The 72,089-nt window shown below is 43.5% G+C and overlaps 5 protein-coding genes across 5 annotated transcripts in view; 2 read left to right on the forward strand and 3 right to left on the reverse strand.

Annotated features, from left to right (window-relative positions):
- Window positions 1-1,014, forward strand: part of LOC120696682 (RHOMBOID-like protein 9, chloroplastic) — a 6,089-nt gene extending 5,075 nt beyond the window's left edge. Inside the window, 1 exon segment of the mRNA XM_039979661.1 lies at window positions 562-1,014. Within this exon segment, the coding sequence (XP_039835595.1) occupies window positions 562-787 (226 nt within the window). The 3' untranslated portion in view covers window positions 788-1,014.
- Window positions 1,015-19,377: 18,363 nt separating this feature from the next.
- LOC120696690 (NAC domain-containing protein 76-like) lies at window positions 19,378-21,029 on the forward strand. Its single transcript, XM_039979674.1, has 4 exons — window positions 19,378-19,483; window positions 19,576-19,754; window positions 19,877-20,157; window positions 20,265-21,029. The coding sequence occupies exons 2-4, from the start codon at window positions 19,586-19,588 to the stop codon at window positions 20,889-20,891; spliced, it is 1,077 nt and encodes a 358-aa protein (XP_039835608.1). The 5' UTR covers window positions 19,378-19,483; window positions 19,576-19,585; the 3' UTR covers window positions 20,892-21,029.
- Window positions 21,030-25,688: 4,659 nt separating this feature from the next.
- On the reverse strand, window positions 25,689-27,209 carry LOC120652963 (putative UPF0481 protein At3g02645). The gene has a single exon (XM_039930936.1). The coding sequence runs from the start codon at window positions 27,207-27,209 to the stop codon at window positions 25,689-25,691; it is 1,521 nt and encodes a 506-aa protein (XP_039786870.1).
- A 6,080-nt stretch (window positions 27,210-33,289) lies between these two features.
- On the reverse strand, window positions 33,290-35,482 carry LOC120696698. The gene is made up of 2 exons (XM_039979685.1): window positions 34,151-35,482; window positions 33,290-33,892 (listed from the first exon to the last, which is right to left on the reverse strand). The coding sequence occupies exons 1-2, from the start codon at window positions 34,197-34,199 to the stop codon at window positions 33,549-33,551; spliced, it is 393 nt and encodes a 130-aa protein (XP_039835619.1). The 5' UTR covers window positions 34,200-35,482; the 3' UTR covers window positions 33,290-33,548.
- Window positions 35,483-41,545: 6,063 nt separating this feature from the next.
- On the reverse strand, window positions 41,546-42,570 carry LOC120696707. The gene has a single exon (XM_039979696.1). It carries the CDS (start codon window positions 42,248-42,250, stop codon window positions 41,888-41,890), a length of 363 nt encoding a protein of 120 aa, XP_039835630.1. The 5' UTR covers window positions 42,251-42,570; the 3' UTR covers window positions 41,546-41,887.
- Window positions 42,571-72,089: the final 29,519 nt, after the last annotated feature.

Below are 72,089 nucleotides of genomic sequence, written 5' to 3' on the forward strand. Positions count from 1 at the left end.
ATTGCCCAGAAAGTTTAACGACACCAGTGAGAGTATTCCCTTCCATTTTTAGGTTGTTCCTGAAATGTACTAAATCTTCAATGTGATTTTATCTTATATGGTATTATCACGCTTCTCAGTAGGCCATGATAGTCTTTCCAACCTTACAACACTTAAAATGTGTTAAAGGTTAGAACTATAGAGTAAATAAATTGTCGTAACAACCGTAAGCCTTATTTTTTAAAAAAATATTAGTTATTTAAAAACTGACATAAGGATCAGTCATACAATTGAGGATAGTACAAGAGCTGATAATGCTATATTAGGGCAGCCAAATATTGTTGTGCTTATGCAGTTATGCTTTGTCTTGAAACAAATGGCTCCAAGGGGCGAAGCCAGTGATGATGGTCACCGGGGTCTTTAGCTTTTTGCAACGGGGTCAGTAACGTAAAAAACAGTGATGAAAATTGAATTTATATAGGATTGCCGGACTTTCATCGGGGTCGGCTGACCCCAATGGCAAGCTGTAGCTTCGCCACTGACCAAAGGTTATTAACATTTCTATTTTTTAATTAATTACAGGGCGCATCTTGGGGCAACAATTTCTGGACTCTTCTTTGGTTATCTTACTTGCCCAAGTATAGAACTGCACAATTCTGCTAAGAACGGTCAAAAGGAGGCTGTGGCTCTTGTTAGGCGACAATCCAGTCCATGCAAATCCGCTGTAGTCTTTGTCGTAAGCATACTAGCATTTGCTTTGATCGCGTTCGCTTGTGGGACTCAGTTCACTAATATGGATCTGGAATAGCTAGGCGTTTCTCGTGCTTCCTTTTTATGGTTAGGTAGCTCGTCATCTATATGTCCTATAATGTGAAATGAGCGTGAGATGTAAATATATAGTTGGTTTTGTGGTCTGGATCAATTACATATGTAGCCAGGTTTGGAGCTTGTATTTTGTATCATACTACAATCTCTTTGGATGTTATCGAGGCTTGGAAAAGAGGTTACACACTGATATCATGGAGGTTACACATAGTACATGTCTTGAGAACTGCTCCGATAGTCTTAAAAAAATGCTTGTGCGATTTTTTTTAGAAACAAGGCGCTTGCAAATGTGCACAGCCCTATCGCATGAGCACTTCCAAGAGACTGAGCCGGTTGATCATCGAAGTTGATGAAGCCACCATAAGTGTGTCATTGTTGACAAGAATTTGAGAGTGTGTCGTTGTTGACAGGAACCTGAGAAAGTAGCGATGGTTAAAATCTGGAATAAATTTAGAAAAATCTGAACACCTGTGCCGAGTCGAAGGACTCAAAACCAGCACCTTCAAGAGACTGAGCCGGCTGATCATCGAGGTTGATGAAGCCACCATAAGTGTGTCGCTGTTGACAGGAACATAAGAAGAGTCTTTTACCCGTATGCCCTTATGTAAATTTCACTTGACCCCTATACCTCTAAAAAGTTTGGTGTTACCTCTATGTCCTGCCACCAAATTCTTTTTACCTCTGTACCCTTTTGGACGGAATGACATGTAACGGAGGCTAACGGACTTGCAAAAAGACCATTTTGCCCTTAGCTTAGATGAGAGAGCTACTGTACAGGGAGGGAAGAGGCGCAGGGTCTGTTCGCAGGGCTGTTTTGCATGCCCAGTACTTAGGGTCTCACGTGAGGGAGCCAAACCAGGTTGTTTTGATTTTAGGTAATGGAAAATAAGGAAAACAATGGAATTAAATTAAAAATAAAAAACGCATAACAGCAGCAATCATGGGAGTCCGTGAGGAAGAGGAACCTCTCATATTGTGCTATTTTTTTAAGAGTTTCAAATATAACAGCAATAAGGCCATACCAAATACTTGTTCATTTCACCAACATGTCACTAACATAAGTACTAGGTATGCAAGCCAGAAGTGCCTTAAAATACATGACCATGGCATGAGACATCATAACAAAAGAAATAGTTCCTCCAGACCATAAGTACTGCGCATGCCAAAAGAAACTTATAAAAGTACTCTCAAAATAACACTGAGGAATCACATTTTATTCAAGCTGAAGTTGCTTCTTGCTTCTGGTATTTGAAGCTGGGCTGGATGGGCTGGGTACTACAACTGGAGCCCTCCTTGGTGTAAGCTTTTTCTTGACGGCACATTTCTTCCTTGGTGTATGCACTGTCTGTTCTATGACTTCAGGGCACCCAATGTCACGAAGAAGAGGTACAGGGTACACCACTTGGACAGGAAGAGGGTCATTGGATCTAGTTCCGGATCTTGTATACAAAGTAAGAAACATGTATTGGTGAGGTGATTGTAAAGGACAAAGTAGTGAAAAGCAAAAACAGATTAAGCCCACACCTGGTAGACCTAGTATCGGCAGTACTTGTTGAAGTAGTGGTTGCTGGCCCCTTCTTTTTTGTGACACCTGTTTTTGTAGATGATTTTCTCTTCCTTGTCTTGTGGGTAGCATTAGCCACTGCCTCATTGTGTGGGAAGACCATCCCTGATGCAGGAGTGGGCACAACAATACTAGACTCTGTGTTACAAGTAGTTGCTTTCTTGAGATTTTTCTTTGGTGGACCCTTGAAATAAAAAATTTATTTGATATACAGGTGTAGTTATTAAAGCTAGAGAGGTAAAGTGAAGTAATGTATATGAAGTTTACCTCACAGCCTCCATTGAAGCTATATCTTCTGGGTTCCTATTCTTACATTTGTACCAGTGGTGCCCAAAGTCATGGCATATTGGGCACTTCTTTCTCTTCTTGCTGGTACTACCTCCCTCCAAAGCTGACTTCATCCTATTCTTTCTCCTTCCTCCAGCAGTTGACTTGAGCAATGGAGGATGCATGAAGAAGTTGACTTGTCTGGAATACTAGGGATAGAACCTTCATATGCAACTCTAAATTTCTCAACTGAGTAATACTCATCGACATAGTCTTCTAAGTGAGCCCCAGGAATTGATGTGATGTAGGTAATGACATATTTGCATGGTATTCCTGACCCTTGCCAAGCTCTGCAGGTGCATGTCCTCTCAACTAAGTTGACTACAAACCTGTATGCAGTGGCCTCACGCTCCTTAGCACAAATTTCAGCAATGCCATCAGGTGAGCTTGTAATCACTTCAATGTCAAGGTTGTAGCTGTCGTCCCTCAACTTTTGGACTATATGAGGCAAAATCTTGCCTTCAAATTTTTGGACAATCCTTTTCCTTTGATTCCATTTAATCAAGATCATCTGTCTAATTGTATCCATCAGGTCATCCATGTGCTTGCTCTTGTGCTCCTTTACCTGCGAATATAGCAATTAATGCAAAAGATCTATTGCAACAGAAAGTGATCTAAAATTGAACTTATTGCTTACCCATTTGTTGAAGGCCTCAGCCAAGTTATTGGTAATATAATCCACCTTTGACAGGGTGGAAAACTGGCTCCTGGTCCACAGTTTCTTGTGAGTTTCCTGAAGATATTTCATTGACTCTGGATTGTGTGCAGCCATTGCTTGATAATGTTTCTCAAACATGTAAGGGTTCCAAGAATATGCAGATTGCCACAAATGCTTATAAAAAATCTCACCACTGTACCTCTTCTTGAAATTCTGAACTAGGTGGTACATACACTCTCTATGTTCAGCTTGTGGAAAAACCTCACTGACCCCATTCATCACTGCCTGCCCACAATCAGTGCTGAATGTTAAGCCAACAGGGGTGCCTATAGCTTCCTTCAACCACTCCATGAACCATACCTAATTTTCATTCGTTTCTGAGTCAATGACACCAATAGCTATTGGGTACATCCAGTTATGCCCATCAACTGCACAAGCTACGCACAACTGGCCTTTGAACCTTCCATTCAAAAATGTACTATCTACAACAAGATATGGCCTACAACCTCTTAGGAAGCCATCAACACAGGGTTTCAAAGAAAAAAAGAGCCTATTGAATCTTGTTTTGTTGTCGATGATTTGGTGATCAATTACAACAAAAGATCCAGGACTGCTTTTCTCTATCTGAGCCTTAAATCTATAAAGGTTGTCAAAACTTTTGTTCCAAGGGCCATAAATTTTATCCATAGCAAGAAGTTTACCTAGGTTCACTTTCCTATAGGTGACGTCAACTTTGTGAGTTTCCTTCAGCTTCTTTCTCAGCTCTGTGGGTCCCAAATTTCCATCTTCCTTTAGCCAATCAATTACTTGGTCACAAACCCAAAACTTTGTCACCCCTACACATGTGCCTGCCCTTCTAGTGCTATGACACTCTTCATGAGGGTATGAGTTTCTCCTCACCTGCCAATAAATCAAATCAATGGTTATTTAAGAAAAAATATCAATCAATGCAAAATATGGACAATATAAAAATTATCTTTACTGTTACCCTGTCGCCTAGTGTAGAGGCATGAAGTCTCCACCTGCAGCCCACATCTCTGCCACTGCAGTACACCGTGTGCCGAGTTTTATCACTCTTTTCAATGTTATAATGAAACTCATATTTGGTAGCATGTGAAGCTAAAGCCAGCTTAAAAGCATCCATGTTCGAATACAAAGTGCCCACAGTCATAGGAGGATCACTCTTGTCATAATTAGCATCAGGATTCTCTGGCGGCAAACTGTCTGTGATAACCTCATCTATGTCATCTAATTCATCTTCCTCATAAGACGAAGATTCATCATCACCCTCTGAATCATGGCTTCTGTCTGACTGGGATGTTTCAGGCTCTTTTTGGCTGTGAGGATTGGCAGGTTTTGGATTTTGGGGACCAATGTCAATATACAACCCTTCTCTATCACATTGAAACTCAACACATGGGTTTGGGTTAGGTATCTTTTCAGTTTCATCACATTGGGTTTTAGTTTCAAGGCTTGATTCTGCTAGGCTAGGACATGCCATTGAAGGGGTCAATGGAACTTGCACTGACTGGCCAGTACTACTAACATCCCATGCAGGAATCTCAGGAGGCTCACTATCAGGGCTATGATAACAGAAAGTCAGAAAGTAGCACTTTGAAGATTTATGTTTTCCAAACATTTCAACCAAATCTTGGTCATAGCAAACTGGGATGTGGCCCTTTTGTATCCATGCATGTGTAAAATAGTTTCACTAAGTCTCCATAATAGGGAGGAAACTTGTCAACAATTTCATTAATCAAATCTCTGAAATTGGTGAAGTCAGCATCTATGACTTTGTCCAAACAGTACCACCTACCACGACTTTTGGAATCAACAATCCGAATTTCTAGATTGAACTAACTATTTTCGTCCATCCTACAGATGAAGAAAAGAGCCGAACATTACAATTCTGCAGTACATTCAAGTAAATGAAACAATCTAGAATGCCATCTAAAATTAATTACAAGAAGAGCATCCTAACAGTTTTTTGTTTCTACGTTCATTTGGAACACATCTTAGTCTAGCACCACAGAAATTACTGCTCCCTCATCAAGAACAAAACCAATGCTTAGAGAATAAATTAGATGTGTACATACCTCAAAGAAGCAGAGGATGGCAGCTCGCACGGCGGCCGGGGCGAGGGCGCGACCAGCGGCGCCCAGCTCGGGGCGGATCCACCGCCTGTGCCTGGCTCCCCGCGTGGTGCGGCCCCGCGCGGCGCGAGGACCCCACGCACGCACGGCGCGCCCGCGCGGCGCTGCGTGCCTGCCCGCCTGCCTGGCGCACGGGGCGAGGAGGCCACCCGCCCAGTGAAAAGGGAGAAGGCCACGCAGATCTGGGGCAGCGGCGACTGTGGGCAGCGCCGGCGGCGGCTCTGCTTGCCGGCGGCCGCCTAGGGTTCGTCGATATGGAAGGGAGTGGCAGAGGGATTTCAATGGACACGAATGGGAGGTGGCCGGCTCGGGAGATCTGGTTACGAGCTGTGCATTTTACTCACAGGGGCACAATGGACATTTCGCCTGCTGAGTCCCACTTGTCAGAGCTCTTGTACGTTATCTTTTAACGGAACATGGATGGAAGGGTACAGAGGTAAAAAGAATTTGGTGGCAGGACATAAAGGTAACACCAAATTTTTTAGGGGTATAGGGGTCAAGAGAAAGCGCTGGTTAAAATCTGGAATAAATTTAGAAAAATCTAAACACATGTGCCGAGTCGAAGGACTCAAAGCCAGGTGGGCATGTTCCACCACAAAGCTGAGCTACACTAAGTTGGCAAATGGTTATGCGACTTAAAGCTAAACACACAATTAGTGATGGTTCTCAAGGGTTTTAAAAGTCGGTAATGTTGGAATCGACTGTAATCTTGCACGGTAGAAATTGCCATGAGCACGGTCAGTTCAGGAACCGATCATTTTCCTCCTAAAAGGCACCGAAAATCTAGATCCCCAAATATTGTTGTACGAGATTTATAGCTATTTTGTTTTCATATATATATCACCCCACCAAAACCATTAAAAGGAGACGGTGTGCCTATCAGTTAGCCATCAATAAAAATATCAGGATTTTATTATCAGCACAGGAACAATGTGGTGGAAAAAGTATATCAATAAATAAACAGAAGTTATTCTGGAATAAAGAAAGATGTCCCGAGAAAAAAAATGTTCTGATTAAGAAATAAAGATAATTCGGTAAACAAGAAATTGTTCTTAGAATAAAATAGAAAACTCTGAGGAAAAATGTTCCTAGCAAAAAAATTGTGTAAGGACAAATTATTCCAATGTTTTTTCTATGTGAAAAATATTATTTTAAAAAATTCAAAATATATTCATGTCTGATTTTTACTGCATTAATTACAAATGATTTTTGAAGTGGGCATCTAATCTGAGAGAAAATGACTTTAAGCTTTCGAATACAAAATCGATCCAAGCGCATCTAGGATGATAGATGCACGTGGTAAGTTTCGGTGATTAATGACAATCATATGTGGCTAACATGTGTTTTGAAGAAAATATCATTTACAAGTTAAGTCTCATACGAAATGTGAAAGGAGACCCCTCAATTAGAATGTCTATACGTGCCAAGGACTCGATTACGAAGATTAAGGATCTTTTTAGTATCAAGTGTCACAAGAAGATGGAGGACACTTGATTTAGTAGTTCAAGGTTTTATAGTTCTTAGCCTTTGATCATATATTAAGGGGGTTCTTGAGTTAGTAGCTTATTGACCTAACAAAAGTTGGTCTTAGAAAATTACACATTTGCTTAAGCTCAGTTCTAGAAAGCTCAAAGAAGTCAAATCAACACTTGGAAATAGAAGAAACTCGAAAACAAAATCAATTCCAAGCCATTTGCATATGGGGTAGAACATTTCAACAGACCGGAAACCGATGCCTTCATCATTTAAAGCATCGGTGCAACGATAAGTGCAACATAAGACTCAACGCAGAAACTTCAACAACACCGATGCATTGACCAGCGTTTTTGGAAGTCAAACTTAGGATCTCTTAAGCACCGGTGCATTGAGGCTGCTATTACTTAGAGAGCATGTTTTCAGTTGAGCAGAAGTTGCTTTGGCATCGGTTAAACCAACACGCTTAGCGGTTCAACCGTCGGTGCATTATGTCAGCAGATTCTCTGTGTTAGAACTCTAACTGCTACTATTTGGAATTAGAGAGACTGGTTAAACCGACGCCCCTACTAGCAGTTTAACCGACGCTTATTACTTTTCTACAGTGTGGTAATTAACGGCTATGAGGCTTGTCTAGCTTATATAAGGAGACCCCCCTAGGTCATTTATGATGCCTTTGACACATTGAATATTTGAGGCCAAACCAGAGAAGAGAAGAGAGTGCTTGAGACATGAGATGAAGATTTAGAGCTTGAAATTTGATCCAAACAAGAAGAAATCAACCATTTGAGTATAGTAAGTGTGCTTGAGCTTAGGGCCAACTTAGTGTGAGACAATTGCTCAAAAAAAACTTAGTGTGTGATAAGTGAAGGCTTGGGAGCTTGTTACTCTTGGTGTTTGACGGCACCTAGACGGTCTTGGTGACCCGGATATTCTTTGTGAGCTCTTGGAATTTGTGGGAGCCCCAAGATAAAGATGATGTACATGGTTTGAAGCTCACTGTTTCGGAGATGGAAAAGGAGCATTCTTAGTGGAGATTTTCTTCTAAGTGGGGCAAGGGAGCTTAACTCTTAGTGGGTGCTCCAATACGAATTAGGGGGCAGCGTGAACTTCTCGACACCACGGGAAAATAATCTGGTTGTCTCGTGCCCTTAAAGCTTCTATTGTTAGTGTGTTTACCGATTTAAGGTTCTATTGTTAGTGTGCTCTAGTTGATAGGGTCAAAAAAAATTCATGGATTGGACAACACTAGTACTAAGTTAATGATTTGTTAGATTTTGAAAAATCACAATTCAACACTCTTCTTGGGCCACGATCCTTTCAATCTTTCACCAACTCTCCATGTTGGCCAATCTGTACTCGCCATATCGGCGCGTCTTTTTCATTTTTATATTTTTGGAAAACATTTTTTTTATAGAAATATATTTTCAATATCACAATTTACAGTTTTGTACCCCTACCGCCCCCCTGACGGGCGGCAGGGGGCCTGCCGCCCGGCAGGGGGGGCGGCAGGGACTTATATGTAAATTAAAAAACATTTTATTTGCGCGGAAGCCCTCGGCGGGAGCCTGCCGCCCCCCTGCCGGGCGGCAGGCCCCCTGCCGGGCGGCAGGCCCCCTGCCGCCACTCCACTGGGCGGCAGGGGGCCTGCCGCCCGGCAGGGGGGCGGCAGGCTCCCCCTCCCCGCAAAATGGGCCGGTTTTAGATTTTTTGGATAGAAATAAAAAGCATTAGTAAAGTATATGAATATGAAAAGTATAAGTTAGCAATTAATACACATACGCAAATGAGAACGAAATAGGTGATGCCTGAGAACGAAATAAGTATAACATGACGACATGTCCATAACAAAAATACGGAAACAGCTAGAACCACCTCCTAACCACCCCGGCCACCCCGGTCATGTCGACCTCTTTTACGCTGAGCATGGACGTGGTCTGTAGAGTAGGTGTGCCGCTCTGGAGGCCCTACGTCTCAACCTGGACGTTCGGTGGCCATAGGTGTCTGGAAGGTAGGATCGGCCTGCTGGTTAGGTGTAGAAAATAACCGACTCAAATCTTCGAAGTTCGCCTCTAAGGTATCCTGTGTGGGGCCTATACAGTAGCAATTAAGATATCTTAATCATCGTCTTATAAGTCATATATTTTAGTATATATTCATCATACGTACCTGGTGGTGGTGGATACGAGGAATGACCCATATCAGGAAGCTGGTGGTGCGATCCTGTAAACCGTTCAAATTATTTAAAATATTCATAGAAATAAGAAGCACATGATAAATTCTGGCTACAAATTAGGTATTTACCTTGCGTTCCTTCTGCTGTCGCCGTAGGGTAATACGAAGAAGGTCCAACATCATATAACTGTTGTGATCCTATATGTAAATACAAAAGGAATTAGACTTCATACCACAATTAATTGAAATTAAGATATTGACTATATGTCTACCGAAAGGTCGTGGTGGTGCCTGTGTTGGGTGAAATGACATCCCTGCAGCTGGTGCCATGGTACTAAACTGAGTCCCTCCGTGAGGTTGGTAAGGTGGGTGTGCATCACCTGTATGGACTGAGAATTAATTGTTGGCTTCAAAGTAGGAAGTTAGTAAGTATCCTCACGTACCTGGATAATGCTGCTGAGACCAATAAGGTGCTTGGGAAGACTGCTGCTCTGTGGGACCACAAGGAAACGAGGTCGAGGCTTGAGACGAACCGTACGAGTCATCGTACGATGTCCGGCTACCAAAGGCTTCAAGCATGGAATGGGCTCTTTGTGAAACTCGGGTCCAGGCCGACTCTTGCTCATTCCTATCCATCATAGATCCCCCTCGAATCCTCATCAAATTCGCCCTGGCATCTAAGTCCATCAACCTGCACATTTCAAACTGCAAGCAAGAAAAAGAAAGGCATTAACACTGTAATCCAAAGTATTTGAAAAGCGATGATAACATTGACTCACCGCCCCAGATAATGCCTCATCCCTATGTCGTGCGTACCCATCCTGTGCTGTCGCAACATGCGGCTGTGGTTGCATGTCAGCATATATCAAGCGGCAATGAGTCTGAGGCTGGTACCAGCTCAGGTACGCCCTGTACGAAGCCTCCGTGTGTGCAGGGGTCGCAAGCGCCACGTTCTCCTCTGCCTGGTCCCAGCCATCGACCCAAGGCTGCACCCTTGTCACCCACATGTTGGAGAAGGGTTGCCCAGTCCTCGATAAACTAAATATTGAAAACAATTTAGTCAAATATGATTAGTTAACTATACAATGCATAGTCACTGAAATAGTATATGAATTGTTACCTGTGGTCATGGCGTTCGACCCGATCCAATGCTGACGGCACAGGATACAACTGCATTTGACCGAACTGTCTCCTAACTCTGTCCGGGCAGTGAGCCTCAATGTAAACGTCGTACACCAACGCTATAGTTGTCATCCAAAAGGCCTGGTCCTGAAAGCAAACCGAAGATATCCCGATCGGTGCACGAGTGTTTACAGCCAACTCGGAGTAGGGCTCCCACACGACGTCTTCAGGTGTCAACCGATCAAACTCAGCCACAAATTCAGGATAGGCCTGACGAAACTGTACGTGGGCCCACCTCTTCTGCACAAAATTAATAATAATATGTACAAATAAGAAATACAAATAGGGTAAAACAAAGCAACAGAATTGCCAACAGAATAGTACGAGTAGCAGTCATTTCCGTACCTGACGAGCGTACCAGAGAGTCCCCATGGTGGGCCTATCGTCCTCGGTGTCACCGTACATATCCAGCTCATACGGTGAGCGGTCAACAAGCGGGCGACCAATTGCTATCCTCTCGTACGACCAAAGCTGTAGCAGAATTGGACATCCTGTAAGAATTGCATTGTGCTTATTTTGCACCGATGCCTTGCAGAGGCCACGGTGCGTGGCTGCAAGTACCGCTGCACCCCAACTATATTGAGGCATTTCCTCCACAGCTGCCTCTGCGATCTCCAGTGCGTAAGGCACAAGCACCCTATCCACATAGGCCCCGTGTGAGTTGTTGAACATTATGTATCCAAACAACCACAATAGGTATGCCTCAAGGGATCGAGTGACGCTATCATCATCAGCATCATGTGCCAAATTGTCGGGCTACATAGAAAATATGAACATTTATGAGTGCGAGATCAATTATAAAATAAAACTATAACTGCACTTGTCAAAAGCATAACTCTAACATTAATCGTAACAAAACAAGGTATGTACCTAGAACTGGAGGATCCATGCCTTGGCAGGGCCTGTTGCTTTTGGGTGCTCTTCTACATCAATCGCGATGTCAATATTTGCAAAACGCTCTTCTAGATCGTCCAACCACGTAGGCGGGACGACATGAGGCCCTACGGCATCCCCACTGATAGGAAGACCCAGCAGCATCGCAACGTCCTGTAGGGTCGGTGTCATCTCCCCACAAGGGAGGTGGAAGGTGTTTGTCTCAGGCCTCCATCTATCAACCAGAGCCGTCAGTAGGGACCTGTCCAGCTGTACTGAACCACTCTCAGCAAGACGACCTATAGTAAGAAGACCAGCCTCACTCAACATGAAAAATAGAACGGTCAAAGTTAAGTACATTATGTACGAAACGTATACGAAACAAATATATTCTTAAAAACATAATCCGACGACATATCACCTGGGCACCCATCGTGGGTCAACAGGAATAAACTCCGCTGGTGGACGTGGACGCAGCACGTTAAGTTTCACGCGCTGAACCACTGCAAGGAAGGACCGGTGCGACGAGTCTATGACTCCGTCAAGTAGAGCTGGCGTATCTTCGGCCATACCTAACACAAAAAAATATAAGTTTTCTGCATTTTCTACATTTTTTCTGTATTTTTCTACAATTTATCTTAACTTTTCATAAACTTTTCTAACATTTTCTTGCATTTCCTACAATTTTTGTACAATATATTTTTATAAATATATTTTTCTAACATTTTCTAAATTTTTCTACAATTTATCTTAAATTTTCATAAACTTTTCTAACATTTTCGTGCATTTCCTACAATTTTTTACAATATATTTTTATAAATATATTTTTCTAACATTTTCTAAATTTTTCTGCATTTTCTACCATTTATCTGAATGTTTCATAAACTTTTCTAACATTTTCTACAATTTCTGACTATTTCTCGAAATTTTTCTCGTATTAAACAACTAATCAATACCACAAAATTTGTTGGTAAACCTAATTGGTTTTTCTAAAAACTAATCTTAATTCTACCTAAATTATATTAAAAACATTACCTAAATCACTAAAATATCATTACTGCTGCATACACTAATTATAGAATTAAACATATAAAAAATTTAGATCGAGAAAGTTGAGAAATATTTATTACTTGCGGTTAAGATCCAAAATCCGGCAGGGCTTCGCCGTTACAACTCCCTCCCTCACCCCTTCTCTCTCCCTCCCGCTCTCTGGATGTCGTGGGAAGCAAATGAGGGGGGAGAAAAACCTTTTATACAGTAAGTGGGAGCCTGCCGCCCCCCTGCCGCCCAGTGGAGTGGCGGCAGGGGGCCTGCCGCCCGGCAGGGGGGCGGCAGGCTCCCGGCAAAGGCTTCCGCGCAAATAATTTTTTTTTAAATTTACATATAAGTCCCTACCGCCCTCCTGCCGGGCGGCCGCCCCCCTGCCGGGCGGTAGGGGTACAAAACTGTAAATTGTGATATTGAAAATATATTTCTGTAAAAAATGTTTTCCAAAAATATAAAAATAAAAAACGCCATATCGGCTGACTGCACATTGTTGGGGAAAATGTCAGCTAACCGGCCTCTCAGACCAGACGATGGACGCCATTCTACGAGAAACAAAGTTTCAGTTTGGGCCTTAAATCTCTTAGTGGCCCGGGGAAGCGCTCGGTGGAAGCGCACGCACATAACGATGGCCTTTTGGCCCGTTAACACATTTTGCTGTTTAATTTCAGTCTTATTATTATGCGACCCTAGCTTGGCGACCATGGAATCTTTGTTTAATTTTGAGTGGAATTCACTCAATCCGACTGATGCTTGGCAATGAGGGCCGTTAATGTTCTCCCCTCGAGCGAATCGCACGGAGCAACAACGCATCGATCAGAACGAGAGCAGCAGCAGGTTGGAATCGGATTCGATGTTGCTTTGTTCTGAAGATACATGCTGCGTGACCTGTGTGCGCGTCAGCAGAAACGAAACCCTAGCTTAGCTAGCTCTCCTCATGAACAAGGAAGCTGAGCCTGCGATCTCGAGGTGGACGAGCAACACCGACTACTTTTCGTGTCCGACACAGGCGTCGAGGCCGGCTAACAACGAACACGGCATGGATCCACGCGATACGTGCTTTTAATTGCACGAAGCAAGACGCATGAAAGGAAAGGCTGCCCTTGCCAATCATGCATGCAGTAGTACTGTTTGTTGGTGCGCATTGGGGGAGAAAATAGGAGTAATCCTTTATACGTTCAAAAAAAAAGGAGTAATCCTTTATACGTTCAAAAAAAAAGGAGTAATCCTGCTAAGGTTTTCGACCTTTAATTTTGTCATCCTGCCCTGCTGCCATTGCTCCATCGACTGTTTAATGTCAGACAACATATCCTATGAAAATCAAAGTCCCTATGCAAACTTTAGAAACTCCCACGTAGACCACAGGATCTTGATCGTAGAGCACCGGATAGAGGTGGGGAAGTTTTTCATTTACCCACCCGCCTCTCCCACACCGTTCCCTAGCATTTTTGCATTCCAGCCCCTCCGTCCGTTATCCCCAATGCCATTTCGGGATCCCTCGTCGGGGCGCCGCCGCCGGACTCGTCCCACTGCCGCCGCCATCCTATCCTAACTAGGAGTGTCGCTGCCGGACTCGACTTGGGTCGCTGCCGCCAGACTCGATGCCCTCGGCTCCTGCTCGGTTCGCCGGACCGCCCGTCCTCCTGGCCGCGGCGGTGCTGCTCCAATGCCACGCGACGGCGCTGTTGGGCGGCAGCGACCCTTGCGACAAGGGCGGCGGGGACTGGAGGTGGGGGACCCGAGGGCAGCGGTGACTGGAGGGAACCGGCGGCGACTCGAGGACGGCGGCAAGTGGACGGAGGCGGCGGCGCCCCGAGGGTGTTGAGTCCGGCGGCGGCAGCGGGACGAGTCCGGCGGCGGCGCCCCGACGGGGAGACAAGACCGGCGCCTGGAAGACCGAACATCGTGTGGATTCGCGTGGGATCTCGAAACGGCGTTGGGGATAACAGACGAAGGGGCCGGAATGCAAAAACGCCAGGGAACGGTGGGGGAGAGGCGGACGGGTAAATGAAAAACTTCCTCACCTCTATCCAGTGCCCTACGATCAAGATCCTGTGGTATATGTGGGAGTTTCCAAATTTTGCACAGGGACTTTGGTTTCCACATGATACGGTGCCTTTTTCCAACATGATCCCATGAAAACTGCCTGACCAAGCTGCACAAACTAAATAAAGCCGTAACAGAAGTACCACTACTCTAGCATCTGATCTGACAAGGAAACCTATAGTATTACAAAGATTATTAATTAGATATATATTCACCCGAACGAACTATAGGCACGGCCCACAAACCCTTTACTTGCGACCCATGACTATTGACCAGCAGCTAGCTCTCGCTCTAGATCTTCCTCAACAATACAAGCTTCCTGTGATTGATATCACGACGGATTAAACTATGTGGTCAAACTAATTGGCCGGCTTAGCGGCTAGTTTTCGTTCTGAACTGACGAGATGTTCAGATGCATACACACACTGACGCATAAAGACAGCAAGAATAGATCTCATCATGCGTTGTTGTAAGCTGCAACAAGAAGTAACCAATGCGCGCGCGTGTCCACGGGTCAAGGGGACACGAGACCATAGAAAAGCCAGCCGAGCTCATCGCGCGCACGAATGGGTTGGCAGAGGAGAGAATATCGGAAAAGAGAACCTTGGCTGCACCCTCGACGACGAACCTGCTGCTATGAACTGTAATTTGTCTGCATGCATGCCATCATCTGCTGTTCGAATGTTGCATTGCTGGAAGGAACAGGACATGCACAGTAGGAAGTCAGTGCAGCACACGCAGGCCTCAGCAGAGGAGTAGTTATACGTGGATATGAAGATGGAATAATTCGGGAAGGAACGACGACGACAATGCTTTGAGCTGTTGCTGTGGCCTGGGTAGAATAATTTGGGAAGGAACAATGTTCTGAAGTCTGAACTGCAGTTGCATGTGTGTATTTTATGTTAAGGGCCCAAGGTCACATGTATTACGCGGTAATACATGTTGGAAAACTGAGAGATCATTTTTTATGACATTTTGATTGTCTACCCAATAATATGCCAATTATATCTGAATTATATTAATTATTGTTCGGAATTATGAATGCTACTCCCTCCGTTCCAAATTATAAGTCACTTCAAGAATCTTGGAAAGTCAAACTATCTCAAAGTTTGACCAAAATTATAGAGAGAAATATAAAGATTTATGACATCAAATAGGTGCACTATGAAAATATAGCTAATAAAGAATCTAATCATACTTAATTGGTATCATAAATATTATTATCTTGTCATATAAATTTGATCAAACTTGAAAAACTTTGACTCTACAAAATTCTTGGAATGACTTATAATTTGGAATGGAGGGAGTACTACATATATACATGATATATACGTCTAACCTAATGCTACATCCACCTGAATATAGCTGTTTATTTTTTTCATATATTTTTCTCTTGGACATTATTGTTTAGTTATATAAAATTAAAGACGTACTATATCTATTGAGCCTGGTAAACTGAGCACAACACGAGCTTGTCGTGCATGTCCTTACTTCAGTCAGTCCTAAATGAGATCAGAGAGGCGCTACATGTTTGAGCTGCCACGGATATGCATCGGGGCTCGTGTATTAGATAGCGTGAGAATCCCTCTGGCTAGCAATCAGCCAACTAGTATTAACTATCAGTGTAAAATATCATATAAAATAATGTATGCATGGAGATTTTAATTTGGAGCAGGTCAGTTAACTAAACAATGGAGTAAACATAAAATCAACAAAATTATACAACTATCAATCTATTTATTAAGACTAATCATCTACCCATATCTCATATCCCATTTTCTCAATCGATAAAAAGTAATTTTTATCAATGTTTATTTAGATTGGTGGACAATGCATGGAAGCCATTAAAAAACAATTATTTGGGGATGATGAGTAATACCTGCTTCCTCCAAACACAAAAAGTGACGAAAATATTTGTCTGAAGTAGCTATTTCAATCTTCGATTACTACTCCATTTGCTTCAAAATATTATTCATATTTCATCCCCTTATTACAACACTAACAATTATAATATGTTAAATTTTTTATAAAAATGATGCTAATAATTATTATGATTATGGGTTTGTATCAAATAAATAAATGAAATATATATTGGGGGGTAATCATTGTTCAAAGTCTTGCTTCCTTCGTCATGTACGTCGAGCGTGGGTAGTACGAGTGGTATCCCTCGAAGTGAGGGCCCGGGCCGGGATACAAGCTGACCAGCGCGCGGCGCGCGCACGTGCAGCTGCACTGCAACGACACGCCCGCGCCACGCCCCCGAGTTCCAGGCCTCCTGCCCGGCCGGCGGCCTCGTCTTCCACCTCTCAGCAGCTAGCAGCTCGCGCGCGTCCCTTATCCACCTCGACAGCGACACACCAAATCTATATCTATACTTATTTCTAAAGTGAGTAAAATTTCCACCCAATTTTTTAGTTTGGTTGTTTGGTTTGGTCTGGCTTGAGTCAATTACGGGTGGGACCAGTCTGGATTAGAGTCAATCATGTGGGCCTTAGTCTATCCCGTATTCGAGTCTGACCAACCCCTTCCGTCCACGACTCAATCATGTAGAATCTTACAAATTAACACACGAGTACCAATATGTATTCAATGCATGTACCAACTTTGTCCGTAGCAACGCACGGACATAATTATCTAGTATATAATAAAAATAATAACTAATACCATTGCTGCAGTCCATATTCCCTCCGTCTCGTCATGCATCCATCCTCATCAATGATTCGATTGGCTTTACTTGTGTGCGCTTGCATGCATGCACACGCCGCCGCACGAACGCGCGCGCAGCTGGCCGGCCGGGATCGCCGGCGGCGGCGGCGACGACCTGCTGCGTGCGTGCCAGTTAACGGCCACGCATCGATCCATCTTTTCCGGCGACCGGCCGGCGGCGGCGCGTGCGGTGGGTCGACCGGCTGCCGCGCAAAGCGCCACCTGAATGTTTTTCTGTTCTTGTCCTGTGAAAATCCCATCCAGAGGGCCGGGCGTGCACAGTCAGAGGGGGGTAGCACCGTCGATTATTGGCTGGGCAGCATCGAGCAAGGCTGCAACCGTCCGGTATGGCACGGCGGCGGCGCGTCGGCGCCGGCGGTGGCATTCCGCCGTGCGTGTCGATTCAGATTCAGGCCCAGTTGTTTGTTGGGAATTAACGAAGCTGGCGGAAAAGCTAGTGGCAGCAGAGACTTTGGTACGTGCGTGTATCCAGAGCTGGAGCTCGATGGTAACCCAGGACTATGCAGTGGTGCTACTGCAAGTTGCTGCGGCTAGTCAACTGCTTAACACACAGGCAAGGTCATGATTGAGTTAATGACGATCTAGCTTGATTCTCCGTAGGAAAACTGTATTAATGAAGACTTTCTAAGTTGAAGTTACAACACAACTGATGAAAAAAATGGTATTAGGAGTCGGTAAGAAAAGTTTTTTTCAAGCAGACAGAGCCAGCTGGTATATATCTCTTCTGTTGGCTGCAGCAGGCTGCCCAGTCACTCTTCACTGCAAGCAACACCGGCACAGCTAGCGCACGTCTTGAAAATATTGCACTCGCACACAGTTGCTCGCACTATATAGTGTGATGGTCACACTGTAACCTTAGAAAATTGTAGCAAGTGTACTGTACGCCTTGCAAGCTTGCCAACAACACAAGCAAAATCTGGAATCTCATCAATGCATGCATGGAAATTTTCACTTTTCCTATGATTCTCTCTCTCTCTCTCTCTCTCTCTCTCTCTCTCTCTCTCTCACTCGCACACACTTCAGTATAGATGGTCATGTCTCGAAAAATGTGCGGTTGTTGCATGTCTTATTTTCATTTTTCAGAGTAAATATCATATTTTGGAACACAACCAATTCTTACTTTTCATTGTACTCCCTGGTAAGAGAAAAAATATGAGGTGTTTTAATTCTGCTTTAAGTCAAACTCAAACTTGTCTAATTTTGACCTTGTTTATAGAAAAAATACACCAAAATCTACATCATCAATTTAGTTATATTAAATCTATAATAAAATAATTTGATAGTAGTGCATTTATTTGATGTTTTAGATATTAACATATTTAACTATAAACTTGATTAAACTTTAGTTAAAAAGTTTGACTTAGCAAAACCAAAGCACTTTACATTTTGGAATAGAGCGAGGGAGTACTACATATAATCATTGTTGCATGATAGGCATGCCGAATGGTAAATCTATCAGGAACTTTATTTAAAAAACAATGGAAAATACTACTACATATAAGTCAATAATTCATCCAATTAATGCAAGCTGATCAAATATAATCCCGAATCCAAATTTAATTTGAGATCAGATACACATCAAGCGCAAAATGAGGGGCCGGCCGGGACATTTGAAAATTTTACTCTACATTAGTAATCGATCTATACTTGGGACACGTAAATTATGTTACAATCAATGCTATCCAGTCGTCTCTTGAAAGACTAATAACAAAAGTACTCTTAGTCTAGCGTAATAAAATAAGGCAGCATGTGTAAGGATTAGAAGAAGAATAGAAACGGATTGGAATGTGGAATAAAGGAATGAGAGCTAGTAGGTTAATTCCCTGACTCCCACACGGCTGGTCAAATGACGACCCAAAGCTTGTTTTTATTCACTATTAAACATTACATAAGCCCCCCAAGCCATACTTTAAATTTCAGCGACATTGCAAAAGATGCTTATGTGAAGAGTGCAATCATTAGGGACTAATTAACCATGTAATGTGAGGGTACATTTGCAAAAGGCCATGCCCTGAAGCTATTTGCAGATGGAGACACCCCATTGCTCCTTCTGAGGCCATTTTTGTGGCAGGGTTCCCTAGTCCAGAGACAACCCCCCTTCTTTCCTTCAGTACATCCAAAACCGGCTATGACCAAATGCAAACACTCTCACTATACCAAGCACTATCCACCCTACAGGATTTCACAGCTAACTCCCATTCCTCCACTGGCTAAATTGTATATTCAATAGCCCTGCTCTTGTCTGTGGTGAGAACCCACATTATCCCAAGTTTTCCCAGTCCAACCCTCTCCCCTCCTCTTTATATAAATCTTCACGCGCTTTCTTGCGACATCACAAGCACAAGCTTTCACACCCCCATCTGGTTCTCCTGCTTGTCTCTAGGCTGTTGTTCACTTGTTCTTGCCCTGAAAGCTGAGCACATCCAAGCAAAGCCAAAGGGAAGGTGCCTTTCCAAGGTATGTACGTATAACTTTTATTTGTTCAGTGGGAAACTTATATAAGGATGCAGGAACCTGATTTTGAGCAGACTTGTGGTGTGATTTCTCAGGTGAACAAGCATGCATCCGGGCTGCTCTCCTCTGACCGTGCCTCCGGGCTTCCGGTTCCACCCGACCGACGAGGAGCTCCTCTACTACTACCTCAGGAAGAAGGTCGCCTATGAGCCCATAGATCTTGATGTCATAAGGGAGATTGACCTCAACAAGCTTGAGCCATGGGACCTCAAAGGTAACTGATGACAAATTCGCATCAACCTGCTAACCATGCATATAATTAATGTACCAAATAACAGGATGAAGCTAATAATGCGCGGTTAATTAATTCACAAGATCTATTCATTGTGGATGCAGATCGGTGCAGGATCGGGACGGGGCCTCAGGATGAGTGGTACTTCTTCAGCCACAAGGACAAGAAGTACCCAACGGGGACACGCACGAACCGGGCCACCACGGCCGGGTTCTGGAAGGCGACGGGGAGGGACAAGGCCATCTTCCTCGGCAACGCTGGGAGGAAGATCGGCCTGAGGAAGACGCTGGTGTTCTACACCGGCAGGGCACCCCACGGCAAGAAGACTGACTGGATCATGCACGAGTACCGCCTCGACGATGACAACGCCGAGGAGCCAATAACGGTAAGCACTAATTAAGCACAAATGAAGCTAGTAATTACTGTTTGGTGCAGTGATAGTAAGCATTACGGATCAGCTGACAAGAATGGTTCTTGAAATGTTGGATGCAGGAGGATGGATGGGTGGTGTGTAGGGTTTTCATGAAGAAGAGCATCCAGAGAGGCTTCGACCAGCAGGGCGTGGTGGCGGCCGGCGACGACGCCGAGCTGATCCAGTCCTTCCACCACTCCCCCGGCGGCGCAACGCCGCCGGTGGAGCAGAAGCTCGGCCTCCACCAGCAGCTCATGCACGGCGGCTTCCCCGCCTTCGACCCCTCCATGCACCTTCCACACCTCACGAGCGCGGAGGCGCCGCCGCTGGGCGCCCCGGCATTTATGTCCGGCACGCCGCCGGCGGCTGCTGCCGCCGCGAACCCGCTCGACATGGGCTCCGCTCCGCACAACCTGGCGAAGCTGACAGCATCCTGCGGCACTACCGGCGACATGCTTCTGAACGGCGCTGACCGCTTCTTCGGCGGTGCTGCCGGCGCCGACTGGTCGATCCTCGACAAGCTGCTGGCGTCGCACCAGAACCTGGACCAGCTCTTCCATGGCAAGTTGGGGGGAGCAGGAACAGCCGTAGGGGTGCCTCACCATTATCAGCAGCAGCAGGTGATGGGACTGAGCGCGTCCACACTGCAGAGGCTGCCCCTCCATTACCTTGGCTGCGATACAGCTGATCTCAAGTTTTCCATGTAGCTAGATTGAACGGCATGTAATCTGTCCCTGGAGCAGATGACGGGATCGATCTTGTAATTTTGGGTACGGTGGTCGATTGGTGGATCAGTTTTCCTATATTGTTTTCTATAAAGTTAAAGCCTTTTTCGAAATGTTTATAAGCTTTTTCAGTCTCCATTCACCATGCGCAGCATTTCTTCTCTGCGATACTTGTTGGTGTTTGAATTTTGCTCTGTGAATAAATAAACCCAAATGAACGACAAATGATATTATGAACAACATTCATTTTCAGAAAACATTTTTTGAGCTAAATATAAGAATGGTATCAAATAATGATATTTGTATAATAGCTTCAAATAAAGTTGCGATGTGCATATTAAAAGATCATAAAAAAATGAAACTGTATGTGAACAAATTTAGTATTACAAACATGTCTAAGTCTCAAAAAATGTAAAAAGGTAATTATTCTTGTGAAAGTTGCTCCTTACTTAACTACTGAATACAACGTATCCTTTCAAAACTGAATTCCAGCTGGAATGAAGAAATTCTTACGACAACATGAGTTATTTTGTACATACATCATTGGAATACTTGGAAGAAATTCTTACTATAATCTAATAAAAATGAAAGGTTTATCTAAAACTTTTTACTGGATTATGATTTTTACAGACTTATACAGTTATACTGTTATACATGCTTCAACGTTACTGTATTAAACTTGATTTAACAATCTGCAGAACTTAATAAATTCATATTTCAGATAAACTACTTCAACATTTTACGTGAAAATGTTGAAACTGTATACTCAAAATGTTAAGGCAATACATTGATATTTAAAAATATAAAAATATATACATATGGGATCTCATTCTGTTGCTTTTATTCCTCACCTATACATGAAAGACCAACAAAAGGCAGGCTCATCGGGATCCATAATAAGGCCCCATAAGCTGGAGTGAGTGAGAGAGGTTGCTGTTAAAAGCCACACATTTCAGATTTCACTTTGGGCCCTTAGTAGCCCATCAGGCGCTCAGGAACCGCATGTAACGGCGATGGCTGCCTTTTGGGCTGTTAATTAACAAGCTTGTAAATTGCTTTGCTTCGAGCTTATACATCAGCCCGATACATTTATAAAATATATTTAACACACTAGCCAACACCTAGGTCCAATCGAGTCAACCAGCATCTATACCGCAATCGAAAAAATGAGGGGTCCTCACCGGAAATCTGCCAATGTGACCGGAAAATGAAAAAATTGATCGATCATCTACACTGCAAACCAAAAAAATTAAGATCCTAACCGAAAATTAGCCAACATGACTGGAAATTTGTATTAGACCAGAAAAAATAGCTCAAAACCACCGGGAAAATGAAGATCTTAATCAGAAATCAGCCAACGTGACCGGAAAATTTGTATTAGATGAAAAAATAGCTCAAACCCTTAATTTATACCTTGTGACAAAAAAAAATTAGACCAAAATTATGTTAGTTTTTTCATTTCCTGCTAATTCCCAATACGAGATTGAATTATCTTAGTCTTTTTTGCACATTCGGTTTTGGAGATTAAAATTTTAGGAATCACGCCAGATCGAAGGCTTTTGTGAGCCCAGTCGGCGAAGCGCTTCCGCATTCTTTACCCTGAATTTTCAGGTTAAAACAAAGAATTTCCTGTTCCAACAAGTTTTTTTCCTGGCCCTGATTATGTAGCAAGGAAAACTGGAAACTAAAAATAATTTTATGCCTACAATAACACATTTCTAGTTTTGGAATCGTTGTTTTCCTGTTTTGGCTTGGTTCAACTTCGGGGGGGGGGGGGAGGGGGTAATTTTCCGGTTACAATAACATGTTTCCATTTTTGAAATCTTTGTTTTCCTATTTCGGACTTGTTGGATGTAATTTTCTGGTTACAAGATCCATCTTCTGGTTTTGGTATGGTTGTTTTCCTGTTTCGGGCTGGGTTGAGTGTAATTTTCCGGTTACAATAACCATTTTCTGGTTTAGGTATTGTCATTTTCCTGTTTCGAGCTGGTTGGGTGTAATTTTCTGGTTACAAGATCCATTTTCTGGTTTTGAGATGTTTTTTCTTGTTTCGATCTGGGGGAGAGTGTCATCTTTTCCTTCGGGCGCCAGTTTGTCATCTTTTTCTTTTTTGTTTCTCTTGTGTGTCTGAGCTGGTTCGTTACGGTGAGTGTTGATGACCTAATCCAACTACGATGTTGGTCTGACCTCTACACCCTTGCTATTACTTCCTGCTTCGGGCGTGCGGTCATCATTCCTAGTCGTCCTAGTTTGTGGAGGTTTGTTGAGTTGGAGTCAGAGCTACTTGTTGTTGGGTCGGGGGAGGGGTGCATGGAAACGATGCTCGACGGTCCCATATGGGGTTGTTGGTGTGATTCAATGTAGGAGTAGTAGCTGCTTGATCGCTTGTGGCAATGAAGCTCGGCGACAATGATTGTGGACCCTGTCACTATTGGGTGGTGTCGCGTTAATGCATGTTGACATTTCTTAACACCGCTACTAGGTTTTGTGTTCCTAGTAACATCGCCAGAAAATGCCTGTTGGTATACCGGTGTAGTATTTCACCCGAAGACTATTCAGGGTATCGTATTTTCTTAGGGAACGCATGTGTAATGGGTCTTCCGGCTAGTTTACCTTGAAGAACAAGAGGTAGAATGGACTGGAGTAGAGTGTTTTATGTAATGGAAAGGGTCAAGGAAAGATAAACTCTGTTGGTAGACGCTTACTTTGGGCACCGGCACTCCTTGGTCTGCCAGGTGATTTCGGCAATTAGCACTACTACGGCCCCGAACGTCAGGGAATTCACAAGACCCGCCGAAGTGTGATTGACAGATAGGGATGTTACCACCTGTTGCCTACCATTGCTACTCTGTGGGGGCACGCAACAAACAAAGGGTAATCTAAGGCCTAGACACCACGCATATGTCGTCGACTACTGCTCTAGCATCGTATAGTGTTATCGCGTGTTTATCAGGGTCCTCTATTAGAGCATCCATTACAAGAACGGGCGATGATCCCGTAAATGAGTAACAACAAGAGAATAACTTCACAAACAATGTTACCATTGAAGATAAACTCAGGTACTTACATAAGAGATTCGCACTTGATAAGGTACAAGGGTAGAAGAGAGGCTGACATGTCCGGCTCTTCTCCACACTTCTCCTCACACACTCCCTATCCTAATCCTACAAGTAGGACCGAGGTGGAGTCCCTCTACATCTCTCTTCTTCACATGTATCTTTGTGTGTGATGTGAGGGTCTCCTATCCACCTTTTATGGGATGGATAAGTCAGTTCCCGAGGTTGATTTATATGGAAACACTTGGAACTGACTTTAAGAGGATAAAGACAATCTCCACAGCAAGGTGCACCTTTCTGGGAGCACAGCCAGGTTCGGTCGACCCCCCTGTGGGGCTCCTGACCACTGACTTTCTCTAGTGCACTGGTAGGTGGGTCCTTTCCCTGTTCCTTGTGTGTTGCCGCCTTATTATGTCGATTTGATCTGCATTGTGGGCCCTTGAATCCATGTGCCAGTCTCTGATTGGTCGGAGGTGTGTTTCTTTTGGCCTCTTGGGTTGATTTGTTCCAGGATGTGGCCCCCTGATCCTCATGCTCATACAAAATGCTATGAAGTGTACTTTTATTCTTTGTTTGAGCACAGTTTTCCCTCATATGCAGACGTGGTCCCGTGTAAATAGTGATTCACCAAAACTCATGAAAGTGATTAGAATTAAACTTCTATCTCTAGTTTGGTGTTTGTTTGTCAGTGTTCTTCGCATGAGTTGTTGGTCAGATTTGGCACTTACGAACCGTTAACAATGCCCAAGTCAGACCTACCGATGTTGATAGTTGTTGTAGTCTTGCGGTGTATGTTGACGTCCCAATTCAACTGGTCCGTTTTACTACCCAGTCTAGATATCTTCTTTTTAATATAATTTGTAGGTTTATTTTTCAAAATAATATACTCCGCTTTTTTGTTAAAAATATGAAGGGAAATATATACGGAAAGATTGTGCTCTTGATATTTTAATCAACTTAGAGGAACTCTCTGGGATTGAGCAGCCTCTCTATCTCGCTACTCTCGGTATCCCACGCCCCACGCTAGCTTTTTTTTCCGAGCGATTGCACTCACCATTCTCCTCCTCCTGCGCCCTCCCCCTCCTATGATTTTCCAGTTTCCACGGACCCACTGCGAAGGCGCTCCTAGGTCGCCAACACAGGCAGCAGCAAGAGGGGAGGGCAGTGCAAATCGCGCTCCGACCCGGCAAGGTGGCCACCCTCGTACGCTTCGTCCCCTCCCGTCCTGGTCGACCCCGCCGACCTGGGCCACCCTCGCCCCAAAAGCCGGTTGCCGTCGTCTCCCTGGTGCTCCTCCTCTTCTCTCCCACCGCCGGCAAGCCCCTTCGCCGAATTTTGCTCCCAACCACGGTAGCTCTGGCCAAGGACCCAATTGTGACTCCCCAATTCTTTCTAGGGTTATTAGTGCAAGAACTCAGAGACCCCTTGTAAATAATAACTTTGACTCTCTAACTCAGATAGGTAGTCGGTTGGATAGTATAAATATATAGTGAAGATTGGCAAAATGAATAGCTAAATGGTAATATGGAGAGGGTGATTTAGCTAGTCTTTTAGAGATGATCTAAGGTTACCAAAGGACGGCTATTGATCGATCGGTAAGCAAGTTTCTTTTGCCATCAGAAAAAACTAAAATTGTCTCATCTTGCACAAGTCAATACTACACGACACTCGAGCTCGGCACATGCATTGCATGCATCGATGTAGGCATGTAGCAAGCTAAGCACTAGCAGTGGCAGTAAGGATGGGCAAGACCGTAGATGGTCGTGCCGAATTTGATGAGCGCGAAGCAGAAGGCGCAGCCGGCGACGACGAGCGCGAGTACCGCCCACGGGCTGCTGCAGTGGTCGCGCAGGAACCTGGCCTTGTGCCTCCGCCAGCTCGAGTGGTAGTACCCGCTCAGGTCCCCGAACATGGCGGCGAAGTGGTGGTCCCCGTAGTCCAGGCTGCCGCAGCCGCCCAGCTGCTGGAAGAACCTGGTCGCCGCGTCGCCGTCGCCGGACAGGAGGTTCTCGGCGACGCCGCGCTTCTGGAGATGCTCCACGTCCCTGCCCGTCCGCACCAGGGCGCCCACCAGCGCCGCGTAGCTCGACAGCAGCCCGCCGCCGCCCATGGTCGTCTGCTCGAACGCGACGAGGTTCACGAGCTGCGCCTTGTTGGCGTAGTCCACCTCCATCCGCGGCATCCGCAGGACGCCCCGCGCCGCGTCGAACGTGACGTCGAACATGTGCCGCGGCGACGCCGCCTTCTCGAACCGGACTCCGGCCTCGCGGAGCTGGGTGACGGACGGGACCACCATGGGCGGCGGCGGCGGCGGCGCCGTGCTTCGGCCATCCGGCTCCGGCGGCTCCGCCTCCGTCTGTGTCTTCACTCCGATCAGAGCCTCACTGAACCAGGCGCTGACTTTGCGCAGCAGGGTCATGGACGCGGACAGTCTCCTCCAGCCCGGCACCCGCGGCATGTCGCGGACGAAGGCGAACCTTTTGGACACGGCCGTCCTGAACCTGAGCCCCATCCGGCGCAGCCGGGACTCGCACCGCGGCGATGGCGCTGGCGAGGAGGCTAGCTCCTCCGCCTCGTCCCTGGGCACGACGGTCTCGTACAAGAGATGCAGCAGGTGGTGGATCTCTCCGGCGGCTTGGGTTGGCACGACGCCGTCCAGCACTTGTTTGCAGAAGGCCAAGTGCTCGAGCTTGAAATGGGGAACGATCAGCATGAGGAGACCCAGCCTGCTCGCCTCGGGGCTCACCGCGCGGAAGAGCGCCTCGAGCACGAAGAAGGGGATCTGATTCTCCAGCAGCAGCAGGTCGGAGAGCAGCAGGGGGAGCCCCCACCCGACGTCGCAGAGCTTGTCCGGCTCCCTTCTGTACCACTTGATGAAGAACTGGAGGACGAAGCAGCCGTCGAGAAGCAACATCTCTGCGAAGTCGTCGTCGCCGGGGGACGTGTCGCCTTGCCGGAGCTCCCCGTTCTCCCCCTCGGCGGCGGCGGCGGCGGCGAGGATGCCGGGCCGCTCACTGTAGCAGCGCCGCGCATGTTGCTCGACGCCGCGAACTGCTCTGACGCAGCCGGCCAAGGAGGCCACCGGGTACTCCGCGAGCAGCTCCTGCAGGTACCTCCACTTGTGCTGCTCCATGGCGCGCAGCGCCGCCCGGCCGCGGTAGTAGGGGCCGACGGACACCAGCCGGGGCTCGTACAGCTCCTTGCTGGCGTCGCGGACATGGGCAGGGACCCGGAAGATGGTCATCGGAGCCTTTGGTCCACCACGATCTCCAGGCTGTCCGGCTCCTGGTGGGCTGCTGGTGGTAGTTTCGCGACGGGAGCCGTGGGGTGCGCCGGCTCCGGCGTTGACGGCGCGGTCACGAACTCGGCCTCCTTTGCCATGGCGTTAGGTGTCGTGATTCTGGTCTCTCAATTCTCAAATGGCCGCAGCTTGTATAATTACTTAACATCCGCAATGAGTTGACTTGGACACTTAGCTTGTGAGTCGTCTAGCACCAAGGTCTGATGAAAAAAAGAAGTGGTAGTGGCAGGAGTACAAAAGTCTTTTACTGACTGATTAGTGATCACCGAGAGATACATAGAGCTGGGACTTGGTCCGTGCTATTTTTGGACGGGCTATAGCACGACCAAGCACGGCACAACACGTAAAGTTTAGGGCCGTGCCAACACAAGGGTTGTGCCATGCCTAAGATTTGAGCACTATGGGCTATGAAACCGCCCGCATTTTAGACCATGCTTGGGTTAGCGGGACACGAAAATAGCCCGCGCGTTGCCCGCTCTCCTATTATGACAGTTAATATCTATTATCTTATTATTTGGCCAACAAACGGAGCCTTTACGTTCGTTCTCAAGGCCTAGAAATTCTCACGTTAATCGAAGAAAAATAGAAAAATAAAAATTACCCACCACTGCCATTACAATAAAAATTAGTCTAAAATACCCCTGTGCCTAACTAAAAATCACCCACCAATATCATTATGAAAAATTAAATATAAAATACCATTTAGCTATGTATCAGTTACAAATATATACTATTAATAAAAACTAAAGGTAACAACAATCAATCAAAATAAAATGAAAATAAGAATAATTATCTGCATAATATTATTAAAGCTTAACAAATCAAATTGTTATTATAAGTAGATCATAGTTGAATTATTTTAATCAACAATAAGACATAATTTATGATAATGAACAGGATGATGTATGGTAAAAAAAAGTAGTATAACCTCTAAGTAAGGATATAACGACATGCAAATTTTTAAATTTTCAATACTAGCCGCGCAAATGCGCGGGCTATACGCCTAGTTTATTCTAATTACCAACCACCGTGGAAGGACCAGAGATTATCTTTATAATAGTACAACATACTCTAACCCTCACTAGGTAGCCCTATTATAGGGTGTAAGATTTCTAATGAGGCAGTGTACTAACACAATACAAAATTAGTAAAGTAAATTTTCTCAAATTTGTCTCTTGTTTTTTTTCATATTAGTTTGATTTTTTTTCTCTTCATTGGTAGTAGTAGCAGCCAGGGTTTTTTTACCGACCGGTCGGATGAAACCACCGTCGTTCGGTTCTGGTAAACCAGACCGGTTTGACCGGTTACCGGAAAAAAAAACCGGCCAAATTCAAATACCAAACCAAAAACGACAGTTCGACCGGTTTCCACCAGTTAGCTGACTGGTTAGCTCCTTAAACCGCTCCGGTTTGAGTGGTAACTGGGGTGTTGAATGAAAAAACCGACGGTAGTCTTGCCAAGATTGCTCTGTCCACGCCGATGTTGTCTCCCATTCCTGAACTAACATAGTGTAAAAATGGGGGTATTCCCATTCGTACACTCATCTTGTCGGTGGCTGCATGCTGATGTCAGGTATGAGATAGTGAAAAGAGTGCGAGGTATCGCTGTAGGAGGAAGAAGAATACTATGGAGTGTCGTAGTCCGTCGGTCCAACCGTTCTCCTTTGCGATTGCGGTGCTCCATGGTCGGAGGCCCATTTTTTCTTTTTCTTTTTTGGTTTAACTTCAAATGCCCGCAAAGTATACTAAATGAACGAATATTTAAAAAATTTTGACACTATTAGATTCGTCGCAACTTGAAGTATTTTTAGGAATTTTTTGGGAATTTTTCATTTTTTTAATTCAAATTTTAAATTTTGAATTGGGGCGGTTTGAAACTGGCCGGTACCGGAACCGGTCCGGATCGGTTACACCGGTAACCGCGGTTTCCGGACCGGTTCCGGTCGGTAAAAAAAACCCTGGTAGCAGCAACGTATATAGCCATAGTGGGTTAGTCGTGACCATCTATTCTTTTTTCTAAAAATGAGTATGTAGACGGGCTACAAGTATCTTGAGAGTTATGCTTGGGCTTAATAAAGCCGTACCAACACGACATGACACGATGTGCTGAACGTGCCTAGAAGTCTAGACCCAACACGGTACGAGGCACGAGAGGGCTGGGCCGGGTCGGCACGGCACAATCAAGTCCCACCTCGCTCTAGAGATACATACAACCTATTGTACCTTGAGAGTCACCAATTTGAAACTTTCTCTATACTTATAGTTAAATATATGATATTTAGGCCAAATTAATTAGTTTATTAGTCTATATTTAAGGATGCAGAGAGTAGACGTATCATTTTCTTCACATAGGTATCAAAAATCAAGTTACAATTTTGGTATCATATTATATCTCTTGATGGAATGTAAAAAGATTGAAGTTTGGTGATCCTAGCTGTGAATCACCATATTATGCGATCCCAACATACCATCAAAATTCAAAACCAGTCTGATGCTAATCCTCTCACACGAATTCTGTTCATGTTCTGCAGGATTTTGTCCCACAAACATTTCAATATTTGAGACTAGTATCATAACATGTGGATGGTTGAGATGACATGAGTAAACTAGCCAATCTAGTCGTAGACATGACATCTTATTATACTATTACTAATTAGAGGCTCCTTTTGAAGTTTGATGATAATTCCAATGAGACACATGCTAGAAAACAGATAAATCCTAAAAATTCTTACAGTACACAAATCATAAATCCCATGTATCAAATTTGGTAGGATAGAATCATCAAAGACATTGAATTTGTTATGTTTTTTAAAAGTAAATTACCCACCTCAGCATTATGAAAATTATCCAATGTAACTCCTTCAGTTTATATCTACATTACACACCTATCCAAATACAAAAAATAACCTAATGTAAGCCCCTATCTTTTGTCTGAATTGGAAAAAAAGCTTAAAAATAGCCGTTAAATTTAAAACTAAATTAGTCATGTATGTTTTTATTACAAAATAAACTAAAATAACCCATTAATGTTGATCTAAGTTACTTACTTATGCCATCACAAAGAAAACCCATGGTACGCCAACATATAATTCTAAATTATCTATTTGTGTCAATGTTAATACAGAAAATACTTACTTAATGTATAAAAGTATAATGTTTGTCATTGTAGTCCATGTATACATATAGGGAGGAAGCTATGAGAATACTAATTTCCATATTAAACACATTTATCAAACTAAGGGTTCAATTAAATTAATGCTGGTGTGATGCAAAGTGAAAAAAGAAATGTAAATATAGATGAAAAACTGTATATATACTAATTACTTACTAAAGGTTAGCACACAACTGGTCAATTGGATAAAGATATTTATGTATCTTTATGAGTATTGTGCTCCAACATCTTACTATTACTAATTAGAGGTTCCTTTTAAACCTCCACATGAAGCCACCTAAGATCCTAGGTGGACACTGTACAAAAGTTGAAAATTTTGAGAAGTTCTCAAAAAAAATCAGAAATATCTGGCCATCAATCCGACAACTCTAATTATAATAGCCATTAGATATATTACCTTTCCTAATAAATTAGCCACCTCTAACATCTTACTATTACTAATTGGAGGCTCCTTTCAAGCCTCCAAGTACCAAAATAGAGAAATTCAAAAAATTCTCAAGTTATTCCTAAAAGGCCTGATAAAAAATGTTCCAAGGAATTAATCTGTTGAAGAAAGAAGATAAGGGGATAAATAAATATATCAATATTGGTTCTTTGCTGGTGAATTATAAAGAAGATATGGAAATTTCATGCAAGAAAATATTGGTGGGCTCCACCTGTATTGACGCCATGAGAGAAGAGGCATCATCTCATCATCACGTGGTGTTGGAATAGAATTAGCACAGGTGCTAGATTATTTATTATATATGCATGCGTGTATTATCTGAGCTTTAACTAGAGTTGTTTTATTTATTCATATATGGGCCTTTAATTAGTGGGTCATGTCTAACCTGATGGCTGGCCTGCGAGCCATATAGCTGGGCATGACGCTCATGTACGGGGGTTTTTGATCGTGGATTTTATTTCGTGACTGTGTGTGGAGGGTTTCTCCTCCGGAGAGGCGGCGGCGCTGCGTGCCTGCTTCTTCCTTGCCGTGGTGACGACTGCCGATCCTTTGGAGGATTGTGAAAAACTGCGTGATCAGGATTGTCTCTGGGTGCGCCGGCTGATCTCATCGAGGTCTCGTCTTCTGATTGTGGTTCGCCGTGGCCGTGGGTGGAAGATCTATCTAGAGTTCGGTTTATACACTGTAAGCTAATCCCTATATTTATCTGTGTTACTGCTGGTGTTTATTTGCTATCAAACGGGTTATCCTGCCAAGGAGTGCTATTATTATATTCGGTCCTTTTTACTGTTGATCAGATTTGAGACGGGCGTACTGCTATTTGCTTGTCCTGAGATATATAGTGCTAGCCTCATTAGTTTCTGGGTCGAGGTGATATTGCAGTAGTTTGAGATATTCCTTGCTTGACAACAGTATTATATTATCTCATATATTATTCTTTGGTCTTTCTCGAGTGAACTTTGGTTAAGAGAAATATTATCTTTATTTGTACAGTGAAAGATTTGGGCCAAATATTCGGGTATTGTAGGCGTGTCCTCATCAAAGGACACAACCCACTCCTCTAACCGGAACCCTACAACTGAACCTGCTAGCAGAAACAACAACGTCCAGGGCGCAATGGTCTACGACCTAACAAAGGTGGCAAAGCATATACCCGATCAACCAACCACGGCGGCAAAGCATCCGCCCGAAACAACTTGAACCAATGCAACGACGGCGGCAAAGCATCCGCCAGACCGGAACAGCGGCAAAGCATCCGCCAGTGAAGAGAATCCGACGACCAAGTGCGACCCAGACGATGCAGATGAAATGAAGCGAAGGCAGGCGTAGAAGCAGAAACTCTCCGAGGAGAGCAGAAGACCACCACCAGCAATGCTTCCAAGACAACACCTCCAAGAAAGAAACAATGCCACAGGCGTCGTCGTCTGACCAACAAGGTCTAGGTTTTCACTCGGAAAGCTAGCTGGAGAGGGAGGAAAAGGGCAGAAGGATGAAGCATTCAAGAAGGTAAACGGCACCCAAGGGCGCCGTTGTCATCAGTCCGCAAGCGGATCCAAGGCTTTCGCCACCACCCTTTCCAACCCAGAGCCGATGGCCGCCACAGTAGCCGCGCCCCAGTGAGGGGGAGTCGTGCCCGGCAGGGGGGCGCCACCTGCCGCTGCAAACCCGACGAGGAAGGAGCCCCAGCAAGTGGAGGGTCGTCCCCCGGACAAACCCATCGAGGGAGCCCAGATCTGGCCCAAGGGAGGCTCGATCTAGTGACGGGGACACCAGATCCGGCAACCACGGCCGGCGACCGGAGGCGGCATAGCGAGGATCCAAGTTCGCGAGGAAGGCTGAAAGGTAGCCGCCGTAGCCGAGCCCCACTGGCCGCCGCTGCCGCCGCGGCCCAGACGCCCGCAGCCGCGGGACCCGCCGCTGACAGACCGTCGTCGTTGCCGGGCCGCACCACCCTCTGCCATTGCCACAGGGCTGTGCCACTACGGACACCAGGCGCCACGGCAAAGGTGGCCACGGCATCCACAGCCGCCGTCGGTGGCGGCCACGCAGAGAAGCAGGTCTGTAGCGAAGTCCGAGTAGACATGCGGATCCAGCCTTCACCCAGGTGGATCCGCCCAACTCTGACGGGGATCAAACTGCCGGCCATGGCCACAACGCTGCAGCAAGGAGAGAGGAGGGGAAGGAAGGGATGGGGAGAGGAGAGAAAGGAGTGGGACAAGCTGATGACCTCACCGCCGTCCTCCTCGCTGCTCGCCAGACTTCCGGCGGGCAACTCCAGCGGCGGCGAGGGCAGAGGGAGGTGCGGTGAGGGGCTGAGGTGAGGGCGACGGGCGAGGCGTAAACATGTATTGCAAGTTACATCACCTTCAATAATGAAACAAAATTTTTGAACTGAATTTTTTGAAAGGAAGAAAAAAGCTTTACTGAATTTTTATTAGAAAGGAAAGAAAGGACGAGAAAATACCATTTCCTTTTAGTTGCTTGACCAATTCATCTCACTAGACATTTCAAGGTTGGCATACTGAACTAAGTAAACACACATGCTCACAGCATGATCAAAAGCCAAGACTACATTCTATTCATCCACCACTATATATGGCACTATATGTCCTGGCTGATCTTCAGACATCATCAATTGATTGCTTCCCACGTACAGTTGGACCGTCTCACTTCTTTTTGTCTTTGTTTCCCAGGATAATCGAAGAAACCTTCTGGTGCAATGCTTTCTCCACTCTGTCCTTCATCTCACCAGCCTTCTGGTGCAGCGCCGCCTTGGCCTTGTCCTTGAGCCCCGGCCGAGGTGGGGACGGAGGGGCCCTTGGCCGCGTTGCCGGCTGCTCCGGAGCTGGCCGGATGGGCATGGGGACGCCGGGGATGGTGTACGCCGGCCTTGCCTCGTTCTTGTGTCGAGCCTGTGCCGGCAGGTTCTTCTGGCCGGTGCCACCGTGCACATGAGGCGCAGGTACGGCCCCTCCTCCTCCTGCTCCTCCAGCCATGGCCGCACGAAAAGCTGAATTGACAACACGGAACAATTAGATGACCTATCTGCAGAAATAGGTAGCTAACAGGCAGGAGAAAGAGAAGTCTTTGGAGGCATATTGTTGCTTGATTTTGTAGGTCTTTCGTTTTTCTTTGAGGAGCTTGGTCGATCTTGTAGATGTATATTTCAAGCAATTAATAAACACACCGTATCACCCACAAGAACGAAACAGAATTTGTGGACTGAAGTTTTTTAAGAATGGATGACAAAAAGTTTTGGTCTAGTTACCTTCTCCTGGGGCGGAAGTCTGCAGCTTAGCAAAAATGGAACCAGCCATTTGGTCGTCTCTCGTTACTGAGGTGACAAGCAAAAATGGGATACCGCTGGCTTAGCAGGGGCATCCTGCACTGATAGTATGTAGTATATATACATGTCATTTCTCGCTAGTGAGGTGAGAAGCAACTTCCTCTCTCTCTCTCTCTCTGACGAATTCTAAGTCAATGCAAGGCGTGGTGCAACCAGAGGGGACATGGTCTCAGAATGCCAGCGCACGCACTGGCACTGCTCTATTGATGAAATGTTTCGGTGGGCAGGACGATACAATGACCCCAACTTTTATATCATAGAAAAGATTGAAGTAATCTCCAAGATGAGAGTGGGTTGCAGAACGTTGACCATGATATGACAAAGTGGGTTACAGTCCCTCTTATTTGTGTACACTTCCTCTATTCACAACTCACAATGCAAGTACTAGCATGTTTGGTTCGTTGAGTGCATGCAGTCAATCTGTCAGTATTTGGACCACCTCTTCTATAGAAACTAATGAGTAAGTAATTAACAACACACTTGCATTGCATACAGTTAAACTATCCTGGGATGCATTAATATATATGCAACATGCTTAATTTACGTAATAATGAGATGTGTACAGATCATCCTTGCAATTCTTTTTAAAAAAAAATGTCACTATGAACTAAACAACCTATATTGCCTCACGCAAGCCAACTGATCGATGTGGGGTGACAATGTTTGTCATGAACCTTTGAATAAACACCTAGATTTCTACTACTCATTGCTTGGAAATTGTTCAATTAGTCTTCAAAAATTGTTCAAGACCACCTTGTATTGTGGTTGTGGTTGGCCAAGGCGTGATGAGGGTACTCCATCTACAATTGGAGGCTCCTTTGAATCCTTCACGTGAAGCCATCTAGGATTCTATGTGGACACTCTAAAAAAATAGAAAAATTCTAGAAATTCTCATAGAAATTAGAAACATCCGGTCATCAATCTGACAACTGTAGTCATAATAGTTATTGGATCTATTATCTTTCCTAATAAATTATCCATCTACACCATTATGAAAATAGACTAAAATAACCCTCTATAAAATTACCCACATCTACCATTACAAAAAATCTAAACTAACTCTCTAATCTTCGTATAAACAATAAATTATCCACCTGTGTCATTATAGAAATAATAGAATTAACTCATGAATTTACATATAAATTATCTAATTATATCATCATTAAAAGTTAAAATAACTCCTAAATCTGAATCTAAATTATATAATTATAACAAAATTTTAAAGTGCACCAATGTAAAATTCTAACTTACTATTTCTATCATTGTTAATATATTATTTATGTTAATTATTATATAAAAATACTACCCATGACATGTGTCATCATGTATTCATGTATGATAGAAAAATAAAAAAATCAATTGACAAATAAATAGTTCAATTAAATATATTGCAACCAGATAAATATGTATTTTAGAATGCGTATTAGAATATTAATACATAAAGGAGGGCATAATATAGATCATTATAACTATTTTTATATTAATTCTAATTAGTCCGTAAAGAGCACGAGTTAAGACTTAAGAGGCTAGTTTTCTTTAATTATTGAGTGCCTATGGAAAGAAAACGCAGTTTGGCTCTTGTGGGCCCCGTGTTCTCTCGGTGGTGGACGGCTCGTGACAGCATTCTGGGGCCTGGGCCACGAGCTTCCGCTGGGCCATCCACTCTCCAGCGAATAAACTATCCTCCATTCACAGCTCACAGGTGATAGTCTTATTTGATATAGCACGATGGCCAAGAAAAAAAAACTTTACCTATCAATCCTACTTATTCCGTCATTATTTATCTAGTGAAAAGAAGCATTCTTTAATGCTTAAATCTTATGAAAACAAGTGGTCTTAATGCTGATTCTACATGCAGACAGTTTTTATCACATCCTCTCTACTCGCAGAGTAGGAACCTTGGGGTTTTTTGGTCATTGGGAGATGACCTAATGTGCCGCTGCATGTTTGTGAACGGGGTTTCGCTAATGGCGCGCGCCAGGATTGAAACTAACATTTCTGACAGCCGCAGCCTTTCCCTTTTCGGAGACATGCTGATTTCCTTGTCAGCTCAATGTTTCCCCTAGCCGCTTTCCCCAAGCTTTTATAACCGAAATAAAAAAATTATTAAAGATAAGACAAGTTATATATATATATATATACTATTTTTAAAGTAAGCAATGTTTTTATTCGGAATTATATTCAGAATCCAAATAAATCAATTGGAATCCAAACAAATCAATCCGAATTCCACTCGAAAATCGGACAATTATTACCTCGCGCGATCACAGCTTATTACCTCGCGCGATCACAGCACGAGTTGTACATGGAGTTTTGTTGACACTATTTTTTGGCATGTGTCAATCTGCTGGGCAAGTGGCCGATGGAGAGTGGATCGGCGTTGGATCAGAAGGATAAAAAAAGGAAAGAATTGGGCTTTTTGGGCTAAGATGGGCGTCGCAGCCGATGGAGTTAAAAAAAGAGCTGGCAATTGGAGTCAGCAAGTTATCTTTTAGATTTCGTGTAATTCAGTTAGGCAATATTTGTTTCGTGTTTTGTAAGTTGTAATCTCGCCGTATCGGCAAGAGAAGTCTAGGTTTAGACTATAAATAGCAAACCTCTGGTATTTGACGCTCCTAAACAAAAGTATCTAGTCCACCCAAAGCCATCAGCTGATCACGTCGTCACCATTGACGCTGGCAAATCTGAAGTGACTCAGGGTTAGTTAAACGGAAAAAAATTGAACGTTAAATTTCTTGCTCTCTGTCGGTGAACACGCCCTCGCTCTCTGTCGGTGAACCGGCAGTCAGCACAAGTTTTTTGTGTGTGCATATAATATAATTTTCCGGTGAATAACAGAGAGCATGCACACGTGTATGGATGGCAGTGCTACAGCCACCGACAGTACTACTCGAGGGCAGTTGAAGTCTAGTAGTGAGAAGTAACCAAAAGCATTAACAGAAAGGGAGAGTGATAATCTTGTTCTATGCATAGTAAATAGTAATCCTTCCTATCAGTACGTATTGTAAGGAATTGAGGTGAAAATTTATTTCACTTTTCACTCTAATAATCCTTTATATGTTTCGATGCTTGGTAGGAAATGAGTTTATTCAGACAAAGTTCGTAATGAATAATTAATGAGTAGCACATGTATTTGAAAAAAAAAGGTAATTAACCCATTTACATGCTATGTCACAAAATACTCGTACCATCCATCGATGGAGTAGCTAGCGTAAAACATTCTTCATCAGCATGCCTACCGAGGCCTGGGTTGTGTCTCGTCCCTAATAGGCTAATATACTAGCTATATATATATATACTTCCTCTATTTTAAACTAGCAAGGTGGCCCGCGCAAATAGCGCGGGTAGCTAGCTATTTTTTTGTTTTAACATTTATACTTTTTTACTTTAAATTAAATTTGTCCAAAGATTTTTTATTTTGTTGTCATTCTTTTATTCAAATAGCACAAACCAAGGTATCACATTTTTCATGATATTTGTGGTGGATGATGAACTCTTAGTAAAAATTTTATATAGAAATTTATGTTCTGTGCTTATTGAACGTATTGTATTTTTGGTCTTGTATTGTGAATTCATGTTAGAGAGTTTTAGATATGACATAAACTATTTTTAAGGTTAGAAGATATGGCCTATGGGTACCTTAGTGGTTCTGTGTAGTCAGCAAGTGAATGTAGTCCGGACTCACTCAACCAAATAACTAGGTGATATCCCGCGCATTGCTGCGGGAATTTTTTTAAACAAAAATTAAAGTTTGAAAATAGAAATACTGAGGTGGTTGTATGACAACATTCATTTGCTAATGATATTATATATCAAAATTTGTTTATTTTGTTGAGAACGGCTCTTAAGTGATTGATCTTCCGTGTAGAAATTTTATAGCGTGCTACTTGCAAAGACTAATAAGTTGTATGCATGGATGCTATTAGTCATAGAAAATTGATGTTAGAAATAAATAAATGATCTTAGTGGATGGTGACGTGGCGTCTAATATAGTGGATTTCTGTATGACATGTCTTTATAGCAATTAATGCTACTTAGTGGGTTGCACGCAAAATGGTTGGTATTCCATAACGGATGGTGAGGATGTAATTTGTCCTAAGATCGAACGGTTGAAACAAAAAAAGTGACGTGGATGCCTTGCATGTCAAGAGAAATAACAATTAATGAGTTGTAGTGGGGAGCTTCTTTATAAGATATATAGATTATGTCTAGCTAGGGTAGTTATATTTGACTTCTCTGTTCAATCTTATTTTGGCGGATGCATTATTCATATGCCTTGTAGCCATGCCTTGTAAGCCATAGCAGCGTTGCATCTTCAACTTTTTGTGTAGGTGATATGGCATCAAGAAATAAACCTTGCTGAGGACTTTTTGTGTAGGTGATATGGCATCAAGAAATAAACCTTGCTGAGGGATGCGTTTGCCATAGCTAGAGGTGGCATCCGTGGTGCCTCTTCTAGTGATGGCCAACGACGTGGGCGACGACATCATAGAAGTTGAAGCCGTCCTTAGCTCCTTCTCATACCATGTGATCCTCGTTTCCTATCAATTTTTCCTTTTATTTTCATACTAATGAAGAGTTCCTTCTATTCTATTCATCATGAATTTTAATTTCATACAGAAACCGAGTCACTGTAATCCATATACGACTGCAACAAATTTCATCTTTTTCGCATTTTCCATTTTTATATATTCTTATAATACATTTGTCAGTTATATGCTTAAAAAACAATATATATTTTCCCTCTGTTTTCAGTGATTAGACTTGAGTATTTTTTAAGTCAAGCCGATAATATACCGGACTAATTTGGGGTCTAAACTTCGCACCTAGTTCTGTCCTATGGGTAACTTTCAGACTGAGCTTGAGCTTTCCACTATTTCTTGGTTGATTAATAATTAACTTATGATGTTGGCCATGCTCTCGTGATGCTGAACTTCTCAAGCCTGGTTTTCTCTGACTAATCCTGACCATACAAAGGTATGGGTGGAGCAAGACCCAATGAACTTAGCAGGGCCTAAAATGCTTAGGTTTACTATTAATGTAATATTTTCTTGTCCCTCAACATTAACATGGTGGCTTGATGTTTTTATGTTAAAATTTATGCAGTAAGTTGCTAGATCTGAATATCGAGATTTTGTATTTGTTTATCTATTTACTAATTATATTCTATACATATTTTTTATCTAATTAATTTGCTTGGAAATACAACTTTTCACTATTTTTCTTTCCAATATTGTTATTTAATACATCTATTTGATATGGATTTTTTTATTTTTTACTATTTGCTTCTAAATTTATTTAGAATACTACTATCTTTCCTTTTATTGTAATTAATTTTTAATTTAGCTATTGACTGGTCATACTCAAGATGAATTCTTAGGATTAATCTAGATAATTAGAGCATCATACAAAATCAATGATGTAAGTTATTTCTTTCTCGAGTAGCATGGTAGCTTCAAGTCATATTTCAAAAATCAAATTTACCTATTGACAAATTTTATTGCATAAGATCTATACATAAGTAATTCCCTATCCTATATTTTTGGAAATCTAATACCAATTTATAATATTTTAATTAAAAATTTAGTTATTTATTAATTGTATTTTTCATAGACTCTATATTCAGCTATGTTTCTTTCCAAATTGTATACAAATAAACTACTATTTTTTATTTTCTTAATTCTTAATTTATCTATTTATTATCCTTATTCGTCATGAGCTCTTAGCACAACTTCATATTTCCTTATTCTTCTAAAAAACCTTTAAATTTTTGTTCATTAATATTTTTTATATGAGCTCTTTAGTCAACTAATAAGTTTATTAATTTAATTTCTAAAATTTATTCATGACTCTTTTAGTTACTGTAGACTATTATTATAGTAAAATCCACCGATGTGTATTATTTTCTTTTTGAGATTAATGTTTTAATCTCTTGTCGCTCTTGATTAAGGTTGAGCGTGCACTTTATAAGAGAGACAAAGTTTACTTTTTTATCCATTGATTAAATAGATTATTGGTACCCACAGATACGTAGAGCTCGGTTAATGCATTCCTTTTGACTATTCGCATGACCTATTTGGAGTTTGGATTATAGATTTTCGTTTGGCGTAAGATTAGAAGAAAAAAAAAGAAACTTAGTAACTGGGTACAGTATACAAAAGAGAGTGTTGATTTGCGAGTGTGTGTGTATGATGATGAAAGTGCTTGTGTAGATTAATTACCGCTTACTCAAATTAGCTAATGAAGGAGCTTGGTTGTTGTTATCAATTGCCCCGCAGTTACCACCTTGTGATTACTACTGATGATGTGGAGCATTATCGTTACCGTACCTTTGACAAATCAATCAGTCATTATTCCTGAGGTGGTAGGTAGGTAAGTGCGCATGTGGCCTGTTGGTGCTAGCTAGCTTGCTTTGCAGCCGCACGCAAGTTGTTGGCTTCTGATCTCTGTTGTGAGTCCTATGGATTTATTAGGAGGTCGTCGATGCAGTGATCTATCATCTATGTTGTCGGCATCTAATACTATTAATTTGTTTCGTTTTCATATTAATAACATGGCAATTTTTACTTCTCTTTTGTCAAACGTGGACTCTTTAGTGTACCCTGGACCGTTAGAACTTTTTTATAATTAATCCGGCAATTTCATACTTCTTTTGTCGGACGTTTTCCTATTATAATATAACATGGCAATTTTTACTTCTTTTATCAAACATGAACTCTCCAAGCTACCCTAGACCGTAGATCTTTTTCTAATTAACCTAGCATTTTTTTACTTCTTTTGTTAGATGTGGACTCTCTAGGTTAACCTAGATCGTTAGATCTTCATAAAATCCGGACGTTTTCCTATTATAATATAACATGACAATTTTTACTTCTTTTATCAAACATGGACTCTCCAAGCTACCCTAGACCGTAGATCTTTTTCTAATTAACCTAGTATTTTTTTACTTCTTTTGTTAGATGTTGACTCTCTAGGTTAACCTAGACCGTTAGATCTTCATAAAATCCGACAGTCTAAATCCTTCTTTTTTTAGATTAATGTGAGAATTTCTAATATCTCTCGACGAATGTGGTGGCTTCTTCTAACACTCAAATATTTATATAATAGATTATAAGACATCTCAAGAATCTTGGAAAGTCAAAATAATCTCAAATTTGACTAAGATTATAGAGATAAATATAAAGATTTATGATATCAAATTGATGTATTATAAAAATATAACTAATAAAAAATCTAATGATACTTAGTTTATATAATAAATGTTATTATTCTATTATATAAATTTGATCAAATATAAAAAACTTTGACTCTCCAAGATTGTTGGAATATCTTTTAATTTAGAACGAAGGAGATTGTTGGAATGTCTTTTAATTTGGAACGAAGGGAGTATATACATAACACACGCGCAAAAGGGTAGAAAGAAAAACAAAAGCTGCAAATGCTAACAACACTAATGAACTAAGCAGCTGGACGCTAATTACTTGGATTATCCCTAATGCACGGTTGCTAGCTAATGTAACCACTCTTCAGCGATGAACTTGGTCTACCCTGCAGGGTTTTTTTTTCCACTGACTCAATCCAGAGGCTCTGGAAGGAGATCGATATATAATTCACGCGAAAGAAGAAAAGAAATACTCATGACGGCTGCGCGGCTTCTAGCTAGTCATCGGAGCTGGCGCCGGCGGCGGCCTCCGTCTCCTCGGTGGGGCACTCGACGATGCTCTCGAGGCTGGGCCGCCACCCATCGCCGCCGCCGCCAGCGGAGGCCCGGTCCTCGCGCTTGCGCGCCACCTCGTGGAGCACGTCCTCGAGGCGGCGATCGCCGGCCTCCTTGAGCCGCGCCACGAGCCACCCCAGCTCGCCCTTGGTCAGCACCACCTTCACCTTCACCACCGACGCCGCAGCCGCCCCGTGGTCTTCTTCCCCGTCCCCGCCGGAGCTCCTTCTCCAGCCGCTCCTCTCCGCCGGGCGGCCTTCTCCGGCCACGGCGCTGCTGCCGCTGCGCTGGATGCAGTTGCCCATGGCAAAGCGATCCGATCGACTAACAAGTAAGTGAGTAACAACTAGCTGCTTACTCCGTGACTGTACCTAAGCTAGCTCATCAACTGCTCATCAAAAGCTCAGGCAGCTGCTGCGCTGGTTGGTTCTTGAGTGGGTGGGTTGGTGCAGCTGAGCAAGTGAGAGGGTGTGGTGTGGGAGGAGAGGAGGTGGACCGAGGTATATATTTTTTGGACATGGTTGTAACTAACACTGTTGCTTGCTTTGTTTGTGTGCATCGTCGATCCGCAATGGCGATGGCGATGAATAATCCAGTTGCAGTCGCTGTCTAGGGCACATGGCGTGGATTGGTGGTGGCTTTGGCCTGGCCTGGATACTTGCTCGATCGCTTTGGTGCTTCGCGCGTATGTGTGGACGACGTGCATCGCCGCAACAATGGTCTTGGCGCGCGGACTTTGTTTAATTTATTTAGTTTGTCTCGGAAATAAGCTACAAGTTCACACGGCACTATAGGTACTACTGCATTATTGGACTATTAGGGCTAGTTTTTCTCGCTTCTTCTTCAAGCATTATGAAACTGGTACCCGTGTAGTCTACAAGCTAGACTGCATTTTAACCTGTCGTCTTATATTGTGTGTGTGTTTTTTTCGGGGAAATGTCTTCTATTGTGTTGCCCAAATGAATATACAAGTTTGACATCGATCATGTGAAAATACTTTCAGGCGTGAATCCTATAGCAATGATATATAATAAAAAAAACTTAACCCGCCGGGGTAAGACCTCCCCGAAGGCGTTGTGGTTAAGGTAGAGACAACCTCAACTCTCACGCGAGTCGAGAAAATCCCTAAACCCCCGCTCCACCCATACACAACGGCACCGCAACCTTTGTGTGACTGAACCGACCTTAGACCTGTGCTTTGAAGTGGAGCGGGCGAAATAAGCTTGACGCTATAATCTATAGTAAAGATTTTGAGGTTTGAATCTTGAACCACCTTAAAAGGGGAATCTGTTATATATATTGCCAATGTTTATGCATGGGAAGTACATCGTCGTCATTGCTGACGTACCTTTAAGTACTATATCATTCTGATAGGGGTGGTGATCAACAAAACTAGTTAGGTGATACATATAGTAGTGAAGAACATACATACAAAATAGGCGGTGAACATGTACAGGGAAGATACAAATAAACCCGGGCATCCTCGATCACGAGGTTATTAGATGACAAAATAATAGGAGCTAGACACGTCGATCCGTCAACCATTATTAACGCTAGCTAAAGCTATCTACACACGTACGCCCGGCCTGATCGTCGTTGGTAGCTAGCTGCACGTGAACTCGCTACCATCCACGCACCAGCACAATTATAGGCCGGCCGACGGGCACCAACATATATATTAGCACGTACAGGATTCCATTTCCAATCCAATGCATTATTCAAGAGAGAGATCTTAAAAGTTGAGGCAGATCAGAATCGTTATCAGCAATGTTTGGCCATCCAACTATCACCTGAGTTCATTTTGACCCTCTGATTAAAGTGAGTACGAACAACCTACTAGCAATGTTTTCTGATCTTTCAGAACAGGACTAGCTGTCAAACTGCTTTACCATCATCTATTCTCTTTCAGAACAGGGCTAACTGTCAAGCTGTTTTACCTTTCACCTACCTACAGACATCTTCTCACACTCGTGCGTAGCCGAGCGCCGTGGAACATGACAAGGCCACCGTCGTCGGCGAACGATGGGTACAGAAGCGTCTGAATTGGCCGGAGAGATGAGAGCCAAGGGCGCCGTGACCGCGACACAACGCAACGTCGTCGTCGATCGAGCGCTCAGCGGCCACGGCTGCTAGCTACTTATAGTTTCTTTCTTGGAGTTCAGAAGGCCGTCTTCCTGCTGACATGGGCGTGGCATCAGGCTGACATGGCGCCACTCGTTCTCCAGAAAAGAAAAAAAAAACTTGGCCTGCGGAGATATGACGCCCCCGGGTATTGCGCTACAGAAGACCTTACACAGGTTAAGAAAATTTCCGAACCTCCGCCCCACCCGTACAAAGCGGCACTCGCTCGCTGCCTAGTAATGAACATATTTGTACTGGTCAGGTAAGAATCTTCATCAGTGTAAACGCTTGCGTCTTACAAACAAACAAAAACAAGCAGTATCTGCAATGGAATGAAAACTTCCACTGCTAGAAAATATCTCATTAGTACTGGTCGGGAACCCCCGGTTTGTACCGGTTTCCCGACTGGTACCGCTCCTCCGGTACTAAGTGCACGCGCACTTAGTACTGGTCAGCTGGCCCGGTACTAAACGGCATGTTTAGTACTGGTTGGTAACACCAACCGGTACTAAACTGCTGGCCACGCCAGCAGCTAGACCGAGCAGTTTAGTACCGGTTGGTAATACCAACCGGTACTAAATGATTTTTTTTCTTTTTGATGCTTTTATATTTGTTCTCTTTTCCTTTCAATTTCAATTAATTAGTATTAGTAGTCGTACTCGCAGCAGTTTGTGTATTCGTACTCGTACTCGTATCTAGAATTCGTATTTGTATATGGAGCAAAGCAAATAAAAAAATTATATACATACATGGATAAAAGAAATGTTAGAAATTATATACATACATGGATAAAAGGCAATAATATTTACAAGTATGAATTCTCATAAGTTTTTTTCCGACAAATTCTTCAATAATTCTAATCATCTCCATTGTCATCTGCACCGGCATCCTTCTTGCGGCGTTTGTTGAGTTTATCAGCTCGAGCCACACTTATCATTGGATCGGAATGAAATTCACCTTTTGGATTTATCACCTCATCCAACAGGAATCCACAGAGTGCTTCTTGAATTGCCCTGATTCTTTCCGGTTCGATGAGGTTCTCTTTCATTCTCCAAATCTGTCAACAACAAATAAACACCAATAGTTTAATTTAGTACCTGTATGGAATTAGATACAAGAAATTATTACTAATGTTATACGTACTTCGAAGTTTTCTTGTGTCACCCTCTTGGTATCTCTGCAAAAAAAGTGCATGTGCTCACATACGTAGTATCCGCAGAGGTTGGTTCCTTGTTTCTGTCTCAAACACTATATACATATATACATATATACATGTTATGAAATATTCATGCTGTTTGAATAAATGAAAGTACATGTGCGATATTCGTACCGGCTTGTTATGGTTAAATTCAAGCTCAGTCGGTGTTGACGCGACTCCTAATTGTGTTTTGAGGAACCGAGACCATGCCCTTTGCATGATGTCTACGAGATTTTGATATAATTCTGGTGGCTTATTCAAGGAGTCCCACACAGTAACTCGGGACCGATCGATTTCGATCACAAGTAGGATCCAGTGGAAACTGTTGATACATACATATGGATACAAGAAATGTTAGATATATACACTTATTGGCTAGTTGAAGTGACTCAAAAAGTGAAAGGACTCACTTGAAGTTGTATGGCAACAGAATGAATGTGCGATCGTGCTGCCCTTCCAAGGACATGACTAAATTATTCTCGGTCCGATTAGGATATTGGTGTACACACTCCTCATGTATAACATTCGGATCTATGAAGCCAACATTGTAAATCCCGCTCTTCCGGCATTCTTGCATTTTCATCCTGTACGATTACAAATAAAAGGAGGGAATGAGAAATCTAAACGACTTAGTAGAGCTAGAGTATACAATTGACAGAAAACACTTACATAGACCATACACTGACGAGGGACTTGTCTAGGGCGTCTTGATGGAATAGAAACAAAAAATGGTCAAAATCAATCCAAATGTCATCCATTCCCCGATAGAAATGGGTATGTTTAATTCAAGCAGCTAGCATTATATACCCCTCTGCACATGCTTTCAAGTACCACTGATGTAACTCACGCATTCTTGTTGGTAGGATGTCAATCAACTCTGGCCACATCAAAGGTTCCCCCAGTACAAATGGCTTTCTTCCTGCCCCTTGGTGAACCGGGATTTTTTCCTGACCTAGGAGCTGAGCTTTTGTGAGGTTCGTTTCCTTGACAAACTCAGCAGTAATTTCATCCTCTTTTGAAAGCACTACTAGAGGGGGTACGCTTTGTTGGGTTGTTCGCCGAGCTAGGGGACTTGGTTGTACCTCCGATTACTCTTCTTCTCCCATGATTTTGTAATCGAGCGGTCGTAGTCCGACATCAGTGGAGGCTTTGGTTGGCACATCATGGATAGATATAATTTCTTCCCTGCCGGATCCACTAGTTCCTTTGGCGGAGGCTTCTTTGGCTTCAACTGCTTGCGCACGTCTTCTTGCACCCAAGCATCCAATTCCTCTGGAGTCATTTCGTAACCTGACTTCTCTGGCGCGGGCTTCTCTTTCTTCTTTCGTTCTTGGTCTTCTTATATCTTGGAGGTGGCGGTGGCGGCACCCAAGCAGATTTTTTCTTCTTTGCGGGGCGAGGAGATGGCGGAGGCGGACTAACACTAGGCTCCCTGGAAGCGGCCGGTGACGGCGATGGACTAACGCTGGGGTCCTGGGCTGCGGGCGGTGATGGTGGATCCACACTGGGCCTCGGAGACCCTTGAGCAACTGGCAGTGACCACGGAGACGGGCTAGGATCCCTTCCTGCAATTTTTATGTACTGTTTTTTCTAACAGATCCAAGTGTGGAGGGGCTGTCCTAGTTCCTCTTCTCCATCGTCTCCAGGGATCTCGAGGTCGAGGTCTTCCCATCCTTTCTCAACACGGTCAACCATGACTCTAGCATATCCTTCTGGAATCGTCATGCCATGGATTGTCCCGCCTTGAACAGGGACTTCAGCAACCCCGTGAGCGACTACTTTCAGTTTTTTTCCTTAGCGGAAATAGAAGCTCATAGGGATCCTCACAGCGATGTCGTCCACGGGGTAATGTTTCGCAATTGTTTCCTCTCGATCTGCGGCTGGGTGTTCCGTTGAAACGACGCTGCTATGACGCTGCGAGCCGACGGGGCTAGTCTCCAGCTGAGCCGTTGATATGGCTTCTGGTGGCTGCTGTTGGCTAGCTATAAGTGCATCTTCGATCGAAGCAACTCGTTCTTCTAGGGCACGCACCTTCTCTGCTACTTCAGCCTTTCTTCTCTGTCGGCTTCGATACGTCTCTATGTCGCCACTAAAGCCATGCTTCCATGGAACTACGCCCATGCCTCGCACACGTCCTGTGTGTTCCGGTGTGCCAAGAGCGTAGGTCAGGTCGTCTTTCTCTCTGTCTGACTTGAAGCTGCCTTCGGACACGGCCTTTAGTGCCACATCGAGCCTGTCGGCCGCTTCCCTTATGGCATCGCTAGTGACAAACGACCCATCTTTCATATTCAATGAGCCTCCATGAGCGTAGAAGTAATGTTTTGCTCGCAACGGCCAGTTGAAAGTCGCTGGTACGATTCCTCTGGCAACGAGATCATCTTCCATCTTCTGCCATTTCAGAATCGCCGACGCATATCCTCCTTGCCCAAGATGATGGAAGTGTTTCTTTTTTCTCGCATTCTCCTTGGCTTGGGCTGTCTTCTTCTCGCTATCCTCGGATGACTTGTACTGCACGAATGCCTCCTAATAAGGACGTTGATTCTTGAAGTTTTTCTCGAAGTCCGGCGTGAGTCCCTTTTAAACATAATCTTTGTTCAAATTTTTCTTGAATGTCTGAAAAGCAATAGCCATCTTCTTCATGACCCAATCCTTAAACAGCTGTTCTTTGTCCTCCGGAAAGGTGAAGTGCCATTTGACATCTGCCCATAACATTTCTTTCTCGGTCTCGGGAACGACGTCAGCATCGATATCTGTGGCTTTACTTTTCTTCCATAGCTTGAAGCTAATGGGAATGTGGTCCCTGACATAACATCCACATTGATTCACCACCGTCGTCTTCACACCCTTCGGAGACTTTGGTTCACCGTTAGGATTCAATGAAGTGATAATAGTGTGCCCCTCCATGATTTTCTTCGACCCTCGTTTCCGTTTTGGTTTCCTAGTCGATCCGGATGCCTAAAAATATGTATTTAGTATGCATTGTACTTACATATAGAATTAATGCGTATGTTTATATATATAAGCATGAATTGTATATACCTCTGCGCTATCATCTTGCACAGTCATTTGTTCTATCTGGTTATCATCGCCATCGCCAGTATCGTTAAGGTATTGGCTGCCATCGTCCTCGGCAGCATCCTCTTCGTAGTGGTGCGTGCCCGTACCAATTATGTCCGCAAGAAAGGCCTCGTCGTCATCATGGTGAAAGGGTTCCATTTCGTTTCCTATGTGAATCAACATATGTATGATATGCAATTTTGTACTAATTGACAATGTATAAAAAATTTACAAGTGCACCTTCAATAAAGCCGTACAACGCATACAAGATCAAAATTTCTAAAATTTACATCATATACATCTTATATAAAATGTGCCCTGGAATTTTATAAAATGTGCCCAGAATTTTCTAAGATTTTCTACTAATACACAATTCAACCTAAGCAATATAACTTCAATAAAGCTGTAAAGACATAAAGATTTTCCATACATTTTTCATAATTTTCCATACATTTTCCGTAATTTTCCATACATTTTTCATAATTTTCCATACATTTTCCATAATTTCTCCACATTTTCCATAATTCCTCTACATTTTCTATAATTTTCCAAACATTTTCTACAAATTTCAACAAATTTAGTACAATTTGCACAAATATCTATAATTTTCTACGGATTTTCTAAAATTTCTACAATTTTCACTATTGCGTATCAATTCCTAACATTATCCTACTATTTTTATTATTTCTACGTATATATCTACCAAATTTTTACAAATATCTACAAATTTACTATAATTTGAAAAAATATCTATAATTTCCACTATTTACTTCATTTGTATAAATATCTACAAATGTTCGACAAATTTACTATAATTTTTTACATGAAAAATATTGTAACCGTTCGTACTATTTTCTATAAATTTTTACTAATGTTCACAAATTTTCACAAATGTTCGATGCAATTCATCATTTTCTATAAATGTTCACAAATTTGTACAAAAGTTCACAAATTTCGTCAATTTTAACAAATGTTCACAAAGTTCATAAATATCTATAGACATTCCATCGATTTGAACAAATTTCTAACAATTTCATCAATTTTCCGCAAATTTCTAACAATTAAATAGCTTTGCTGACGTCAGCACGTACTCGTGCTGACGTAAGCCCCAGTTCTCACAAATGGCGACGACGGCAGTACCGGCGGCGGTGCTGGAGGCGGCGGCGCCCGAGATTCCGGATCCCCCGGACGACGGCGCGGATCGAGCGGCGGACGGCGCGGAGGATCGTCGGAGGGTGCGCGGCAGACGGCGCGTTCGAGGCGGTGTACATCCGCGCGCACACGGATCGTGCGGAGGCCAGCGCGGAGGTGGCCCTGCGGACGGCCCGGGGCAGCGCAGGAGCCGGAGGCAGAGGGGGCCGGGAGCCGCGCGGCGGCGAACGGCGGCGTGCGCGCGCGAGGAGGCTGTTGACGCTCCTTAGCGCCCCCGATTTATATACCGCAAGCGCACAGTTTCGTGTAGCTTTTCTCTCAGAGTATTCCCCCAAAGTTTATCAATTCACGGAACCAAAGAGACAAGAAACAATCTACTAGCATAGAGATTCCGTTGTGTTGAGATGGTGAAAACGAATCTAATGTACTAAAAACGACAAACACCGAAGGTAGCAAGAGAAAGTTAGAGATAACCAATCTAGATCACCTAGATCATGCATATGTTGTAGTTCCAGCTAGATTTAGTGAAGTAAGATAGATGTGGATCTCAATGAAAAGCATCTTTAAACTCAAAATCTCCAATCCGATCCATCGATACCCCACCTACTTAGTGGCAACGTCCTGTCACATTGCCACCCCTTTTGACAAAAGTACCCTGAAGCAAGTCGAACCCCCTTTGGTAGTTCCGCCATGAACCTCTAGCCACCATGACTACAAGATCATGCTAAGTGATCTATTTCGATAATAGATCTAGGATGAAGCAAACCCAAAGAAAAGAACGAAATCGAAAGAGAGAACATGGTCGCTAAACATTCGGAATCACAAATAACTTCACCATGAATGATTGTACATCACAAGATCACAACCGGGGCCCTACCTTGATCTTGATGATCCTAGCTCCAGAACTCCGACGTGGTCTTCCTTGCAAGGTTCCCACGTCGGCTAGGGCAAACCCTAGACAACTAGCACGACCCTCGGCTCTCCGAGAGGTATCCCTCTATCTTCTCTGCTCCTTGGCGTCGTCTTCCGAATTGATCTCTGCGTGAACCTTGGGGAGGGGTCTTTAAATAGCCTCAGGGAACCCTAGGTCAAAGGGTAGGTCGAACCGACCTAAAAAAGGGCTGGGCCGGCCGGCCCAATGGGCCTAGGCCGGCCGGCCTGGCTCATTCCTTCGCCGTCTCGTGTTCTTCTTTCTCCCCAAGTCTCCTGGAATCTTCTAGAGTTTATGTCTTTCACGATTGCACCACATTAGACGTCGTTATCTTCGAGATTTCTTCAAGGAAAAGGATAGGATGGAAAATCCTTCCTTAAATATCTCATTGCTTTGCTTAGCCCCGAAGTCTCTTGATCTTATCTTGTGGGCTTTGTCCTTTGGGCTTCATTGGAGGGTGGATGTTCATGAACGGGCATCTAATCATCATGGCCTTCGATCCTTTGTTCGGGCTTTGGCCTTCGTCTTTCTTCGTGTCATCGCGTGATCGTGGGCCTCGTAATTTCGTGCTCCAAAATTGGTCAAAAACCTGCAAAAACGAAGTACCTCCAAAATATATGTGCAAACGCGAAAACGACCAATAATTGGGCCGAGGTTAGGATGGTTAGTGATTCTGATATTAAATTCATGCCATTATCAAAGTTAAACAGGGGATAAAATGGATACTTAAGGAGCGCCAACATTCCCCCCATGCTTAAACCTTGCTCGTCCTCGAGTAAGTCTTTGATAAAAATCTGCGCTGCTTTTCAGTGTCCAATCCCTGCACTCGATCATACACGAGAAAACACAATGCTCCCAAAATATTTTGCAGTTAATAGTTCAAGTTGTCACCAGCTTTTTCAATGTGGAAGGTAGATACAAGTTAAATGCTTCCCCACAATCATTAAGCACATGCTCTCAAAATTAAAAAAGTCTCAGAATTAAGAAAGTAAGTTCCATAAGTAATGCTAAACCAAGATCAATAATTTAAACCTCATTGCAATTTGCTCATGGAAACTCTCAGCTCATCTTGTCTCTCAAACTTGCTAGAACTTTCTTCTTTCTTTCTCTCATATGTATGTGTGAGGCTTTATCTGGAGCTCTGGAAAGGTTAGTCCTAAAAAAAGATATTATAATCAAGATATTATCAAAACAAGAAATACTTCTTATGGATTTACTGAGACTAGTCAAAAAGACCATTGGAAAATAATTTTTATTATGGAGAGGGAGAGAATGAAACACACACTTTAGATGGTGGACATGTGCAAATGGCAACGGTTGATCCCAAGGCATAACTGAAGTCCTTGTTATCGGATTGCACATGGTTGGAATAATTGAGTATAGAATAATCTTCAAAGTACCTGGAGTTTAATGAAGCTAAAGGAACCGAGGAGCTTTTCATCATCATTCATTTTTTTTCTTTTCTCTCTTCTTTTTTTCTTTCTTTCTTTTTGCTCCTCAGAACCATTGGCAATACAATGCACTTACTCCACCTCCCCCCATGCTTGAACGTTTGCTTGTCCTCAAGCAATGAAGTGATGATAACTTGATGGAGTGAGTGCACAAAACCTTTATCAATTCTCTGGACTCAACTTTAGAATTCAAGGGAGCATCTCCTCGTGAAAGATTGAAGCCAACAAAGGAGGAAAAGGGGCAGGCCGGCCGGCCTACTGCCTGTAGGCCTCCACTTCTTCGGATTTTTCTTCTGCGAACTCTTTGATGCTTCCCAAGCTTATGTTTTACTGAATTTTGCTCTTGATTCCACTGTTTTGCCGTCGAAATAAAATATATACTCAATAAATAGGTTGTGGTCAAGGAGGTGTTTCACAAAAAGATGTTTTTGGTTAAGGGTGGATATCCAGCGAGGTTTGCGATGTTCCCAGAATAGAAACTCACAATGCATGGATAGAATGGCTAGCAAAAGAGAGGTACGCAAAAATACGGAATGGTCAGCTTCTTAGTCTCGTACCAAAGAAGATAAATCCTGAATTAATGCACCTGAAAATAATTCTTGCTCTATGGTTTGTTATGATATATCATTTAGGCTTGTAGAAGGGTAGAGCAATTGCAAAAGGTATCATTGACAAGGTTAGCTCAAAATTAAATCCAAATTAAATTTTCCTTGACAAGTTTAAATAAGAGAGCAAGAATAAAAGAAATGGGTCTTAATTTATCATAACCTCCACAATTGAATTAGCCGGCATTTAATTGATTTTCAGATCATGTTAGAGAGAGCATTAGTTTAATCATGCATAAACCAAGCACAAGAAAGTAGACAAAGCGGCAACGATCATTATATTTTAACATGCCACAAACTTCCTATCATCATAGCTAACCATAGCATTAAAGCGTGGGTGATGTATTTATTTATCATGGTGATGAAAACAAAAGAAAACAAATTGCACACATGCTGAAATAAATAAAACAGAAAATTGCTACGCACACACAACCTTGCACACATGCTGAAAATAAATGAAAAGAAATAGAAAAATCCAAACCACACGTGCAAGCTTTTTATTCATGGTCTTGTCGTCGATCACTCTCCTTGATTGCCTCTTGCATTATATCCTTGGTCATAATACTGCTGAAATGCTCCTCCATTAAATTGTTCCGGTGGCGCCAGGCCTAGAAGTCCCATTTGATATGCAATTCCCGCGGTTCCATCTTCTAGTTGGGTTGTGTGCCTCCGGATGGCGTCTATATCTTCCATGTTTCTTCTTGCATAGGCACCCATGATTCTCATTCCTTGTTCCGGTTGAGAGAGGTCAAAATATTGTGCTCCAAATGACGGGTCAGGCATCTCTCCTTGGTATGACGAGGGTGGGTAGCCGTAGTTGCTAAATGGTGGGGGCGCCGCCGCAGCATGCCCCCATGTTTGATCTTGGTTCTCTTCCCAGTGACTCGTCCATCCTTGCGGGTATCCCTGTCCACTTGATGCACCTTGAAATTCATTCCTCCAATAAGCAGAACTAGGCGGTGGAAGGTTTACTTCCAAGTCTTCTTGTTGTGCCGATGCCGATGTTCCTTCAATTAACCTTCCTCTTTTTGATTTCTTCACCTTTTTTCCAATATTTTCAACTCGCCAATCAGTCCTCCCTCTTGCAAATAATTTCAGCCTTTGATTAGGGAGGGAAATATCCATCTCAGAAATAGTGAATCCCTTCTTTTCATCTCCTCCGATATAATGGCCTTGCCTCAAATGTTCAATCCCAATATCTCTTCCCGGGACAATATTTTTGGATCACTCGTAACCTCGGATTCATGGCTCGGGCTATCATTGTGAGATAACACCCCGAACCAACTTCTCCCGTACCGGATGATGCTTCACAAATCCACCTTTCAACCATGATGTAAGTGGGATCAATCACTTGTTTCTTCACCAATGCAGCATACATCCAATTTAATTCTTGGTCGGTGACCTTCGATTCTCTCATCCTCCCGAGAATTCTTTTGCTCAACCAAGAGTGGAATATTTGGAGGGTCACATTACTTATATTTTTCCTTTGGCGGTTGACATCTTTTGCTATCTTTCTCCAAAATTCATCAAGCTCTCCATCTTCAACTTGCACCATTTCATATGCATTACTTTTGAATCCGAGCAAACTCCCTATTTCTCTATAGGTGATGACTTTCTCTTCATTCTTGAGCCTAAATTTCAGACATGGAACTTCTTCATCATCCACCACTTCCGTTGTTTTCTCCAATGTCATGAACATCTCCAGAGCCACTTCTTCTTGCATGTCTACCATGACACCGTTGGAAAATAACTTCCAACCGATGTTCTCCAAGAGCTCATAGATGTCATGATGGAATCCCAGCTTCTCCAATGCTTCATCATCAAAATCATAATTTGCTCGCAGTCTTCCCTTCATGAACTTGAGCCTTTCTTCTTCTTCCTTCGATAAGATAATAAACCCATATTCTGAATTCTTGGGCTTGTATGGCGGTGGTGCGGATGACCTTATCGAACGCCGTGGAGGAGGTGGCATCCCTTCGATAAATCTCATGGAGGAGCTTCTCGGGTCTCTCATCCCACCAAGGAGCAACATGTCGCTCCTCGGTGCGGGGTTGTCTTCCTCCATGCTCCGCGGAGACTCAGAGACCGAGTGCCTCCGCGAAGAACTTGGCGATGCATCGGATGTTGATGAACGCGTCCTTCTCCTCCCGGCGATGAACTTCATGAGGCCACTCATGGTGACTCCTTGCTGCACACACTCAAAAACAAACACACCGGGGGTTTCATGCCGGTGGGAGAATAATATATTGAAGAGTGGAACAAACTAGGAATTGTGGTGAATTTTCTAAGATTTTTGGAGTAGATTTTGGTGGACGAATTTTTCAGGGCTCTAACTGATGTTTCTGGGTGAAGAACTTGAAGAACATAAGCAAGGAACTGAATGAGGAGTGTACCTGTCAAAGGGCGTCACCAGAGGGCTTAAAAAGGGGCCAGACCGGCCGGCCTAGGGCCTTGGGGCCGGCTGGCGTAGGGGTTTCCTGGCTCTCCTCCACTTCAATTTTCTCTGGTGACTTCTTGGTGCAATTATTCGCTTCTGTCCAGTACATCTTTGGTACTTTGCACCATCCAAATCCCGGGAACCACTCCTTCTTTGCCTTTGATGTCCACTTGCTACATTATTTCATCACTTTGTGTCATTCACCTTGTCCCATGCTTAATCATTCATCACATGGTGCCATCTTTGCTGAAAATCACATGTCCTTCCCATGCATGGCTGCTCCCTCCTTTGGATCATTTGCATCTGGTGGTAGGTAGAGAGCACTACTCTTTCCCATGAACTCACTTTGATCAATGGATGTTAATCAAGCACATAAACCCTCTCCAAATCATGCTTAGATATTTAATCCTCCTCTAACTTCGAAATTTCAGAATTGACTCAAAGCATGCAATGAGTTTAAATGAATAATTAGAGGGGAATTGAAACATCTTTACATTTGTAAGTCGAAAAATATTTCCCGACTACATTAATTTTGGTTGCACCGGAACCGTTCACTTTCATGAATTGATAGCGAACAATCTCGAATTCAACCGTGGGTCTTGGGTTTAGGTTCTAATTTTTGCCTAAATGAGAGAGAGATTTTTGAAAAAAAGGAATAATTAAAGTTAGAAAAATTCTAAGCCTATGGTGATGAAACTAAAAATTCTCTCTATGTTTGCGCGAACCTACGCATCAAGAATTCAAATGATATAAACATAGCGTGGCTCTATTCGTGTGTTTTATCTTAACTTGGTCCGGCCGTCATGGACAGGACGATCGCCAAAAATAGGTATGGAATTTTGGATGTGGCTTTCTCAAGAAGAGGCAAATAAATCATAGGATGGCTTATGTCATTGTTTTAAAATAAGAAACAACATCGGAATGACCGAGCGAATAAAATCCAAATCGAATTTGTTCGACCAAACGACCAATTGTTCAAAAGTATATCATGTCTTTGCGTAGCAAAATTCTCGACTTACTTACCTAAACCTTTCTCGGGTTGTCCTCCCGGCAGCTTATTCTTGACTCGACGAATGGGTTGAACTCCCGGCAGCTTTATTCTTGACTCGACGAACGGGTTGCCTCCCGCAAAGCACTTCGTTTATAGTCTATAGCTAGACTTTCTTCTTCTTCACTTCGGACCAACGCTTGGTGATGGCGCTGCAGTCTTGGGTACCCACTTCCGCACAATCCGTGGTGCGGGTTTGTCTTCTAGGTTAGTCGTCTTTTTGGTCTTCACAAGCGGGCTTTTAGCTTTCTTCTTGACGGGTGCAGCGATCTTCTTTGTCGCGATGGACGCGACGACTTCTATCTCCTTCTTCGCTTCCTTCTTGTTCGGCTCCTCTTCTTTCTTTGGCTTCTCCTCTGTGACACGGCGGTGAGGCAGAACATATTTGACATTGATCATGTTGCATACCTCGAGGCGTGGACGAAACTTAAACTCGCTTGTGGTGCCATTGATGTCGAACTTTATCTCCCCCTTGCCAACGTCGATGTTCGCCCTTGCGGTCTTGAGGAAAGGCCTCCCAAGGATGAGAGGCGCCTTGCTCCCTTCTCCCATATCGAGAATCACAAAGTCAACGGGGACTGAGTGTTCTCCAATCTTCACGAGTACGTCTTCGGTGATTTCCAAAGGATAGCTAACGGAATTGTCCGCTAACTCTAGACACATGGCGGTGGGCTCCGGCTCCGGTAAGCGTAGCTTCTCGAACACATTCTTTGGCATGACGCTCACACTTGCACCGAGATCACAAAGTGCTCTTTCGAACATAAGACATCCAATGGAACACAGGATGGTAGGACCTCCGGGGTCCCTCTTCTTTTCAGGAGCTTCATTAGCGATTGCCGCGCTACATTCCTTGGTTAGCTTGACAGTGCTTATTGGTATCTCGCGCTTGTTTCCCATGATGTCTTTGAAGTAGCGAGAATACGTCGGAACTTGTAGAGCGTCCAAGAGCGGCATATTGATGCTCAACCTGCGTACCATGTCAACAAATTTGTTGAATTGCTCATCTTCATGTTTACCTTTGCGGTGTCGTGGCCTTGGCAGTAGAATCTTTGTGTCTATGTCATCTAGCTCAAACTCCGGCTCTTCGGTGACTATCTCTGGCATAGGAGTAGGTGCCTTCTCCTTGATGATGGTCTCCACTTCAACTCTTGGCTTTAGACTTCCTTGCTCCCGCTGCATGTTCGGGTTTTTCGGTCTCCTTTCCTGAGCGAGTTTGAATTGCCTTAGCCATCTCCGGACTTTGAGGTTGCCCGGGCAATTTTCCTTCGTTGCTAGATAGGCGTCCGGCGAGCTGGGCTACTTGCGTCTCTAGCATCTTCATCATGTTGAGTACTTGAAGGTTAAAGCTCCCGACCTCCATCACCTTGCCATCAATGTTCTCCAAGATCTTGTCCATAGCCTTGAACTTGGTGATGGTGTCCTTGTTTATCTTGCCTTGCTCCTCCATGAACTCCTTCAATTGTATACGAAGAGGCACCGAGTTTTGAATGGAAGAGCTTGCATTAAATTGGGGTCTACCTTGCCCGTAGCGGAAGTTGGGTGGCGGAATCCATTCTCCCTTCTTCATGTAGTCGAGCATCTTGGCTTCCTCCGGGCAATTCTTTTGGACATGGCCGTACTCTCCACATTCTTCACATGTAGACCTTGCTTCGGCCGCCTTCAAATCAATAGCTTGGGCTTCTTTCTTTTCCACTTCCATCTTCTCCAACCTTCTCATGAGCGAGTCGATCTTCCCTTCTAGCACTTCTTCGTGTTCCACTTGTAATACACTCTTCGCGGCGCCCACAGCTTGGAGTGGTTGTAGGCGCCCCGATGATGCCCATGCGTCATTGTCCGCCACCTTCTTGAATAGCTTGAAAACTTGAGTAGGCGTGAGCTCAATGATAGAACCTCCGGCCGATGCGTCAATGATCCCCCTTGATGCAGTAGTGAGGCCTTGATAGAACTTCTGGACCACATCCTCCCTTGAGAACTTGTGATGAGGTACGGCACGGATGTAGTCATTGAAGCGCTCATAGGCTTCCGCAATAGTCTCCGTCGGGGCTTGCGCGAATGTTGCAATCTTGTTGCGCAGAATATGGGTCTTGCCCGGCGAGTAGAACTCCGTCATGAACTCTTTCGTCAAGGACTCCCTATTATGCACCGTGCGCGGTGGTAGAGAATGAAACCATTGCAGCGCTCTCCCAAGTAGAGAGAACGGAAAGAGCCTCGCTCTTATTTGATCTTGAGTCATCCCTTGCATGTCGAAGGTGTGGCATAGTTGGAGGAACACTTGAAGATGTAGATTAGTGTCTTCTTTTCTAGTGAAGGGCGAGCTTTGCACCATCCTTATGATTGAAGTCTTGATCTCGAACGGAACTCCGATGTTGTCGAGATTTTGGATCGGCAAGTCCCGAACGTCCGGAGTGCATAGCTCTCCGATCGTACGCTCTGGCTCCGGTAGCGCCATCCCTTGGTGAAGTGGCGCCTCCTTTGGACTTGTTGGTGGAGTTGCTTGAGGTGAAGACGATGAATCGTCGGCTTCAACTTTTGGATCTACTAATTCCGGCTTCCTTGATCGTGCTTCTCGTCTCCTTTGCCTGTAAATTTTTTCTGGATCATCCACAAAATTTTCGGGTTTGTTGGAGAGGCTCCCGTCCATCTCCTGTTAGGGGTTAGTGAAAAAGAAAAATATATACGAGATCTAAAAGATGAATATACAAGATCTAAAACATAAAAGAAAAATAAAGCAAAATAAAGCAAACTCTAGATTTGATTGATTTTCGTGGAATAGATCTATTTTTTTAGTTAGCTCAGAAAAATAAGAGATCTAAAAAGGTCAAAAAGAAAAATCAAGAAAAAGAAATATTTACGAATGCAAGTAAGATTGGATCTTAAATCGATGGTTCCCCGGCAACGGCGCCAGAAAAGCTTGTTGACGCTCCTTAGCGCCCCCGATTTATATACCGCAAGCGCACAGTTTCGTGTAGCTTTTCCCTCAGAGTATTCCCCCAAGGTTTATCAATCCACGGAACCAAAGAGACAAGAAATAATCTACTAGCATAGAGATTCCTTTGTGTTGAGATGGTGAAAACGAATCTAATCTACTAAAAACAACAAACACCGAAGGTAGCAAGAGAAAGTTAGAGATAACCAATCCAGATCACCTAGATCATGCATATGTTGTAGTTCCAGCTAGATGTAGTGAAGTAAGATAGATGTGAATCTCAATGAAAAGCATCTTTAAACTCAAAATCTCCAATCCGATCCCTCGATACCCCACCTACTTAGTGGCAACGTCCTGTCACGATGCCACCCCTTTCGACAAAAGTACCCTGAAGCAAGTCGAACCCCCTTTGGTAGTTCCGCCATGAACCTCTAGCCACCATGACAATAAGATCATGCTAAGCAATCTATCTCGATAATAGATCTAGGATGAAGCAAACCCAAAGAAAAGAACGAAATCGAAAGAGAGAACATGGTCGCTAAACATTCGGAATCACAAATAACTTCACCATGAATGATTGTACATCACAAGATCGCAACCGGGGCCCTACCTTGATCTTGATGATCCTACCTCCAGAACTCCGACGTGGTCTTCCTTGCAAGGTTCCCGCGTCGGCTAGGGCAAACCCTAGACAACTAGCCCGACCCTCGGCTCTCTGAGAGGTGTCCCTCTATCTTCTCTGCTCCTTGGCGTCGTCTCCCGAATTGATCTCTGCGTGAACCTTGGGGAGGGGTCTTTAAATAGCCTCAGGGAACCCTAGGTCAAAGGGGAGGTCGAACCGACCAAAAAAGGGCTGGGCCGGCCGGCCCAATGGGCCTAGGCCAGCCGGCCTGGCTCATTCCTTCGCCGTCTCGTGGTCTTCTTTCTCCCCAAGTCTCCTGGAATCTTCTAGAGTTTATGTATTTCACGATTGCACCCCATTAGACGTCGTTATCTTCAGGATTTCTTCGAGGAAAACGATAGGATGGAAAATCCTTCCTTAAATATCTCTTTGCTTTGCTTAGCCCCGAAGTATCTTGATCTTATCTTGTGGGCTTTGTCCATTGGGCTTCATTGGAGGGTGGATGTGCATGAACGGGCCTCTAATCATCATGGCCTTCGATCCTTTGTTCGGGCTTTGGCATTCGTCTTTCTTCGTGTCATCGCGTGATCGTGGGCCTCGTAATTTCATGCTCCAAAATTGGTCAAAAACCTGCAAAAACGAAGTACCTCCAAAATATATGTGCAAACACGAAAACGACCAATAATTGGGCCGAGGTTAGGATGGTTAGTGATTCTGATATTAAATTCATGCCATTATCAAAGTTAAACAGGGGATAAAATGGATACTTAAGGAGCGCCAACATTCCCCCCATGCTTAAACCTTGCTCGTCCTCGAGTAAGTCTTTGATAAAAATCAGCGCTGTCTTTTAGTGTCCAATCCCTGCACTCGATCATACACGAGAAAACACAATGCTCCCAAAATATTTTGCAGTTAATAGTTCAAGTTGTAGCCAGCTTTTTCAATGTTGAAGGTAGATACAAGTTAAATGCTTCCCCGCAATCATTAAGCACATGCTCTCAAAATTAAACAAGTCTCATAATTAAGAAAGTAAGTTCCATAAGTAATGCTAAACCAAGATCAAAAATTTAAACCTCATTGCAATTTGCTCATGGAAACTCTCAGCTCATCTTGTCTCTCAAACTTGCTAGAACTTTCTCCTTTCTTTCTCCAATATGTATGTGTGAGGCTTTATCTGGAGCCTTGGAAAGGTTAGTCCTAACAAAAGATATTATAATCAAGATATTATCAAAACAAGAAATACTTCTTATGGATTTACCGAGACTCGTCAAAAAGACCATTGGAAAATAATTTTTATTATGGAGAGGGAGAGAATGGAACACACACTTTAGATGGTGGACATGTGCAAATGGCAACGGTTGATCCCAAGGCACAACTGAAGTCCTTGTTATCGGATTGCACATGGTTGGAATAATTGAGTATAGAATAATCTTCAAAGTACCTGGAGTTTAATGAAGCTAAAGGAACCGAGAAGCTTTTCATCATCATTCATTTTTTTTCTTTTCTCTCTTTTTTTTCTTTCTTTCTTTTTGCTCCTCAGAATCATTGGCAACACAATGCACTTACTCCACCTCCCCCCATGCTTGAACGTTTGCTTGTCCTCAAGCAATGAAGTGATGATAACTTGATGGAGTGAGTGCACAAAACCTTTATCAATTCTCTGGACTCAACTTTAGAATTCAAGGGAGCATCTCCTCGTGAAAGATTGAGGCCAACAGAGGAGGAAAAGGGGCAGGCAGGCCGGCCTAGGGGTGTTGGGCCGGCCGGCCTACTGTCTGTAGGCCTCCAATTCTTTGGATTTTTCTTCTGCGAACTCTTTGATGCTTCCCAAGCTTATGTTTTACTGAATTTTGCTCTTGATTCCACTATTTTGCCGTCGAAATAAAATATATACTCAATAAATAGGTTGTGGTCAAGGAGGTGTTTCACAAAAAGATGTTTTTGGTTAAGGGTGGATATCCAGCGAGGTTTGTGATGTTCCCGGAATAGAAACTCACAATGCATGGATAGAATGGCTAACAAAAGAGAGGTACGCAAAAATACGGAATGGTCAGCTTTTTAGTCTCGTACCAAAGAAGATAAATCCTGAATTAATGCACCTGAAAATAATTCTTGCTTTATGGTTTGTTATGATATATCATTTAGGCTTGTAGAAGGGTAGAGCAATTGCAAAAGGTATCATTGACAAGGTTAGCTCAAAATTAAATCCAAATTAAATTTTCCTTGACAAGCTTAAATAAGAGAGCAAGAATAAAAGAAATGGGTTTTAATTTATCATAACCTCCACAATTGAATTAGCCGGTATTTAATTGATTTTCAGATCATGTTAGAGAGAGCATTAGTTTAATCATGCATAAACCAAACACAAGAAAGTAGACAAAGCGGCAACGATCATCATATTTTAACATGGCACAAACTTCCTATCATCATCGCTAACCATAGCATTAAAGCGTGGGTGATGTATTTATTTATCATGGTGATGAAAACAAAAGAAAACAAATTGTACACATGCTTAAATAAATAAAACAGAAAATTACTACGCACACACAAGCTTGCACACATGCTGAAAATAAATGAAAAGAAATAGAAAAATCAAAACCACACGTGCGAGCTTTTTATTCATGGTCTTGTCGTCGATCACTCTCCTTGATTGCCTCTTGCGTTGTATCCTTGGTCATAATACTGCTGAAATGCTCCACCATTAAATTGTTCCGGTGGCGCCAGGCCTAGAAGTCTCATTTGATATGCAATTCCCGCGGTTGCATGATTGTGGCCGATGGTCCCCTAGCAAGCCATTGTAGTTGTACATCAATCGTGCTGTCACCTATGAGTTTTCTTCTCAGCCAAACCGCAAAGCTATCTATGTGATGACATGTAATCCATGCCTCAGATTTCCCTATGTTTTCATATCGGACAATATTGATGTGCTCATCCATATATGGGGCCACGAGGGATGAATTATGTAGAACGGTGAAATTTGCTTTGCGGATTTCACTTTCAGGGATGCGCATATTTGATTTCTTACCTAGTGTGCCCTTTCCTTCCAATCGCCCATCATAACGTGACATGGGGACCCCAATCGGACTAAGTTCATCAATGAAATCAACACAAAACTCAATGACCTCCTCTGTTCCATAGCCCTTGGCGATACATCCTTCTGGCCGAGAACGAGTCCGAACGTACTTCTTTAAGACTGCCATGTATCTCTCGAAAGGGAACATATTGTGTAGGAATACAGGGCATAAAATGTTTATCTCTTTCACAATATGAACCAGGAGGTGGGTCATAATATTAAAGAACGAAGGTGGAAAGACCATCTCAAAACTGACAAGACATTGGACCACATCATTCTGTAGCCTTGTGAGCTTATTTGGATCGATTGCCTTCTGCGAAATTTCATTAAGAAAGGCACATAGCTTCACCACTGTTAATCTTACATTTTCGGGTAGAATACCCCTCAACGCGACTGCAAGCAATTGGGTCATCAAAACATGGCAATCATGAGACTTTAGGTTTGTGAGCTTTTTCTCTTTCATATTAATTATTCCCTGCATATTCGAGGAGTAACCGGACGGTACCTTCATACTGTTCAAGCAATCAAACATGCTTTCCTTCTCCTCTTTGCTGAGAGTGTAGCTAGCAGGACGTAAGTAGTGCTGTCTATTTTCTCTCTTCTCAGGACGTAGGTCTTCTCATTGTTTTGTTTCTTTCAAATCACGTCTTGCTTCTAGTGTATCTTTTGACTGCCCATACGTACCAAGGAATCCTAGCAGGTTCACGCAAAGATTCTTCGTCAAGTGCATCACATCGATTGCGTTGCGGACCTCCAGGACATCCCAATATGGGAGCTCCCATAGTATGGACTTCTTCTTCCACATTGGGGCATGGCCGTTTTCATCATTCGGAACTTGTTTGCTTCCACGGCCCTTTCCAAACACGACATGGACATCCTTCACTATCGAGAAAACACACTTCCTGTCGGTGTCCTGACCCAACTAGTAATGCTGCGTATTTCCTCGTCTCAGATATTGATGCAAGAGGCAACACAGTAACACACGGGTTTATCCTGGTTCCGGTCGCGGGGCCGTACGTCCAGCAAGGGGGTGTATGAGGGCACTGTATTATCTTACACCGGAGGTGCCTATAGTAGGGGAGTACAGGTGAGGCAAGAGAGGGAGGGAGGCTCCCAGGTCTCTGCTAGTGGAGGAGTTGATTGAGGCGAGTGCCAATATCGGGCGCTCAGTGGTGCTGAGTGTTGCGTTCTATCGAGCGGTCTGATCGCGAGACGACGACGATGACCCCCTTAAAGGAAGCCCGCCTCCTCCTTTTATAGTCACAAGGAGGGACGGTGTACACGCGCAGGGGATCGTGGAAGTCGTCGTTTTCCCCCGAATCGCGGGGGTGAAGTGGTTGTACACTATAGGAAGTACACTGTGGGGCATGGCATCGGGCGTGGTAGTCGTCCTGGGTATCGTCCTTGATCTTGCGGAGATTGCGCCAGTGTCCTGCCAGCCCCAGCAGGCGGCGTGGTCATCATTGTAGGGTGTACAGTCTTCCAAACGTGGTGTGGTGGCGTCCCGTGTGCCCTGCAGGCCAGGGTCTTGCATATATACGTGCGCCAGCAGTAGCGGGGCATGTGGCAGTCCCGGACCCCCCCCTGGGCGGAGTGCTAGCGCGTGCACAAAGGAGGTCCAGGAGTCACGTGGAGGTCCCGGACCCCTCGAGGGGGGAGGTCCAGGCCTCCGGCTGCTAGTGTTGAGCATCCCTCCTTGAGGGGCACGTGGCGACCCCGGACCCCTCCCCGAGCAGGGGGCGGGTCTGGGGCCATAGGTGTGGTGAGGTGGAGTCCAGACAGCAGGAGTTGGCAGAATAGTAATGGGAACTATGGCAAGCATGTGTCGTCCCGCGTCGCAGGTTCCCACAGTGCTGCCACAGCGTCCAAGATGGTGGAGCAGTGACCGGAGTTGGTGGACGGGACTCCGGTCACAGCTACTATGGGGAATGGCGGCCTGACGCCGTGTGCCCTGGGCGCTGTGGAGGAGTGGTTGGCATTCAATGCCTCCGTACGACGGGCGGGTGAGCGGAAGGGCCGTTTCTCTTTTACGTCGAGGGGTGGCCTCGAGCGAGACGGAGATGATTCGCCCCACTCGAGGGTAGATTTGCTACCCTCGAGCGAGGCGGAGATGTTTTGCCTCCTCGAGGGTAGGTTCGCTACCCTCAAGCGAGGCGGAGACGAGGGACGCGGTCGAGGGTCTCGATGGGAGCCCTCGAGCAAGACAGAGATCACCCCGCGAGTCCCAGGGGGTGTGGATGGGCCGCGTGCTGGGCTTCTTTGAGTCCTTTCCTTTCTTCCAGATTGGAAGGAGGCCGTAGGCCTTCGTGGGCTCAGTTACCTAATATGTGTTTGCGTTTTTAGGGTGATTTTGGTACCCCGATTAGGGTGTCCCTAATTGTGGTCCCCGACACTTCCCGTTTCAGAATATAGGCTTAGCACGAGTTTCTGGTTCCCCTTTGAAATGTTTTCCTTTTCTTCTTAAGTGGTGGTTGAGGGGAAGGAATTGACGATGACCCATGTACACGACCTTCCTACAATTTTTAGATACAAGCTGTCAGTTTCTTCTAGACAATGAGTGCATGCCTGGTATCCCTTATTCGACTGTCCGGACAGATTGCTTAGTGCAGGCCAATCGATGATGGTAACAAAAAGCAATGCTCGTAGGTCAAAATTCTCCTGTTTGTACTCGTCCCAAACACGTACACCTTCCTCCTTCCACAGCAGCAAAAGTTCATCAACCAACGGTCTTAGGTACACGTCAATATCATTGCCCGGTTGTTTTGGGCCTTGGATAAGCACCGGCATCATCATGTACTTCCGCTTCATGCATAGCCAAGAAGGAAGATTGAACATACAGAGGGTCACAGGCCATGTACTGTGACTGCTGCCCCACTCGCCGAATGGATTCATTCCGACCGTACTTAAACCGAACCTTATGTTCATTGGGTCGTTATCAAAATCTGGGAAATCTCTATCCACGTTTCTCCACTGGGACCCATCCGCAGGATGTCTCAGCATCTGATCTTGCTTACACTCTTCTTTGTGCCACCGCATCAATTTAGCATTGAATTTATTTCTGAAAAAGCGCTTGAAACGTGGTATTACTGGGAAATACCACATCACCTTAGCAGGAACTTTTTTCTTGACGGGCTCCCCGTCAACCTCACCAGGATCATTTTGCCTGATATTGTACCGTTTTGCATCACAGACAGGACAAGCATCCAGTTTCTCATATTCTTCGCCTCGATAGAGAATACAATCGTTAGGACATGCGTGAATTTTCTGTACCTCCAATCCAAGAGGGCAAACAACCTTCTTTGCTTCGTATGTTGTAGAGGGCAGTTAATTTCTCTCTGGAAGCATGTTCTTTACGATTCCAAGTAGCTCCTCAAATCCCTTATCGGTGACACCATTAGCTGCCTTCCACTGCAGCATTTCAAGTGCGGTACCCAACTTTTAAAACCCCTGCTTGCAATCTGGATACAACAATTTTTTGTGATCCTCCAACATCTTCTCAAACTTCTTTGACTCCTTTAAAGTTTCACAGTCTCTTTGTGAATCCACTAGAACCTGACCTAATTCATCAGGTGGTTGGTCTTCTGCTGCATTTTCTCCAGCCTCATCCATTTCTTCAGCATCGTCCATGGGTTCATCTTCAAAGGCTCCCGCTTCATATAGATGAGCCCAGTCTGTAATATTATGATCATCATCTTCTTCACCATCTTGCATCACAACTCCAGATTCACCGTGCTTGGTCCAAAGAGTATAGTTATCCATGAAACTCTTTTCATAAATGTGGGCGTGTAGAGTGCTCCTCTTAGAGTATTCCTTTTTATTTTGGCAAAAGCGGCACGGACAACACATAAAACCTTTCGATGACTTGTGGGCCTCCGCCGCATCGAGAAAAGACTTTAGACCATTAATCCACGCCATGGTGCACCGGTCGCCGTACATCCATTGTCGGTCCATCGATCTATAATTTTGAATTAAGTAACAACATTATTTTACTTGTATTCATATCATTTAAATTGGCACATAACATAATGAAATGCAAAAGCTATTTTTTGCGAATTTAACATTGAAATACAAAATTAATAGAAGTCCAAATTAATAAATACATGAAACCATCGAGGATTTCATTATTGGGACCAAGACCGTACTCCTTTATCGCGTCCTCATATATACCGCACCGCATCGTAGATATCGATTCTAGCCCCAAATATCAGAGTTTTCACCGAAGGATCAAGGTTAACGACATATTCATGATCCGAAACATACATTTTTTAAACTTCTCGATAGTTTCCATATGAGCCCCAATAAATACATCATTAGAGTGCCAAAATAATGCAACTAAATGCATAACAAATACCAAACGATGCATTCCACAACACATACATAGATTCCACAACACATACACATTTTATTCCACGACACATACATTCCACAACGATCACCCCCACCGGTGCCACTCCCTCCAGCTGCTGAAGCCATATTTTACTGGAAAACACTATTATTTTTTACAACATTATAAATTCTTACCATTACAATAAAATCTAAATAAATTAATTAAAATAAATCACATTAATTTGCAAATTGATTGAAAAAACTCTTACAATTACAATGTAAATATGTACATCATTATATCCTCATATTCGAATTGCACAGGCACGTACAATGAAGTCTGAAATGTAATGAAATTAGAGTTGCTATTGAGGTATTAATCATCATTGTGTGCCGTGCTATATCACAGCTCTCTCTAAGCCCTTATTCTTCGTCGGTCTTGACCTCACCCTATCTACATAATGAAGGGTCTAGAAAGAGCTGTGACAGAGCAAGCACAATGTGACTAATGCCCCAATAGCAACACTACTTCGTTTACATTTCACACTTGCTGGTAAGTGTCTTTGAACTACAATGCAAAATCACATTAATTCTAAATCAAAAAAACCTGAATAAATTAATTGAGAGAAATCTCTAATTAATTGAAATAAATCTCTATAACTCCTAATTATTTTGACACCCTTCAGTTCCAGGAGAACACTCTTTTCAATATTCAGAAACCATCTAGAAGAAAAAAACTTTACTTCGGAAAATGTATATGTCGGTAACCTCGACCCTGCGGTGATGACAATGCCTTTCGGGGGGACACGGTGCGGTACAAGGATGTCACCAATCGGCCAGTCGCAGCACCAATATTTCCGGTTAATAGGAACACAGCACTAGCACAGGCAGCGTGCTCGTTGATATGCTCTCAGTGCAACAACGGCCATGCTGACTGCGTCAAATGCTGTCTTCGTATAAATCGGAAGTGCTGGTGATGCGACCAGCCGATTCGCGACGTCCATATAGCGCATAGTGTTTCCCCGAAAGGTAGTGTCATCACTATTGTATGGAGATTAACGACGTATACTTGTTTCGAAATAAAGATTTCTTAGCTTATAGATAGTTTCAATGTGAGCCTGAATAAATACATCCCTAGAGTGTCAAAATAATCAATTCATAATAAAAAAATCTATTATAATTCTTTCATTAGTTCATTATAAAAAAATTAACTATCCACATTATTGTTATATCTACTACAATCACATGTTTTGTCTACACTCATTCTAAAAATTTCTACTATCCACATGCTCATCTGAATCTAAAAATAAAAAATGTGCTACGGTCATTTGTAATATATAGAAAATGATTGAAAAATATGTCTATAAATTTTTCATATTCAACCTAGCCAATAAACATACTCCCACATTCAAGTCATCGGTTCTATATATCTCAAATCATTGCATAAATCAAAGAAATCATACACATCCTCACTATTTCTAAAAGTCACAAATTTCTCTAACTATAGAGCATAAAACGAAGAATAAAGACTATCAATGAAGAGAGGATGAAGTTGCAAACCTTTGGCGTACTTGGATAACTAGAACACTCACTAAAACTAGAACAAATGGCGGCAACTCTCTAAGGGAAGAACAACCCTGAGCTCGAGCTTCTCTGGTGAAATGGCACTGGCTCGGACTCGGGGAGGAAGAAGGGTGCCAATTTATAGTGGGCGCATTAGTACCAGCTGGTGGCTCCAGTCGGTACTAACACGCCACATTTAGTACCGGCTGGAACCACCAGCCGGTACTAAATTTCCTCGCGGCAGTTTAGTCCAGCCGATACTAAACTGTCACTAGCTATCGGTGGCGGATGTCAGAGCCTGTCGGTGGCGGACTTTAGTACCGGCTGGAGCCACCAGCCGGTACTAATAGACTCCCAGGGCCACTGTTCCTTTGGTCCAGTACTAAATTTGCACGTTAGTACTGGCCAAAGCCGTGACCGGTACTAACGGCCGCGGACGAATGTGCGTTTTTCCAGTAGTGTTCATGAAACTGCTAAAAATTTAAACACATTGCATAAGCTATGTGATACAGGCTGCAGAAGGCAAGGGTAGGGGAGAATCCTAAACTATTTGGGACCCATCAGTTAGCTGAAGCGCGTAGCTATAAACATAAACAAATTCAGATAAAATTTAAGAACTTGCAGTGCTGCTGGCAGCATGTTCTCAACTCTCAGCGACTCGTTGGCCTCCTAATAATGTTGCAAGCGCACAAGAGCACGCCATCCGCACTGCTACATTACAAGGAGGAAGATATGTATGATGGCATCACATATCAACCCCTGGGCTCCAGGGTTTCAACCCCCCAAAAAGGGCATGCTTTCTCAAGATAAATGATGGAAGAAATGATGTCGTGCATGCTTCTGGGGACCCTGTCTTGCTTGATCCCTCATCATTCCATCGTTTCGCCCAGAACGTAGCATGTCGACAAGAACAGCGGTTGGGGCATCACGGTCCCGACGATGTCAGAGAGACTGCGAGGTTTCGTTGCGTTAGCCGTTAGGAGCTGCACTGGTAGAGTGGTAGGGTTCCTGCTGTATCCTGTCAAGTACTACTGAATTTATCAGAGTGGAAGGCCCATATATATGTCTGCAAATTCAGTTTCCGTTTTGGTTTTCCAGAACAAGAAAGAAAACGGCCAGACCGCCAGAGATGGCATAGCGTGCACGACTGACTTCATTTTTTAGATGATGAAATAGTGAATTCATAAGCCTGCTACTTCATGAAATCAACGCAGTGAGAGTATGATTGAGAAATCACAACTAACCTCCTCTACAAAAAATTACACGGTTTACATGTTTTTTTTTTCGACGAACCACGATTTACACATGTTACTGTCAATACGTCGTCAATTTATTTTCTTTCTTTTCTTTCATTCATTTTTTCAGAGAGAGAGAGAGATCGCCACTTCTCAACATCACCAGTGATCCCAGCCCACAGCAGAGTGACGCCCACTGCTCACCAATGTCTGGATACGGAACGGCACCAGCAGAACAGCTCATTGAGTCATTGTAAGGTACAGTCTATAAGAGGAAACTCGAGGCTGACGGCTGACCTCCTCCAAGCGTGACCAAATTTCCAACCTATATATAACGGTGCTAATAAGACATCCGAATGAATGCAAAACAGTTACATCATGCTTTTCACGTAGTGGTGCACTATTGAGATTTGAGAAGACGGCACAGATCATTCCTTTTTTCTCTATCATCGATGATACCAGATGTTTGCAGTTCATGTTTATCCGTGATTTTGTAAAAATTTCTGCACCGTTTCAGGCACATTGTAGTAGCCACCAGAGACAGAGTAGACCAGGTAAGGATGTATATCATTTCAGACTGTAAAGAAAGTATACAACAAAGTCATGTGACGCAGCATTCACACATCCATTACACGTTATCAGATTTCCTATCCTTCTTCACTGTCTAATCCTTCAAAGACACAATTCCTTCCACACCCATTTTCTTGGTGCAATTCCAGTACCTTGCCTACCAGCCCTGCACTCCTGCTCATCAGTCATTGCTGAGTGATCTCACAGTTTCAATCATCATCTGAATCCAATCCAGCTGATGGCCTGATGCGCGTCCCATTTTAAGCACTACTTCCATCAGGATCGTTCAGATTAGCAATACTTGGTCAACTAATTGTTGCTTCAGTCTCACTGTATATAAACTAGCGCCAAACGTTCAATTTTTACTACAATTATTTCAAGAATATTTAGAGTAGTGAAGGAGAACCAAAATGTATCCAAGGTGAAGTAATAGCACTCATGTCATGGAGTATTTGGACTACACGGAACAACTTCATATTCAAGAATGAAACCTTTTTAGTTCAAGGGACCAAAAATGCCTTCATAAGGGAGTTTGCCTTGGAAGTCAGACTAGGTTTTGGGAAGATATTTGGCTAGGTAATCAACCACTAAAATTTAAATTCCCATCGCTTTTCAATATAGTCCGCAGGAAGCAAGACACTGCTGTTGTTGTTCTTAATTCGACATCCCTAAATGTATCTTTTAGGAGAACGCCAAGGGGTCAGAATTTGAACAGCTAGAATAGAATTGTTTCTTCAATAGCGGATTTACAACTCAGTGAGGACCCAGACATTTTTCATTGGTCACTAGACTCATCAGGGCAATTTTCTGTCAAGTCTATATATGCTGCGTTACTCAAAAATGGGGTTACGGTGTCACAAGACATTTGGCGTGCAAAATTTCCAACTAAAATTAAGGTATTTATGTGGTATCTTAAAAAGGGGGTAATTTCAACTAAAGACAATCTGGTTAGACATAATTGGCATGGAGATAAATCATGTGCTTACTATCATGTTCCCGAGTCTATACAACACTTGTTTTTTAGTTGTACTCACGCGAAGTTTTTGTGGCGCGCAGTTCATGTAGTGTTTGGTATATCACAACCGTCTTCTATGGTCGATCTGTTGAATCGAAGGTGCAAAGTGGGGGGAACAAACATAATTTGTTGCTACTAACTGCAGCCTTGGCTATTTGTTGGACCATTTGGATTTCCAGGAATGAGGTTGTTTTTGATAAATGTAAACCAAACTCATACTTGCAGGTATTTTTCAGGGGAGCGTGTTGGCTACGCCAATGGGCTCTGTTGCAGCGACATGAGCATCAGCACGCCCTCATCCTCCCAAGTGAGCAGCTTGAGGAGGCGGCACTTCGAGTCTTTGCGTCATTTGGATGGTTATCGTCAGTCGATTAGGTTTCCATTAATGATGAGAGAAACTTGTTCAGATTATTTACCTCGCTTAGACTTGTTTGTGTGAGTGTTTGGAACCTTTTACTCAGTGGACTGCTGTGTAGATGAAACCGGATAGTATCTATCCTTTATCTAAAAAAGAGGGAGTTTGCCTTGGCTATCCATAGAGCAAAGAGAAAACATTTTCCAAACGTTGTACAATGATGGCTAGATTCACGAGCTTATCCGCTAGTATTGAGTGGGTTTTCTTTTCTTTTCTTTTGTAATCTGTCAGCTGTACTTTATCACAGATAGATTTTCGATAATTTTGATATTTCTGTTTTACCGGTGAGCTCCGATAAAATTAGTTTATCACCCAAAAATATCGGTGTTTTAAATTCAGCATGTCATCCGACTAACCTATAAGTTTGTGCACATGTGTTTTAAATTCAGCATGTCATCCGAC

This window comes from Panicum virgatum, chromosome 1K (assembly GCF_016808335.1).
Source record: "Panicum virgatum strain AP13 chromosome 1K, P.virgatum_v5, whole genome shotgun sequence".
NCBI classification, from domain to species: domain Eukaryota; kingdom Viridiplantae; phylum Streptophyta; class Magnoliopsida; order Poales; family Poaceae; genus Panicum; species Panicum virgatum.

Excerpts from the sequence above, each read along its gene's own strand:
- LOC120652963 (XM_039930936.1), bottom strand. The coding sequence starts at position 27,209 with ATGACCATCTTCCGGGTCCCTGCCCATGTCCGCGACGCCAGCAAGGAG.
- LOC120696707 (XM_039979696.1), bottom strand. The coding sequence starts at position 42,250 with ATGGGCAACTGCATCCAGCGCAGCGGCAGCAGCGCCGTGGCCGGAGAA.
- LOC120696690 (XM_039979674.1), top strand. The coding sequence starts at position 19,586 with ATGCATCCGGGCTGCTCTCCTCTGACCGTGCCTCCGGGCTTCCGGTTC. Across the intron at positions 19,755-19,876 it reads TGAGCCATGGGACCTCAAAG|ATCGGTGCAGGATCGGGACG; the intron begins GTAACTGATGAC and ends TTGTGGATGCAG. Across the intron at positions 20,158-20,264 it reads ACGCCGAGGAGCCAATAACG|GAGGATGGATGGGTGGTGTG; the intron begins GTAAGCACTAAT and ends TGTTGGATGCAG.
- LOC120696698 (XM_039979685.1), bottom strand. The coding sequence starts at position 34,199 with ATGGCTGGTTCCATTTTTGCTAAGCTGCAGACTTCCGCCCCAGGAGAA. Across the intron at positions 33,893-34,150 it reads GACTTCCGCCCCAGGAGAAG|CTTTTCGTGCGGCCATGGCT; the intron begins GTAACTAGACCA and ends TTGTCAATTCAG.